General features: G+C 42.4%; 3 pseudogenes across 1 annotated transcript; 1 reads left to right on the top strand and 2 right to left on the bottom strand.

Moving 5' to 3' along the window:
- Positions 1 to 13,075: 13,075 nt before the first annotated feature.
- On the bottom strand, positions 13,076 to 13,726 carry LOC114204106 (chromobox protein homolog 3 pseudogene; annotated as a pseudogene).
- An 865-nt stretch (positions 13,727 to 14,591) lies between these two features.
- Positions 14,592 to 41,457, top strand: LOC148163720 (uncharacterized; annotated as a pseudogene). Its single transcript, XR_015768788.1, has 5 exons — positions 14,592 to 14,799; positions 22,687 to 22,748; positions 27,449 to 27,521; positions 28,908 to 29,026; positions 32,819 to 41,457. The product of XR_015768788.1 is annotated as an uncharacterized LOC148163720 (transcript).
- LOC148163721 (patched domain-containing protein 3 pseudogene) lies at positions 36,795 to 37,976 on the bottom strand (annotated as a pseudogene).
- Positions 41,458 to 69,568: the final 28,111 nt, after the last annotated feature.

The raw sequence follows: 69,568 nt of genomic DNA on the forward strand, positions 1-69,568 counted from the left end.
CTGGCATCATGACCTGAGCCGAAGACAGATGCTTAACAAATTGAGCCACCCAGGCACCCCAAAATAAATAAAATCTTTAAAAAAGAATTAACTGTGGAGGGCCGCCTGGGTGGCTCAGTTGGTTAAGCGACTGCCTTCGGCTCAGGTCATGATCCCAGGGTCCTGGGATCGAGCCCCGCATCGGGCTCCCTGCTCGGCCAGAAGCCTGCTTCTCCCCTTCCCCCTGTTTGTGTTCCTTCTCTCGCTGTCTCTCTCTCTCTCTCTCTCTGTCAATTAAATAAATAAATAAAATCTTAAAAAAAATTAACTGTGGAAATAAAGGAGCATTGGTTCAAGGAAAAAGCTGAGGGGCGCCTGGATGGCTCAGTCGGTTAAGCCTCAGGTTCTTGATTTTGGCTCAGGTCATGATCTTGAACCCCAAGTCAGGCTTCTGGCTTGGGCTCAGTGGGAGTTGGCTTGAGATTCTCTCTCTCTCTCTCTCTCTCCCTGCCCCTCCCCCCTCTTGTGTGTGCTCTCTCTCAAATAAATAAATACAATCTATTATTTATTTGAGAGAGAGAGAGCACAAGCAGGGGCAATGGCAGAAGGAGAGGGAGAAGCAGACTCCCCACTGAGCAGGGAGCCTGACTTGGGGCTCGATCCCAGGACTCTGAGATCATGAACTAATCCGAAGGCAGATGCTCAACCATCTGAGCTACCCCGGCGCCCCAAATAATAAATCTTAAAAGAAAAAGAAAAACAGCTAAATCTCAGTAAAAACAGTAAGCTTTGTGTTGTTTGAACTTGCCTTATTTCCATCCCTCTCTCCCTAGCTCTGCAGTCGCCTGGAAAACAAACTGTCTTACAATCATAGTGCTTTGGAAAGCATCATCCTAGCAGCCTCTGGATGGGGAAGAACAGGTTGGGAAAGCCCCCAAAAGTCCGATGCCCAGAGAATTACTGCTATTTGACCTTGCTGGCAGCTCCCTGGAAAAGTCCCATTCTCAGGACTTAGCTTTCACTTGACTCAGAACTCACTTAGCACCAACAATCCTATGTATTTGTTGAAAACCACTTTTAACTGTTTACCATTGCAGTGGCTGTGGCGGCCATAATAGGGAAAACAGAGTTTGAAAAAAATTTTTTAAGGAAAATCTGGAGAATGAGATGTCCAGAGAGGGTTTTGAAAAACCGCAACGTATATTTTTGGAAATCCAGAATACCACAAATCCATGCAGAGTTGTGCCCGTGCCCAGGAGACCGTGAGCTCAGTGGCTACAAATGACAAAGAATACAGACATTACAGAACTAGCTTGGAGAAGTCATTAAACAAACAAACGACAACAACAAACAGGAACAGCATAAACTCCTGGGGAGAAACCAGATGTTCTTGTGTATGAGTAACTTGCACAATGACACAGGTAGCACCCAGGCCACATAGATATGTATTGTAAAAGTTTCCCCACTTGCAGTGAACACCTGAAACTCTATTTCCTTTGATTATCTACTCTCTCTGGAAACTTCCCACACCAATCTCAGGGCATTGCTGTCAGTGCTAATGCTCTTACCAGATTTTCTTTTTGAGGAATGTGGATGTGGAACGGAGGGATTTGAGAGGAGGATTGGCTTCTTGAATGGTGGAGATGAAAAACTAGGGACACAAATTTGCCTTGATCTCTGCCATTTACAAAGGGTAGCAAAAACAAAACAAAACCTTTGCAAAGATACAGGGCACTAAATGAGAATACTTGCCTGGGTTCCTGATGCCCTTCCCAATGACTTGCACAAGTATTTTCTTAGGACTGACTGCATTGGAAGTTTTGAGAGCTGTGAGTGAGCCTGAATTCTCATAGTGAGAACTTATTTTTTCTTTTTCTCTTTTCCCCTTTTATCTTTTTCTTTCTTATGCTACCTCGGGTTTTGTTTACTGTAACTTCCAACTAAAGATATACTAACTTTACATGGGCTGCCATTTGTCTTTAGAGCTTTTTAAATATTATTTTGTTCATTTGTAGGGAAAAGAGAAATCATTCTAGATATTTCCAGCACTAAGGGATTTATAAAACCACTGGAAGGGTTGGAGGACAAAGTTCAGGGAAGGGCCACGATTATCCAGTTCTCAGCTAGGTTCAAAGATTGAGATACGTGGGGCGCCTGCGTGGCTCGGTCGTTAGGCATCTGCCTTCGGCTCAGGTCATGATCCCAGCGTCCTGGGATGGAGCCCCGCATCGGGCTCCCTGCTCGGCAGGAAGCCTGCTTCTCCCTCTCCCTCTCCCACTCCCCCTGCTTGTGTTCCCTCTCTCGCTGTGTCTCTCTCTGTCAAATGAATAAATAAATCTTTAAAAAAAAAAAAAGAAAGAGTGAGGTACTTGTTATTGTTGGCAGGGTCAACGGTTCTGGGAACAGTTCTGTTGTCACCAAGGCCCGCAGCGTCTTACTGAAGTTGAAAATGAGAGGTGGAGGAGGTTGTGTTGATTCAGCAGCTTCCAAAATTAACAAGTGATTAATACATTCAAGCCATGCTGGAAATATTACAGCTTCTGGGAAAGAAGAAAAAAACAACATGAGATTGCACTTAAAGGGTATATTTTTCCCCACAGGACTCCAGGAACTTTGCGTTTTTAGCCACTGCTAATTTTTAATTATGTCATGATAACAGCTTGTTCCACTCTAAAATAAGACTGGCGGGGCGCCTGGGTGGCTCAGTTGGTTAAGCGTCTGCCTTTGGCTCAGGTCATAATCTCAGCGTCCTGGGATCGAGCCCCATGTCGGGCTCTCCGCTCAGTAGGGAGTCTGCTTTTCTCTCTTTCTCTGTCTCTGTCTCTCAAATAAATAAATAAAATCTTTAAAAAAATAAAATAAAATGACACTGCCACTGTGAAGCGGCTTGACTTAACGTGTCTAAGGTAGGACTTTCCCTCACGTTAAAGGAATAATCAGACCTGCCCGAAAAGTAGCCTGTGGGTCTGGCGTGCTACAAATACGATGACTCTGTGTAAAAGAATTTCTACAACCAATTATAATAAAATTTGAAGGAGGGTTTACAATTCATTCTATCTCCTAAAATCCTCCTATCTTGTGTGGGCCTTGCTAAACTGTTTAAACAGAGCATTCTATTCACCCTCCTTCTCTGAGGATTCCGGGATGCTATTGTTAGTTTGAAAAGAAGCAAAGAGAGGTGATAATGGAGGGTTGTAGAATCCTGGGATGTCAGTTAATCCTAGAATGACCTGTAATGAACTGAATTATGTCCCCTGCAAAGTCCATATATTGAAATCCTAACCTCAAGTACCTTAAATGTGAATGTATTTGGAGATAGGGCCTTTATTTATTTTTTCTTAAGGTTTTATTTATTTATTTGACAGACAGAGAGAGAGAGAGAGAGAGCCCAAGCAGGGGGAGCTGCAGGCAGAGGGAGAGGGAGAAGCAGGCTTACTGAGCAGGGAGCCTGACTTGGGGCTCGATCCCAGGACCCTGGGATCATGACCTGAGCGAAAAGCAGATGCTTAACCCCGACTGAGCCACCCAGGCACCCCTAGATAGGGCCTTTAACTAGGTAATTAAGATGAAATGAGGTCATAAGCTATGACCCTAATCTAGTATGACTGGTGTCCTTATCAAGAGACAAGATTAGGGGGTTCCAGGGTGGCTCAGTTGGTTAAGTGTCCTGACTCTTGGTCTTGGCTCACGTGGTGATCTTATGGGTCATGGGATAGAGCCCCGCTCTGGGCTCCACACTCAACCTGGAGTCTGCTTGGGATTCTCTCTCTCCTCTCCCCCTGCTCCCTTTCCCTCTCTCTCTCAAATAAATATTAAAAAAAAAAGGACAAGATTAGGACATCGACACCAGGGAAAAGGTCCCACATGAGGACATAATGAGAAGATGACCATCTGCAAGCCAAGGAGAGGGGCTTTGGGAGACACAAAATCTGCTGACACTTTGATCTTGGACTTCTAGCCTGCAGAAGTGTAAGAAAATAAAATTTGTTGTTTAAGCCACTCAATGTGTGGCATTTTGTTTTGGCAGCCTGAGCAGACTAGCGCACACGCGTGTGCGTGCGCGCGCGCGCAGACACACACACACACACACACACACACACACACTTTTTTTGGTAGAGAATGTGATCGTGTCACATAGTGGTCGTGGATGGAGACAGGAGGGATGGTGGGGGAAGAAGCCTGGTTGCCTGACTCCTGGTTTCCTTCCATTATACCACATTTCTAGGCTATATTCTGGTTTGTTGACCACACAATTCTAATTTAGGATCCTGGGATGCAATATTGTGAATTAACTGTGCAGATGTCCAACGTTCACTAAGTAGGCAGTATCACTTGTATTCCAGAAAACACGAGAAGCAATCTTGTACCAAGAGAGTCCAAATTATTCTTTCCTGGCACATCTCTTAACCCCTCTGAAGTAAGGTCTTTATGATTATCAGCAATCTGCTATTTCAAAGTTGAATGTATGAAATTTCCATTTATCCCCATGCATATGTGCAGAATTTGCAATTACAAATTGTTTTTCATGACCAAATTGATTATCTTGACTAGACATCCACGAAATGAAATATATAAGGTCTGATTTTCAGCTTGAGCCTTCAGTATACACCATGTGGTTTAATACAAACACTCTTAACTCTTTATTCTGTTGGGATTTCTTTGAAAGACATTTCATTTTAATGTATTCAAACAAAACCCACAGAAAAATACTAAATCAGGGACGCCTGGGTGGCTCAGTTGTTTAAGCATCTGCCTTTGGCTCAGGTCATGATCCCAGGGCCCTGGGATGGAGTCCTGAGTTGGGCTTCTTGCTCAGCGGGGAGCCTACTTCTCCCTCTGCCTGCCGCTCCCCCAATTGTGCTCACTCTCTCTCTGGGCGTCCCAATGAATAGAATCTTTAAAACAAAACAAAACAAAACAAAACGAACCCCAAAACTCTTAAAAAATAAGAAATACGCTAAATCAGTAAATAGCATAAAAGTGTACATTGTGGGAGGGAAACTGGACCCAAAAGTTTTCATGATGTTCATAACTTAGTGTCATCATGTCTGCTTGCAATTTTTAATGTTAACTCTCCACCATTTAGTCACCTTTATGACTTGGAAAAACAAGTTGTCTCCTATCTTTCTGGGTTGGATGATTTTTTATCCTGTATCAAAGCTAACAAAAATATGTAATGTTTTCCCTGTTCTTTAATATTTGAAGCAAGGGATTTTTCTTCTGCTTGTACTTTCTTTGGGGTCAGCTTCAGTTAGATATACTTTAGTTACAATAAAACTCACTGATTGTAAGTGTGCAATTCAATAAAGGTTGAGAAGTGTATTTAGTCATGTAACCCTCACTACAATCATGATCTAGAACATTTCCATCACCTCTAAAAGTTTATTTGTGTCTGTTTGGAATTTGGCCTCTGGCAAAGTCTGATCTAATTTTTATCACGGGAGTTTTGCCTTTTCTAAAATTTCATATAAATGAAATAATACAATACGTAGGTGTGTGTGTGTATGTCTTCTTTCACTTAGCAAATTGCATTTGAGATTCACCCATGACTTTGTATGCATATATAGTTTATTACATTTTATTGCGGAATAGTATTCTATTGTTTATCCATAGCTGGTTGAAGGACATTTGTGTTGTTCCCAGCTTTTAATGATTGTGTATATAGCTACTGTAAACATTCAAACAGTGGTTTTTGTGTGAACATACATTTTCATTTCTCTGGGGTAAATACCTACAAGCAGGATTGCTAGGTTATATATTAGGTATATATTTGGCTTTATAAGAAACTGTGAAGACTGCTTTCCAAAGGGGCTGTAGCAGTTTGCCGCTAGTAAGGTATGAGAGTCCAATCATTCTTCATTCTATTGTCTGCTATTGTCAGGATATTTTGTTTTAGCTATTCTAATGGGTGTGTAGTGCAGTCTTTTAAAATTTACACTGCAGGGCGCCTGGGTGGCTTAGTGGGTTAAGCGTCTGCCTTCGGCCCAGGTCACGATCCCAGGGTCCTGGGATGAAGCCCCGCCTTGAGCCCTGCATCGGGCTCCCTGCTCAGCGGGTAGTCCGCTTCTCCCTCTCCTCCCTGCTCGTGCTCTCTCTTGCTATCTCTGTGGCTATTTCTCTCTCTCTCTCTCTCAAATAAATAAAATCTTAAGAAAAACAAAAACAAAATTTACACTACAGGGCTCCTGGGCCGCTCCGTCCATTAAGTATGGGGCTTTTTTTTTTTTTTTAATTTTATTTATGTACTTGACAGAGAGAGACACAGCGAGAGAGGGAACACAAGCAGGGGGAGTGGGAGAGGGAGAGGGAGAAGCAGGCTTTCCGCTGATCAGGGAGCCCGACGCGGGGCTTGATCCCAGGACGCTGGGATCATGACCTGAGCCGAAGGCAGAACCTTAACGACTGAGCCAGCCAGGCGCCCCAAGTATGGGGCTTTTGATTTACGCTCAGGTCATGATCTTAGGGTCATGAGATCCGGCTCCGTGTGAGGGTCCTGGCTCAGGGCAGAGCTGCTTAGGATTCTTTCTCCCTTTCCCTCTGCCCCTCCCCCAGCTCCAGCTTGGGTACACGTGTGCACATGCTCGCAAGCGCGTTCTAAGTAAGTAAATAAATAAAATTAAAAAAAATTTACACTACATCTTGGTGGAGTGCAGTGTTATCTTAGAATGGCCTTATTTATTTATTTCAAAGATTTTATTTACTTGTTTGAGAGAGAGGGAGTGTGTGCACATGAGTTTGGAGGGGGCGCTGCAGAGGGAGAGGGAGAGGGAGAAGTAGACTTCCGACTGAGCAGGGAGCCCCACACCGGCTGGATCCCAGGATCCTGAGACGGTGACCTGAGCAGAAGGCAGACACGAATGGACTGAGCCACCCAGGCGCCCCCAGTGTGGCTTTAATTTGCCTTTCCTTGATGAATAATGAGTTGAGTACCTTTTCCTATATGTATTGGCCTTTTGTGAAATGTAGTTGTCTTCTTTTGTCCATTTTTTATTGAATTGTTTTTTTTTTAATTGACTTGGAGGAATTTTTAAGAATTATATCCTGGGGGGGTGGGGGGATGGGTTAGCCTGGTGATGAGTATTAAGGAGGGCACGTTCTGCATGGAGCACTGGGTGTTATACACAAACAATGAATCATGGAACACTACATCAAAAACTAATGATGTAATGTATGGTGATTAACATAACATAATAATAAAAAAAGTTTATATCCTGGGTATGAGTCCTCTGTCAAATGTATATGTTGTGGTTTATCTTTTCACTTTCTTACTAGTATTTTTTTAAGATGTTATTTATTTATTTGAGATTGAGAGAGAGAGTACAAGTGGGGGGGAAGGGCAGAGGGAGAGGGAGAAGCAGACTCCCTGCAGAGCAGGGAGCCGATATAGAACTTGATCTCAGGACCCTGGGATCATGACCTGAGCCGAAGGCAGATGCTTAACGGACTGAGCCACCCAGGCGCCCCATATCCCTGGAAATCCCTGGAAACTATGAGTATATTACGTTATATGGTAAAAAGGACTTTGGCTCATAATCAAGTTAAGGATCTTGAGCTGGGGAGATTATCCTGGATTATCCATCTGGGATGTATGTAGTCACAGGGTCCTTATAAGGAAGAATGATGGTCAGAGTCAGAGAGGAAGAATGTGTTTACAGAAGGAAAGTCAGAGATTTGAAGACACTCTGCTGCTGATTTGAAGGTGGAAGAAGGAGCCATGAGCCAAACAATGCAGGTAGCTTCTAGAACCTGGAAAAGCAAGGAAACATATTCTCTGGAGTCTCCAGAAGGAACAAAGCCCTATCGACACCTTAATTTTAGCTGACTGTTCTGACCTCCAGAGCTGCGAAGATAATAAATTAGTGTTGCTTTATGTCACTAAATTTGTTGTAATTTGTAACAGCAGCTTTGGAAATGAATGTAATGTCTCACCTTCACACTTCACTAAAAAGCAGTTTTTCCATTTTTTCTTTATTTTTCAGTGCTTACTGTATCCTGTTTAAGAAATCTTTGCCTACCCCACACTTGTGAAGTTATTTGATATTTCCTTGCAGAAGCTTTATTGCTGGGATGCCTGGGTGGCTCAGTTGGTTTGAGCGTCTGCCTTCCGCTTGGGTTATGATCCCGGGGTCCTGGGATCTAGTCCCGAGTTGGGCTCCTTGCTCAGTGGGGAGCCTGCTGCTCCCCCTGCTTGTGCTCTCTCTCTCTCTGATGAATAAATAAATAAAATCTTTAATTAAGGGGCACCTGGGTGGCTCAGTTGTTAAGCGTCTGCCTTCGGCTCAGGTCATGATCCCAGGGTCCTGGGATCAAGCCTCGCATCGGGCTCCCTGCTCAGTGGGAAGCCTCTTCTCCCTCTCCCACTCCCCCTGCTTGTGTTCCCTCTCTCATTGTGTGTCTCTCTGTCAAATAAATAAATAAAATCTTTAAAAAATAATCTTTAATTAAAAAAAGAAGCTTTATTGCTTTACCTTTTACATTTGGACCTGTGATACATTCTGAATATGAATAAATTTTGGAGTATGTTGTGAGGTAGGTTCAATGTTCATTAAAAAAAACAACAAAAAAAAACAATAACAAGAACAAAAAACAAATGTCCAATGGCTCCAGCACATTTACTGAGAAAAAAGAATCCTTTCCCTCCTTGAATTGCACTGGCACTTTTGTCATCAATCCAATTTATGCATATATTTGTGTCTGTTCTTTTCTTTTTTAAAAGATTTTATTTATTTATTTGACGGAGAGAGACACAGTGAGAGCAGGAACACAACAAGCAGAGGGGAGTGGGAGAGGGAGAAGCAGGCTTCCCGCCGAGCAGGGAGCCTGATGCGGGGCTCGATCCCAGGACCCTGGGCTCGTGACCTGAGCCGAAGACAGACACTTAATGACTCAGCCACCCAGGTGCCCTCTTTGTGTCTGTTCTTACATCAGGTTCATATTGTCTTAATTTCTGTAGCTTTATGGTAAATCTTGAAATTTGGTAGCATGTATCCTCTAACTTCATTCTTCTACTTTAGTATTGTTTTGGCTCTACTAGGGTCTTTGCATTTCCAAACAAGTTTTAGAACCACCTTGTCAATTTTTACAAACCTATGAGGATTTTGAATAGGGTTGTACAAGGGAAGCTGGTTTGGTACAGAAATTTAGATCCTTCAGCTAAATTTTACTCTATTAAATCTTTGAATATGGATATTTTTCTGGTTTGTCTGTTAATAACTGACGTTTTAAGTTTATAACAACATAAATTTATCATAGTAACATATGCTTATGGTATAGAGTCATATTTGCTTAATTCAGTGAGAGGGGAAAAATGGTGTTCAAACCATGGGTCATGAAATCAATTCAGTGGTCCTTATCAGCATTATGTGAAATGAAATAGAACAGGAAATATCAGAGTATATCATATTTAGTTTTGTAAAACCTTTATACCAGCAAGTATATATATCTATGTTCTGGGTCATGTTGTATAGAATATTTCTTATTTTGAGTTGTGTTGAAAGCCCATGGCTACCGTATGGTGCTGGGTTTTACAGTTTTATCCCCACAAATCCCCTTTTTTAAGTTGAAGTGTAGTTGACACCGTTTGGTTTTAAACTAAGAAATATTGCCTGGGGGCACCTGGTGGCTCAGTCGGTTAGGTGTCTGCCTTCGGCTCAGGTCGTGATCCCAGACTGGTCATGATCCCAGACTCCCTGCTCAGCGGGGAGTCTCCTTCTCTGCCCCTCCCCTGGCTGGTGCTTTCTCTCTCTCTCTCTCTTGCTCACTCTCTCTCTCTCGAATAAATAAATAAAATCTTAAAAAAAAAAGAAACCTTGTCTGCTTACAGACTATAATTATCAAACTATTTTTTAAGTAAAAATACAAAGGATAGCATATTCAACTCAATTAACTTGGAGGTATGAGGGATAACTGCTTTGAATGGATTTTATATGAATCACAAGTATTTGAACAGACAGATTTAACTGAATTGTAGGAAAGAGCACTGATCTAGAAGTCAGAGAACTTTATTATTTTCAATGTTCTTAGTTAAATCCCTTGCTGTCTTATTTGGTAAAGATAGAAACAAATCTTTAGGTCATTTATCTCTCAGAGTTGTGGGCATGAAAGAAATCTTGTAATACTTTGAAAAGCAGGGGCAACTGTTTATTTACCTCCCCAGTGTTGTTGAAAGGTATCAATATATGGGGGCACCCAGCTGGCACAGTCAGAAGAGCATGTGACCCTCGATCTCAGGGTCCTGACCTGGAGCCCCACATTGGGTATAGAGATTACTAAAACAAAAAACAAAACAAAACAAAAACAAAACTAAAAAAGAAAGAAAGGTGTCAAATATGGATGTAAGCAAGCTTAGTGATGTCTGTAGTTAATTCTGGCTCCTGTGGAGACCAAATTTAAGAATATATCACATTCAAAAAAAAGTATTTAATGTAAAGGCTGTTTTTAGGCAAACAGGCTTGAGCAATGGAATGTAGAAAGGGCATGTCGACCACCTGGCGAAATACAGACAAGCCCATCAGGGGACCCACCTCAAAATATCCATAGCCCTAACTAACCAATGGGCTTCTTACAACTGGGCACAGTTCCCCAAAAAAGGGAACATTCCATATGTTGCCATACCTCCTCATCTTCCCCCTTTAAACACAGCCCCCACCCACTGCCGCCTTGCAGACAGCCTCTCTGCTGTCCTGCCCCTGGCCCCTTGCGGTGGATTCAATAACCTTCTATTTCCTTTATTCTGCTTCACGTGAATTCTTTAACTGCTGGTGCTAGTGGCTTCCACCCAACTGTGGCCCCACATTTGGGGGCCCCCATCTGATCGAGAGAAGACACCCCATTTGGGCACCAAATATATCACATTTCAAGAACTTGGATGAAATAATGCTTGGATTAATGAAAATATGAAAGAAAGACTATTATGTCTATTCCAGACAATTATGGAGAGTAAGCTGTTTATTGATTTATGGATCTGGGAATCTGGTGGCTAGGGGTAGTTTTCTCATGTGGGAGGTTCACAGTTTTCCTTTTACAGGTTGAAAATTTTATGGCCTCTAGTAAAGATAATATTCAATAAATACCTATTGATGGGTCAATTTTTAAAAATGTGATTGGGTCATGTTATTATCCCTATAGTTATTGTGATTTGAAATGACTTAGTGGAGAGATGAAATACGGATTTTTAAATGATTTTTAAATTAGTTTGCTTTTTGGCCATTGGACACCACTATTCATAACTCATTATATCAAAAGCATTTAATGTTCTTGTTGAAATGAAAATCTTGAGATATAGGGCCTTTTACACTATTATAAAGCGGTTGATAAAAAAAGACAACCAAATGATTTTTTGCAACCTAGATAATGCGTACCTAACTTCAAAACTGTAGGGAGTTATTTGCAAAGAAGAGACAAAGAAAAAGCAATTAGGATGGGATAACACTGAAATTATGTGTATTTATTTTTAAATTGTGAATCTTTACAGGTACGGAGTATCATTCTTCAACTCATACCACCAGTGTGTAGTACATTGCTTGGTACAGAGCTGGCAATGATAAATGTTTGCTAAATTTTATTTTTTAAAGATTTTATTGATTTATTTGAGAGAGAGAGAATGAGATAGACAGCACGAGAGGGAAGAGGGTCAGAGGGAGAAGCAGACTCCCTGCTGAGCGGGGAGCCCGATGCGGGACTCGATCCCGGGACTCCAGGATCATGACCTGAGCCAAAGGCAGTCGCCCAACCAACTGAGCCACCCAGGCGCCCTGTGTGCTAAACTTTAAATGAAAAAATTGAGGGTGGAGGAAGTTTAGAAAGTAAAGCCTGAGTCGCATTATGTCTGAGAAGAGGAAGTAAAGATTTGGATTTCTTCATATTCTAGCCCATTTTAATCCCGTATCAGAATTGGTATCTCTAATTCACTGACATTTCCTAATCAAGCAAATTCTGCCAATTTTCTTTTTTTTTAAAGGAATATAAAACTATTTATTGACCACTGTTTACCATATGTTTATTTACAATAAAGTAAACAATATACAGTTGGATAACATTCTGACTACAAAGTTACTGTTTTTCCTGGTTTCTGCTGAACCAGTAACTCAAATACTGAGAAGACTGAGCCTCCATGTCAGGAACGAGTTGGGGTAAAGAAAATACATGCAAGTTAAGAATTTGGATTATAAAAGTCTGTTCACCCATTTATTCCAACAGGTGCTAAATTGCCAACATCTCTAACCATCTGATTATGATTAGGTTTCCATGAACAAAGTCTTAGACATTCCATGAATCATGACCTTTTAGTCAATACAGCACAGAGATTTCAACTTCTTGAAAAGGAATGGTTCACTAGAAGGAACCTTTAAATGTCCATTTAACTAAGTTTTGCTTACCTAATTAAAACACACCAGGACTTGTCCAGTTTTGTCATTTGGGTGGGGAGGTTGTCAGTGGTGATAAAATTTTCCTTTCAGGGATCTTGCAAGTGAACTTGCATTTATGACTGTAGATATGAATACGGATTCTGATATGGCTGCTTTTAAATTGTCCAATTTAAAAATCTGAAAGGTTAAGGCTTCAGGAAAAACTTCAGTTTAACTTTAAGTGATTAATTTCTTAAGTTGCTGAAAATGATAGCATTCCGGAAACACGGGCTTATCCATGGTTATAAATGCTGTTTTTGTTTTGGTGAATGTTAAAAAACAAAAAGCATTTATGTATGTATTTTAAGTATACACACAAAAACCCCCTAAATAAACAAAAAATCCAGAATGGTCCTTAGGCATATAGGAGTTAAACACAAATTCTGACTGAGTAACGACTATGAAGATTTCCCCCAACATTTAGAAAAGGTGTTCTCTAATGCAGGGGGATAATATACCATGGTTTCAAATACTTTTTTTCTGATAAAGGAAGCAACTACAGAAAGCTTTTATTTGTTCAAAGTAACCAGTGCTATAGATGCAAAAAAACCCCAACAACTCCCCCAATACTACTTCAAAACAAACATATCGAACTTGATTTTCATTAGAATGTTATTTCTTCACACTAATAAATCAAAAAACAAAGACCCGGATTTTATATATATATATATATAAAATAATGCAAACAATTATTGAGCTTCATCTTCTGGACAAGAATGCCAAGTTGTCTCTCTTCATAAAAAGCAATTACAATCTGAGGACACTTCATATTTGCCTCTTTTGCCAGCACCAAGTCTGCCTCATCTGAATCTTTCCACTTCATGAGAAACATTAATTCTCCACTGCTGTCCGTGGCACCAATTATTCGTTCAGGATCAAGACCTCTGGCAAAGCCTCTTGGATTATCAGCAGCATCTCTTTTCTTCTTTGATTTGCTATCATCAGATTCACTGTCAGATAAAGATTTTCTTTTTGTACCATCTTTTTCTTTACCAGCTTTTTGAGAATTAAGAAATGCTTCAATTAACTCTGGACAATCTAAATTTTCTTCAGGTTCCCAAGTATTGTCAGCATCTGTAAATCCCTTCCACTTCAGGAAATACTCCACCTTCCCATTCACTACACGTCCGTCCAGTACTTTTTCCACCACAAATTCTTCAGGCTCTGCCTCTTCTACTTTTTTACTCTTTCCATTTTGTTTCTTTCCCATTTTTTGCAATGTAGTTTTATTGGAGGCCATTTTTTATTGCAGACTTGAAGAGCTATTATTCACCGCCTCCGAGCTGCTCCGGGTCCCGGGTCTGCGGCGTCTCCGGCCCTGCGCACCTCAAGCTCCAGCCACATCCCAAATTCCGCCAATTTTCACAGCCTTCTCAGGGAAAGGATTTTATTCTCTAGAGTCACCCTGTGGCGCCACCTGCCGGAGATGTCGGGAAACTTCGCACTTGAACTTTCTCCCTGGGCTGTCCTTTACGCTCCTCCCCGTTCTTTCTCGGAGGCTCCCCCTAAACGCATGCGCTTTCGGTGGGCCGCTTAGACCGCGAGAGACTACAATTCCCCGAAGACCATGCAAAGGAAAAAAATCCCATGGTCGCGGGGAAGAGGCGGGAAAACGTGAGGTCTCGCGAGAGAACGGGATTGAGGCGGCTGCGCGAAGTGGGTGGAGCGGGGTGGAGAGAGTGAGGAGGAAGAGGAGGTGGTGCGGTCCCACAATACCAGGCGGGAGGGCCGTAGGCGGTTTGTATCTGGGCCGTGAGGTGCTCGGGTCCTCCGCGGACTTTGCTGCCTCTGTCTCTTTAACGCGAGAGGAAGCGATGCAGAGGGGTGGAAAATGGCAGAGCTGCAGATGTTACTAGAGGAGGAGATCCCGTCTGGCCAGAGGGCGCTGATAGAGAGTTACCAGAATCTGACCCGGGTGGCGGACTACTGTGAAAACAACTACATACAGGTGAGGAGCGCGAGCGCGCGGGCGGGCGCTGGCGGGCCGGGCCGAGGATCCACAGCCTGCCGCCCGAGTGACCAGCCCACTGGGCGGCGTGGGGAACTGCCCTAACCTCAGCGGCTGCCTCAGCCCCAACCCCAACCCCCACCCCCACCCCCACCCCCACCCCCAGCCGGGGAGAGCAAGTGGCCGGGCTGAGGGAGTCGGGCTGCGATACAGGAAGTGGCTGTGGTGGTTGAAACCGATAGAGGGGGAGAGAGAAAATGGGCGAGGGAACCCGGAGCTCGCCGCCGCCGCAGCCCGGCGCCCTCCTGCTGTCAGCCTCCCTTCGGGCTGGGCCGCCTTCCATTCGCTGGACTCCTGTGTGGGAGAGCCGGCTGCCCCTCGGTCCCGAGAGGGGTCTAGGACGGGGAGAGGAAAGGGCAGGGACGAGGCGCGGGAAGGAGCGGCAGAAGGGAGAGGAAAAGCGGGGTGTGTGTCGGGGGAGGGTGGGGTGGGGGCGATTATGTCAGTTCAACCCAGAGGGTGTGTCTTTTATTTATTTATTTTTTAAAAAAATTTGTCATGAGTCACATTACACAGACCTCCCCGAAGAGAGGAGGAAGCGGGTGGGGAGTGAGGGAGGGCGTGTAAGAGAAGTGAATCTCAAAATTCCTTTAAATTTGAAGGTTTGTAAATTTGCCTGGCTGTCCGTTTTCATGTCGGGTTTTTTCCCCCCTCATCATTTTCACTTCCGCCCCACCATCATGTGTTCTAGAGGTTGTTAGGACTATCGTTATTATAAAACGTAAATTGTTCTTAACTACTTGGAAAAATCTCTTACTCTCTCTTCCCCAAAAGTTCTTCAACTGTTGTCTTTATAAGTAACTTAAAGTAGAACGGTTGTAACCGCCCGTTGCTTATTTTCTGAGGTTTTTCTCTTTCCGACCTAAGTAAATGCATAGAATATGAATCCGGATAGATTAATAAGCTATAACCCAAACGTGTTTTGAAAGAATCGGGTTATTGCGATTCAGAACTTCAGTATTTACAGAAATGCCTCCCATGTGATTATCATTTTTAAGAACCAGTTTTCTGGGTTGGCAAATGCTTTTAGTTTTAGGAGATACTGTTTTCAGAATATTTTGAATATTTCTCAATTTCCGTATTAGTAACATTCTATCTTCAGTATCAACAGTAGGAGTTTATCTCATAAACTTCTTCAAGCTTTTACTTTAGTAGGACTTCTGATAAACTTGTTGAATGCCCACCACGGTCTACTGTATTACTTGTTTTTGCAAACTTTGTAGTTAGCCTTTTAGAAAAATATTCTAAAATCTATAGGAACGTGAATATCGTTTTCAAAGAGAAAAGTGGTCTTGTAGTTTCAATGTTAACACATACAACGCGTATGCAAGCTGACAGGAAAAGCCTTAAAATTGAGGTGAATCTCAACCCTGATAAGGCTGAAGGTTTGAAGATTTTGAAAGTCAGAGTAAAAGCACAGGAAGTTAATTTGCCCCCAATCCAGAAAAGTCATTTCTTGTAGAAGTTAGTAAATAAGTACTTCATAAAAGGGTGGCTTCTTTTGTTTTGCGTGTTGGGAAATCTGACAAATGTATGGTGTGGTAACTGCTATGTGTTGGCAAATGCAAACGTGTTTTAACTTGTCTGTCGACTACTTTTTTTTCAGGTAGTTGTGTGCTGTAAGGTTTTTATTTTTTTCCTCCCTGAGCTTGTTTCTCTTCTCTTGCCACTATCATGTAGCTCTGAAACACTTTTAAACTTTATTGGTAATATTCTTAGTTAAGATAAATCATGGTATTTCTCCTGTAGTCTCTGTTAAACATGTTAGTACCATGGTGCCATAGCCATTGCCAGTGGCCCCAAATTGTTTTTGGTTGTTCTAAACTTGACACCAGTGAGGTATTCTGATTTTCCTGTGGTGGGGGGGGGGAGGGGGAGATGAAATTCACACATAATGTTTATTTTAGTAGCCTTGAAACCTTGGGCAGCATGATGCAGGCTACTAAGTGCCTTCCTGAGACGCTCAGGTGAGGTCAGGCTCAGAAAGGCTCAGAAGATGATGGAGACTGTGGAAGTTGATATAGTAGCTGTCTTTGTGAAATGCTGTGCTGCTAACTTTGGTGCTGTGAATAGGAAACAAATAGTGCTAGGAATATCCATTTAGATGTCTTTTGAGATCTTTCTATATCCTTTCTGTGACCCTGATTGGGTTATAACCAACATCCTACGTAAACATGCCACCTCTCGGGGAAAATACGCAGTCACTGGTGTTTTGAGAATTTTTTATACCCAAGATGAGTTAATTTATTGCCTGGGTGATTTTTATCCTGAGAGTTCAATTTTCGTTTTGTTTTCCTACAGTTTGGAAGTACAGTTCAGCTCAGGTGAGTTGTTTAGCAGACAAGTTCTTTGGGCTGTAGTGCAGTTGAGCCTAGAGCACGTTCTCAGCTCGTCGGGTCCTGTTGACTTTAATTATTAAATTGTTTTATTAATGGCAAAACTTCTCAAAAGAGTATTATTGTAAAAAGGATGGTGCTTTTGAAATTGCTATGGGGAAATAATACTCAAAATATAAAATATTTTTTATAAAGACATGAGGAATAATCTTTGCCTTTTTCTGTCTTTAGTTTGAATTTTTCTGGTGGGTTATGTCAAGGACAATACTCCTCAACTTGCACACACTCTTCTGGGCAGTTCTCTTTGCTCTACTTTAGGGTCTGTATTGCCTTTGTCATGGGAACTGTTTTGGGGAATAGGAAGGTAAGCTAAGTGAAAAGGGAGTAGAAACTGCTTAAGAAAGGTTTCTCAGCACGCAGATTGCTAGATTGGGGAAAGACGTACAAGTCTTCCGTACAACTTGTTAATTTAATTTTTCTGCCTGGCATTCCCCCAATCAGAGCTACATTTGGGTTAACAAGTATATTCCTTTTTTTTTTTAATCTGGGACTTTTTTTTTTTAAGATTTTATTTATTTATTTATTCATTTGTCAGAGAGAGAGAGAGAGTGATCACAAGCAGGGGGAGCAGCAGAGGGAGAAGCAGGCTCCCTGCTGAGCAAGGACACCCATGCGGGACTCCATCACAGGTCCCTGGGATCATGACCTGAGCTGAAGGCAGACGCTTAACGACTGAGCCACTCAGGCGACCCTAACAAGTATATTCTAAAGTCTGGGAGTATGAAGTGTGAAGGGGATATCATCAGTGAGCTACTTAGTTTACCTTGTTGTCCTTTTTCCCTGATGTTAGCTTATGCTCATTGCTCATTATGCACATTTGATCTTGGAAGGCAGGTAATTTTTGAGAGGGAATACTTTGGAGTAGGTAAAAGCTAACATTTGTGATACTGTACAATGCATGCCAGTTATAAATAATGTCAATTACTACAGTAATTCTATGATTTTCTTTTTTTTAACAGATGATCAGTCTGCAGTTCAGAGGCATCAAATACCTAGCCTAAAGTTCTGTATCTTGTATTAGACAGTGTCTGGAATCAAACCCATATTTTCTAATTCCATATCCTCAGTTCCTTTTTTTTTTTCTTTTTTTTTAAAGATTTTATTTAATTTGACAGAGAGAGACACAACGAGAGAGAGAACACAAGCAGGGGGGCGTGAGAGAGGGAGAAGCAGGCTTCCCGCAGAGCAGGGAGCCCGATGCAGGGCTGGATCCCAGGACCCTGGGACCGTGACCTGAGCTGAAGGCAGACGCTTAACGACTGAGCCCCCCAGGCGCCCCTCCTCAGTTCCTTTTAATGAATACTGACTGAATGGGGTATTTACCTCAGCATAGAGGATAAAAAGCTGGTGTGAAGAGGGTACTATAATCGCTTCTATTTATTGAGTACCTACTCTGTCATAGTCTTTGCTGGTTGATTTGTATTATCTTTAATCCTTACAAAAACTCTCCATGATAGGCAGTATTCTCACAGATGAGGAAATTAGAAGTCAGAAAAGTTAAATGAGTTTTGTTTGATTATACAGTTAGTAATTGGCAATCAGGGTTTCTGCCTAACTCTGAGAGGCTCCAGAGGCTACACTCTTACTTTATCATACTGTCTCCAGACTGGAATGAGTCTAGAACTCAAGAGACTAATTCAGGTATGTCATGGGAGGGGCGCCTGGGTGGCCCAGTCATTAAACGTTTGCCTTCAGCTCGGGTCATGATCCCGGGGTCCTGGGATCGAGTCCTGCATCGGGCTCCTTGCTCAGTGGGCAGCCTGCTTCTCCCTTTCTCACTACCCTTGCTTGTGTTCCTGCTCTCTCGCTCTCTCTGTCAAATAAATAAATAAAATCTTAAAAAAAAAAAAAGAAACGTCATGGGATAGATAGACTCTTGTTGGGCAAGTCTAGGAACCTAACAACTATTTAATCGTTTCTTCTGAGTTCCAAGTTGGAAATATAAGAACAGGTATGTTTGTAATATGGGGGCTTCCCTTCATCACCAAAGTGCTGAATTACAGGAATCAGGCTAATTTTCATTGAGCTTAGTGGATTCTTTTCCTTTCTGTACATCCTTGTCTATTTTTAAAATTCGGATTCAGCTTTGCAATTGTGATAAGAAAATCTGTAGAATAATTAGTGGAAGTTAACAGGGGCATCAGGGTGGTTCTGTCAGTTAAGCTTTGCCTTTGGGACAGGTCATGATCTCCTTGTGCTGAGATTGAGCCCCATATTCCTGCTCAGCGGGAAGTCTGCTTCTCCCTCTCTCTCTGCCCCTCCCCCTGCTCATGTTTGCGCGCGCTCTTTCTCTCAAATAAATAAAATCTTTAAACAAAATTAGTAGAAGTTAACAAAAAAGTCTTGAAATATTATGGTTACTTCTGATTTCCACATGAACTAGATTCAGGTAAAGACAGTCAAAATGATTAAGGAGATTAGGATGGATTGGAAATGATGTAATTCTTAGAATTGCGCTTTGCATTTTTTTTTTTTAAAGATTTTATTTATTTATTTGAGAGAGAGAGAGAATGCGAGATAGGCTCCTGGGTGGCTCAGTCATTAAGCGTCTGCGCTTTGCATTTTGAGTACAGCAGGGGCTAGTGTAATTAGAGATCTAGGTTGGAAATCTAAATGAATTAAATAGGCTTTTAGTAATGTACAGTGTGGTGACTATAGTTAATACTGAATTGTGCATTTGAAAGTTGCTAAGAGAATGGGTCTTAAAAATTTTCACCACAGGTTGGGGCGCCTAGGTGGCTCAGTCGTTAAGCGTCTGCCTTCGGCTCAGGTCATGATCCCAGGGTCCTGGGATCGAGCCCCGCTCCGCGGGAAGCCTGCTTCTCCCTCTCCCACTCCCCCTGCTTGTGTTCCCTCTCTCACTGTGTCTCTCACTGTCGGATAAATAAAATCTTTAAAAAAAAATTTTTTTTCACTACAGGAAAGAAAAATATTACAACTGTGTGGTGACGGATGTTAACTAGATTTATTGTGGTGATCATTTTGCAGTATATACAAATACTGAATGATGTACATGTGAAACCAATGTTAACGACATTATAGTTAAAGTAAATACAGGGCTTTTTAAAAAATACTTTGTTTGAGAGAGACCGAGTGAGAGAGTATGAGTGGGGGAAGGGGCAGAGGCAGAAGGAGAAGCAGACGCCCCCTTGAGCAGGGATCCCCATGTGGGGCCTGATCCCAGGACCCCGAGATCACGATCCAAGCCAAAGGCAGACACTTAACCAACTGAGCCATGTGCCCCAGGACTTTATTTTTAAATTTTATTTATTTTTTCAAATCAGGGCTTTAGGTAATTTTATGGCAGATCCTCAATTAGTTGTTAGATTGATCTATACCATGCCACAACATGTTTGTTTATTTTTTATTTTTTTAAAGATTTTATTTATTTGCCAGAGAGAGACACAGCGAGAGAGGGAACACAAACAGGGAGAGTGGAAGAGGGAGAAGCAGGCTCCCCACGGAGCAGGGAGCCCAACGCAGGACTCGATCCCAGGGCCCTGGGATCATGACCTGAGCTGAAGGCAGACGCTTAATGACTGAGCCACCCAGGCGCCCCACAACACGTTTATTAATGTTGCAGTGAAGCAGATAGGATCTGACCTTGCATATTAGGTTTTAACAAAAGTCCATTCATAAGGATAGAATATTATATCAATTCTTAATAATAATACTCTCAAGAATACAGATTATTTTTTACGGCTGTATGTCCTTTGAAAGTTTGTGTTAAAACTAATGTCCTGGAACGCCTCGGTGGTTCAGTCAGTTAGGTGTCTGACTCTTGGTTTCCACTCAGGTCATGTAATCAGGGTGGTGAGATGAAGCCCTGCGTTGGGCTCTGTGCTCAGTGTGAAATCTGCTTGAAATTCTCTCCCCCTCCCCCTCTAACCCTCCCTAGTCAAAATAAATAAAGTCTTTTTTTAGAGATTTTATTTATTGGGGCACCTGGGTGGCTCAGGCGTGAAGCATCTGCCTTCGCCTCGGGTCATGATCCCGGGGTCCTGGGATGGAGGCCTGCCTCTCCCTCTCCCACTCCCCCTGCTTGTGTTCCCTCTCTCGCTGTGTCTCTCTCCGTCAAATAAATAAATGAAAAAAATTTTTTTTGATTTTATTTATTTGACGGAAAGAGAGAGAGAGAAGTGAGAGAGGGAACACAGTAGGGAAAGTGGGACAGGGAGAATGAGGGTCCCCGCTGAGCAGGGAGCCCGATGTGGGACTCCATCCCTGGACGCTGGCATCATGACCTGAACCGAAGGCAGATGCTTGAGTGACTGAGCCATCCAGGCGCCCTTCATATTTTTTATATAAATGGTGTGGCATTAATATTTCTTTATCTAGACCTGGTGAATACAAGATTGTTTAATAGATTTTTTGTTTGTTTAGCTGCGAAGAAACGTTAACTTAAATTTTCCTGGGACTATGTTATTAGTACTGTCATAATTGCCCATGATTCTAGGTATGGCTTTATTAGCTCCTTTATCACTCTAGCCCAAAACACAAACTTTTTTTTTTTTTTAAAGATTTTATTTATTTGACAGAGAGAGACACAGCGAGAGAGGGAACACAAGCAGGGGGAGTGGGAGAGAGAGAAGCAGGCTCCCTGTGGAGCAGGGAGCCCGATGTGGGGCTCGATCCCAGGACCCTGGGATCATGACCTGAGCCGAAGGCAGACACTTAACGACTGAGCCACCCAGGTGCCCCAAACCTTTTTTTCTAATCTTTGGCATACAGAAAGACCTGGTAAAGTGCATTTTTATTACCTAATTTGTGTTTGTAGTGGATCACTAGAAATCATCCAAGAATTAGTCATGTATTTCCATATTGGTGACAGGTGTTGTCGTAAGCATTTAGCATATGAGGGTGCTGTTCATCCTTACTTGTGACTGTTCTGAATTAATTGTGACAAGCTAATAAGAGCTTTTGAAAGTTTCATTCCAGGCTTCTTGAGCTAATATTTTGCCTCTGGCCAGTGGGGTAGACTGCACATTAATTTTGATACTCTTTAAAGACATGTGCGCAGTTACTGTTCATTTAAGCCAGATGGCATGTATCAACTCCTGTTCCTGGAAAGGGAGAGGTTTTTTTGGAGGGGGAGGGGCCTTTGTAGTAAAACCTTACGTGTCTTCTTACGGAGCTCTTCTCTTTACATAATAAATTAGTACGTGTCTTCTTATGGAGCTCTTCTCTTTACATGAATTTGTACTTATAGAAGATTTTCATAGCACTTTAAGCACTTCTTTCACTTACGAAGAGGATTCTTAGGGGATTGGGCACAGATGGTTTTGTATGTAAATTCTTTTGCAGTTGTGCAGTAGCAAGGAATCATTGATAAAGTCACATAGCACGAATACTGTTTTTTAGAATAAAAACAAACAAGAATTCATAAGAGAAGGAGTAAGTGGCCCTTTTATGTTTTTACCAAGCTGCTTACAGTCAGAATCTGAGTCAGGGGATTGGCTGGCTCTGGACAGAACTCTTAATGATGGAGTGTCGATGCATTTGGAGCCCCTTAGAAAATTGCTCTGATCCAGAGTCAGCCATAGATAGTCTTCTCTACACGAGCACCGTGAATTCCAGCGCTTGGCTTTTAACGTGCATCATGAATCACCTTACCTTGAAGTTTATTTTTCCATTAAAATTTTTATTTTTTTCAAGCAAGTACAGGTAGGTAAGTGTTTGAATTCTGCAAGCATTTGGTTTTCATTTATCCTGACTAAATCCTAAGCTGCTGAACTTTAGTGACACTTTTTGATTTTCACATCCGTAACTCCCAGGAATTTAGGGTGTGAATTTGGGTATTGGTAAAGTGGCTTTTCTATGTTCTTATTTTCTTGGTAATTGATCTTAAAAGTATGATTTTACTGGGATGCTTATCAACATTTTCATTTTTTTCAAGGTGTTGACTTTAAGGTGAAAACAATTTCAGTGGATGGCAATAAGGCTAAACTTGCAATTTGGGTAAGAGTTTTAAAAATGTATTTTGTACAAGTATTCAACTTGTATTTTTTAAAGAAGCAGAAGTTGATGTGTGTAGAGTTCTAGAGGGAAACAAGTTGTATTAAATAACTTTTGGACAATTTGTTGGTTAATGGATAAACAATAAATGGCTATGTCTTATATTGGGTAATGAGGCAGAGACTTGTTTCACTTACTCAAAATTTTAAAATATATAATCCCTTGAGAATACTTAAAAGCAGAATAAAGTATAGAAAAATCATCTTATCTGCCAGAACGGATTATTGCTATTGAATACGTTTCTTTAAAGTTTTAAGAAGACAGTGTATACTCAGCTAACACTGAAGGCAGTTGTTGGGGAGAAGGGGATGAAGTGATGCTCAGGAAAAAAAGTATTTTTCATGTTAGTCTGTTAGTATATTCCTGAAATTTGAGTTTGCCAACTTTGGATCTATTTTCTACTATCAGTGCCTAGTCTTTACTTACTGTCCTTTCATTTGCCAGTGAACCCAAACATTCTGATACATGTTGCTTTCCTAAGACCTTTTCATGATAGTGCTGACCAAATAAAATAGCAATAACTGTCAAAGACGTCCAAGATGCTTAGTGTCTGTCTCTGTCTGCCCGTCTCTCTCCCACTCCTGTCTACCTACCTACCTACTTCTCTCTCTCTAACTAAATGATTGCCAATAGATTACATTACATATATAATTTATAAAACTATGCTCTTATATATCGGATTCCCACATATACTATGAAAACTAAATATATAAATACGTTTTTGTTACATGGGAGAATTGCAACTGGTTAGCGGTCATCACACTGAGATGTACTTCAACATGGTGATGAAGTAGTAACTGGGCATCGGTTACAGATTGAAACAGCATGTGTTTATGTATTGTATGATCTGATTCATTTTCCTGGCATTCTCCGAATGGCATATTATTTCTAATACACATTTCATCCCAAATAACAAGTAACTGTGTAAGTGTGTCTCATGTTTTTCTGTTAATTTTTTTCTAACATGTAATGCTTTACATGATCGGTAGCCTATTGGCCCCCCCCCAAAATATAATTATGATATTGATAAGAATAGTAATGTCTAACAAAAAACAATTTGGAAAATGTTGGACTAGGCCATAATAAAATATATCGAACAGTTTAAGAATGCTAGCTTCTCCCTGTACAAAAGTGGGAGCCTGATTTTCTGTATACTTTTCATGGTTGAATTTATCCCTTCTTTCTGCCCTTGCTACTGTTTTGTGAGATATACGTGTTAGAATAGGATCTAAGGCTTGGTGGTTTCCGTGAGATCTTTCTTTTATGCAAGAGGTATTGTTAAATTTACTTTTTAGTTCCTGTATAATAAAAAGGTTGGCAGGTATTACTGAAGTGACATCTTTATCATAGGCGTATAAATATTTTTTTAAATAAGAGGCTCAATCTCAGAACCCTGAGACCCTCATGACCTGAGCTTAAATCAAGAGTCAGAAGCTCAACTGACTCAGCCACTCAGGTGCCCCAAATGTTAATGTTCTTGTGTGTGAGTGTGTGTGTGTGTTTGTAATACTAACTCTGTCATGTGCTGCAAATATTTTTTTCCTGTTTGTCATTTGCCTTCAAATCTTGTTTAGGATGAGTGAGTGTGTGTATGGGGTATGGATGGTGTGGGGAGAGATGTTCTTGCCATACCAAGGTTTTAGTATTTTTCTGGTCAGACCAGTTTTTTTTTTTCATGAATTTGGGTGTTACGTCATATTTAGGAAGGCCTCCTCACTCATAAATAGAAATACATGAGTCCATTGTTTCCTTTCAGTTCCTCTCCTGCTTCGATGCTTCTCCTAGGATCAGTCAAATAGAATAATCAAGTACAGCCCTGTCCTCACTGCTCCCAAAAGTGCCGCACACACATCGCGGCCTACTTGGCACCTCTAAAGCTATTTTTCTCTATATCCTGCCCTCACTTCCACTCCCACATTTTAATATTTAGTCTTTCCAGATCCTTCCTTGTCCTTTGTCCATTTCTAATCTTTAATAATCTCTTTTCTCCTCTCCCATCAGAGAAGAAAACCACAGATAGTAAGCTCTGCTTTTCTTATCTTACAAGGATGCTATTACACTTATTGCAAATTCCTATCTTGAAAACAAAAACAAGCAAAAATCTTAACTTTTGACTATTCAAGCCTATAAATTTTATAGGTGTAATATATTCTGATCCAATATTGTGGCACAGGGTGTTTGCTCAAATTATCATACCTACTTAAACATTTTTATAAGTGGATCCAAAAAAATCAAGACTCTAAATAGCTGGACTAATTTAAATATTTGTGTATGAAGTGTCAGTCGTGTAGTATTTTAACATTAAACATACTATATTTTTTTTGCTCTAGTCTTTTTTTGTTTTGTTTTTAAGATTTTATTTATGAGAAAGAGCAAGAGAACCTGATCAGGGGGAGGGGTAAAGGCAGAGAAACAGACTGGACACTGAGCACGGAGCCTGACATGGGGCTCAATCCCAGGATCCTGAGATCATGACCTGAGCCGAAGTCAGACGCGTAACCAGCTGAACCACCCGAACCACCCAGGTGCCCTGCTCTTGTCTTTATTTTTAAAACACTTTATGGATATTTTAACTAGAACCACAGTTCTGATTTTTAAAAGATTTATTTATTTATTTTAGGGGGAGGGGCAGAGGGAGAGAAGGAATCCTCAAGCAGGCTCCCCGCTGAGCGCAGAGCCCCACATGGGGCTCTATCCCAGGCCCCTGAGATCAGGACTTGGGCTGAAATCAGGAGTCGGATGCCCAAGGCACTCCACAGTTCTGTTTTTTATGTTGTGTCTCAGATCAGTTACTATAAGTTGATCTCAGTGAATAGCAAGGGAAACAAAATTCATATTCAAATGCTTTCCGCTGTTTCTGGAAATTAATGTATTATAGTGTGGATACGGATTTGTTATGAAAACAATTTTTCTGTTACAACCAAAAGTCTTGTGACTAAAATATTTCTTGCTTGGTCCTTGCCCTAACCTATATCAGATTATCCAAATTATAATCTGCTTTAGATACTAAGTACACTTCAGTTGGTGCACCTTTAATTTATATTACTGTTTTTTGAAAAGTTGAGTCAATATGCAAATTGAATAATTTTAAATATCAGAGGTTTTGTAAGAAACTTTGAAGCAAAGGGAATTTTTGTAAAGAGAGAAATCATTTTTATCATAAATTTATCTGTTTAGAAAGTTTAATTTTGTTAATTTTTTTCACTTCAAGATGGCAGGGCTGGGGGCAGTTTCTGTAGTGGTGAGAGTCTGGAAGCAAGGACATTCTGCATTTATGTAAGCGTAGCTGGGGAAGAGTAGTAGATTTGCAGAGTGGTTTACTTTGAAAGTTATTTTCCTCTTAAGTTTCTCTTCTGGGGCCCTAAATTACTCATATATTCTCTACCTATTGCTTTTGTATTAAAGCAGTCTCTATTTTGGCCAGGGACAGAAAGTAGGTAAGTAGGAAAGTAAGTAGCTGGAGCCCATCACTGCTGGTTTAAAATGCCTCTGCAATCTTATAAACCTTTTAGAGGTTATGAACATGTTTTCTATCTGAAGGAGCGTCTGCTTGCCCCATAGCTAAACTCGGATTTACAACCATGAGACTGGCAGCTAAGTTGATGTTTGACATATGTCTTCACTTTTCTTCAGGTTATTTGATAATTAGCAGAGTGGAAACTTTTTCTTACAGGGCAGATGGTAAATATTTAGTCTAATCCTAAGGCAGGCCATGTGACATTGCATAATCGAACAGGCCTGGCTGTGTTCCAGTAAAACTTTATTTAATAAGACAGGTGGTGGGCGGAGGGAGCCGTTTGTCAACTGCTGCTTTGCATAATCTTAGGTATCTTGAAGCCACAGTCCAAGGATGGTAGAAAGAAGACAGAAGGAACCAAGTCCGGAAGTACAGACTTGTTAATTAGTTTGGGTTGGTTGGTTGGTTGGTTTCCAAGGAAAGTTGAGCAACTGTCCTGTGGCAAGAATTGCTCTAGGCACTGGGGTTAAACCGATGATTAAGCAGATGAGGTCTCTTTCCTCACGAAACTTGCACTTCCTAGCTGGTGTGCATCTTTTATGTTCCTCTCCCCCAATATGTGTCAGAAACATGTGATAGCAAGTGGTTTGGTTTTATGCATTTTCCGAAAAGAAGATATAGAGAAAATACTTTTAAGAGTCCAACGTAAAAATTGCTTACCTAAAGTAAGACACTCCTGTAATTCTCTTTTAAAACAAAATAAGTGGTTCTCAGTCTTGATTCTACATTAAAATCACCCAGGAAGACTTTGAAAACTTCTGTCTTACTGTAGACCAATTAAACCAGAACCAGTGGGGGTTGGACCCAGGCATTGGAATTTTTCATTTCCCAGGAAATTTCACTGTGCTTCTGAAGTTGAGAACCATGGCTTTCAAGGAAATGGGTTTCATGTGTGATAAAAAATCTTGAAGAAATACCCCTTTACTTAGATGCATTTTTCTAGACATGAGTCAGCATTTATTAATTTTATTTTATGTAACCCTTTTCAGTAAGAGAATGCATCTAATTTAAATTTCAAGTTTTAAATGAGCTTGTGCATGGATATTTTTAATAATGCTGTTTGACTTTCTACTCTTAATACTATTTATACTTTTTAAATTTAGTAATAATTGGTTGTCACCTTTAGGATACTGCTGGTCAGGAGAGGTTCAGAACATTAACTCCCAGCTATTATAGAGGTGCAGAGGGTGTGATATTAGGTAAGGTTTTACTTTACGATACTGCTTTAAGAATATTATTGTTTTATTATTGCAATTTCTGATTTTCCTTATCTGTGAAGGTCAGTGAGTTTTTTTTCTTCAGGTATGTATTTATGTAACTTGAAATTATATTAGCTTCATTTAATACTAATGAATATTTAAACATTCAAAATTCCTTTTCAGTCCTTTGTCTAGCAATTAAAAGAGAAAGATCAGATTAATTTATTTGGCTTAAAAGCACATGTTGATGAAGACATAATTAAGGATTAATCGACATGTAATTGGTCTGTCTGAAGAGTGTTACCAGAAACTGATCTTCAGTCAGCAGTCCATTAACATTTGTGTGCGTTTATAAAGGAAGAAACATGCTAGTTGCGTAGTTGAATCTGTTTTATGAGTCCTAAAAAGTCTAACAAGGCACTTAACATCATTGATTCATAGTCATACAGAATTTAAAAACCAAATGTGGATTCTCATTGTAAGTTGTTGAAAAGTACTTCTTACTAATATTCCTGGGAAAGTTTTAAAAATAAACATAAATAGTGAGATTTTAGGTTCATTTCATTAATTTAACAGCAACTTTTATTTTGGTTTAGCATCTTTAAGTTTAAAAAACACCTTTTTAAAAAAAAAAAAAAACCAACATTTATTTATTTGACAGTAGGAGAGCACAGGCCGGGGAGCAGCAGAGGGAGAGGGAGAAGCAGTCTCCCTGCTGATCAGGGAGTCAGAGGTAGGGCTCGATCCCAGGACCCTGGGACCATGACCTGCCGCGAAGGCAGTTGCTTAAGCAACTGAGCCACCCAGGCGCCCCTAGAAAACACTTTAAATTAATAAGGTCTTTATATGAATAAGCTCTTAATATATTTTAATGCAGTGGGATGGTAGATGAAAGTGATAACAGGGAGACAATCAGGATCTTATCCGTTAAGTTTACATATTTTTTCAAAGTTGCAAATTCTGGTCCTTATAATAAACAAATTAACAGGGTCATAGACGTTTGAATCCGTGGAAAAAAGTTTGGTATTTTGCCACAGATTTGGATCTGAATGTTTTCGTTTTTGGATAAATGTGTTTTATTGTTAAGAACGGGAACAGCTGTTGTTTTGCTTGAATTCATTTTCAGTTATCACCCAGGATATAATTTCATTTCTCTCACGGTGTGTCTTAATGAAATTGAAGTGTGTGTATGTATATGTTTATTATTATTCTTTACTACACTTGTTTCTTCCATCTGCCTGAGTAGATACTGAATGTTCAGCATTTGAAGGCTTAGAAACAGACTTGCCTCTATAGAAATATTAGCTTGTAGTGAAATATCAAAAATACAATGCCATTGCTTCGTATTTTTAATGCTTATTTAATAAGTGACCCTTTTTATTTCAGTTTATGATGTCACAAGAAGAGATACCTTTGTCAAACTGGATAATTGGTTAAATGAATTGGAAACATACTGCACGAGAAATGACGTAGTAAACATGCTAGTTGGAAATAAAACTGGTAAGGTAAGAAGTCAGACATTTGGCATTTTGACTGGATTTCGGTAGCTTTTCTTAATCCTTATATTTATCTTTTAAGAAAATCGTGAAGTCGATAGAAACAAAGGCCTGAGATTTGCACGAAAGCATTCCATGTTATTTATAGGTAGGTGTGTGAACATTTATCCTTTCATTAGTAATGAGGAATTTTAAAATGGAGTTTTTGCTACATTTTTCTCTTTATGAACAGTAAAATGTATGTACCTAGTTCATCATTTTCTTGTGCTAACTGTAGAGCCAGGTTCATTTTTCCTTCTGTGTAAAAGAAAAAAAAGAATCGGTTCTCATTATGTGAAGTTGTATAGGACACAGATCATTCCTGTCAGGACACAGCGCATTGGGCAAAGCTGGGCACCCAGTGTGTGTTGTACCTTGCTGGTGCTTGTACTGGCAGCAGTGGTACCACCTGGGAGTTTGTTAGAAATGCTTCATTTCGGTTGCAGCCCAGCTTTTCTGAATTAGAATCTGTATTTTTTTTTTTTTAAAGATTGTATTTATTTACCTGTCAGAGCACAAGCAGGGGGAGTGGCAGGCAGAGGGTGAAGCAGGGTAAAGCAGGCTTCCCGCCGAGCAGGGAGCCCGAGGCGGGACTGGATCCCAGGACCCTGGGACCATGACCTGAGCCGCAGGCAGACGCTTAACCGACTGAGCCACCCAGGCGCCCCTGGAGTGTGTATTTTAACAAGATCTTCATGTGACTTGAATGCACATTAATACTTGAGAAGCATGGTAAAATAGGGTTTGGCAGACTATAGCATGGGACCAAATCTGGTTCCACCATTTGTGTTGGAACACAACCTTGCCTGTGCATTTACATGCTGTGTGTGGCTGCTTTTGTGCTTCGTGGCAGAGTTCAGTGGTTACAGCAGAAACCATATGGCATTCAAAGCGTAAGATATTTACCATCTGGCCCTTTACAGGAAAAGTTTGTTGACCCCCTGTCTAGAAAAGTGGACAAGCTCTATCACTGTGGAGCTTTTTTAACGTTACAGGTTCCCTGGGCCTTGTCACAGGTCTGAAACTGGGCCTGGAAGACCGTTTCTAAAACCATCCTAGTTGATTCTGATGTGAAGCCAGCTTTAGGAATTACTGGTTTAGCTATTCCACTGTTAGAATCTTTTAGGAATTAGGAAATGGAAATAAAAGAACATCATCTATAGATAGAAGCAGGGTGTGTAGAAGCAGGGTGCTGTAAGTGGAAGGTAATAGGCAATTTTAGAAAGGAATTGAGTACTACCTTTTCTGTTTACTTGCTGGGTGTCCTTCATTTTGATACATTAGTTCAGTAAACGTTTACTGAACACTGAGACTATAACAAACAGATGAACAAAATGGACAAAGTCCCTGCCCTCATGAAGCTTACATTCTAGTAGAGGAAACAGACTTAAATAAGTAAGTAGTGCTATGAAGGAGAGAGAGTATGATGGCGATGGGAGGTAATTAGGGGAAGTTCTTGGAGGTAGTGCCATTGGAACAAGAATCCATAAAATGAAGATCTAGAGGGAGAACATCTCAGGCTGACAGAATAGCAAATATTTCCTGAGGTAAGAACGAGTTTAGTGTGTTTAAGGGATAGGAAGAAAGCTTGTGGGCTGGGAGCATAGTGTATGTTGGGGGCAAAGGTGGTGACGGTGGGAGGTGAAATTTAAAAGGTCATGTTGGGCCTTGTAGGGTATGGTAAAGAAATGGATTTTATTCCAAGTGTGGAAAGCAGGGGAGTAGTGCTGTGATCTGATATTCTTCTAAAAAGACCTGTTTGTACAGAAAATGGTCCATGAGAAGCAGAAGCAAGAGGCTTGTCATGGCCCAGATGAATAATGCTGGTGCCTTTGACTATGGGAGTGGTTGTGGGTGGCTTCTGGAAGGTTGGCAGATCTAGGAGATATTTGGATGGTAAAGGTGACAGGCTCTGCTGATAGATTGGGTATTTTTTTTAAGGATTTTGTTTTTTTCATTTGACAGAGAGAGAACTCAAGCAGGGGGAGTGGGAGAGGGAGAAAGCAGGCTTCCTGCCAAGCAGAGAGCCCGTTGCGGGGCTCGATCCCAGGACTCTGGGTATTGAGGATAAGGAAAGAGAAATCGGGTAACTCTGAGTCTCTGGCATTTAGGATGAAGACATTGGATTTGACAAGATGGAGAATGCTGGTATTTTTTAAAAGACAAGTTTCATGCAGGGACACCAGGGTAGCTCAGTCATTAAGCGTCTGCCTTCAGCTCGGGTCATGATCCCAGGGTCCTGGAATCAAGCCCCTCATTGGGCTCCCTGCTCGGCGGGAAGCCTGCTTCTCCCTCTCCCACTCCCCCTGCTTGTGTTCCCTCTCGCTATGTCTCTCTCTGTTAAATAAATAAATAAAATCTTAAAAAAAAGAAAGGAACGTTTCCACGGAGTGGTGAGAACAAAAACCTAGTTAGAGTACAGTTGACACTTGAACAATGTGGGGTTAGGGGTCCTGACACATCCCCCAGCCGCAAGTCGGAAATCTGCATATACCTTTGACTCCCCCAAAACTGAACTGCTAATTGCCTGTTGACCTGAAGTTTTACTGATAAAGTCAGTTAACACATGTTCTGTATGTTGTGTGTATTACATACTGTATTCTTACAGTAAAGCTAGAGAAAAGAAAGTGTTATTAAAATCATAAGGAAGAGAAAATACCTTTTCGATACTGTCCTGTGTTTATTGTAAAAAGCCATGTGTAACTGGAACTGCACAGTTCACACTGCTATTGTTCAAAGGTCAGTTAGAGTCTGAAGAGAAAATGTGAAATAAGGAAGTGGAAACGGCTTATATAGGTTAAGTTTTGATGATAATTTTGCTTTGAAAGAGAGGGAGAACCCAGGTGGCTTCTACAAGAGTGTGTGGGCTGGAAGGCAGGGTGGTTGGTTACTTGGTTGGTTAGTAAGATGGACAGTAATTTTGGCAGGCTTTTTAAAGCTGACTGATGTGATCCAGTAGTGAGGGCACATGATTCTTCAGTGAATGAGAAGGGATGGGATCCGAGAAGTAGAAAAGGGGATGCTCCTAGATAGCAGCAGGGACAGTTCATCCACTGTCACAGGAACGAAGGCAGAGCCTAAGGTCACAAATGCAGACAGGTTGGTGACTCTCTTGGTGGGATGATCAGTGCTCCTGTTAGATCGTTTCTATTTTTCTCAACATAAAGTTAGGTCATGAGCTGAGATAGAGGAGTTTTATGATAAAGGAATAAGAGAGTCATCTCAGATAGTGAAAAAGGTAATTATTAGAGAAAGGTAGGATTGGGGAGCAGGGCTCAATGTCCACATACATGCGTTTCATGGGGAGCATAAATGCCAAAGGAGACCAGTGTCCATGGTTGTATATCATTTATCCAGTCACCTCTAGCTGCTTGGTTGCAGGCACAGAACAGCCCGACTGTTGAGCTTGGAGCCTGAATTTCCTTATTCTGAAATGGGAATAATAATCTGTTTTGGGGGTTGATTTTAAGAACTAACTGAAAAATTAAGAAGGAACTTTAGCATCATATTTGAGTAGGGCTTTACAGTGTACAATTCTATCACAAAATCCTGGGCTTAGATACCCCTCTTCTTGTGGATAGAATTTGAATAGCTCAGCTTTGAGAATTGGGGGAAATTCACGAATATTAAACCTCTGGGGAGAAATTGCTCATTTGCCTCTGCATATACTGCCGGTTGATATTTATGCCATAATAATTTCCCAGGAAAACATCAGAATATGACCAGAAAAGAATAGACTGACAGTTTTTTCTTGAATTTCAGAGGGAAGTGCAAAAACCTGGTGATGGTGTGCAGTGTGCCTTTGAGGAACTTGTTGGAAAGATCATTCAGATGCCTGGACTTTGGGAAAGTGAGAACCAGAAAAAAGGAGTCAAAAGTACACACAGGGAAGAAGGCCCTGGAGGAGGAGCCTGTGGTGGTTACTGTTCTGTGTTATAAACTCTGGGAAACTCCATTTCTTGCATATTTGATCACATAGTTACATCTTTATATAAACTTTTAACTGCTATTTTAGGGACCTTGCAGAACATTAAGAGGATTACACATCATGACCAAGTGGGATTTATCCCAGCAATGCAAGAGTGGTTCAACATGGGAAAATCAGTCAATGTAATACACCACACTAATAGAGCAAAGGATAAAAAGCACATGATCATCTCAATAGATGCAGAAAAGGCATTTGACAAGATCTAATACCCATTTATGATAAAAAAAAAAAAAACTCAAGAAACAAGGAATAGAAGTGATCTTCCTCAAAATGATATGGCCATTTATGAAAACTGCAGAGCTAACATTATACTCAATAGTGAAAGACTGAAAGAGTTCCCTCTAAAGTCGGGAACAAGAGAAAGGTGCCCATTTTCTCCAATGGCATTCAACACTGAAGTAGAAGTGCTAGCCAGAGCCGTGAGATAAGAAATAGATATAAAAGGAATTCAAACTGGAAATGAAGAAGGTAACTATTCCTTTTTACATGATTCCATGATTCTATATCTGAAAATTCCAAAGAATCCACAATCAAACTAATAGAGTTAATAAACAAATTGAGCAAAGCTGCAAGATACAAGATGAACACACAAAAATCAGTTGTGTTTCTATTTGTGTGCAATCAGCAATCCAAAAATGAAATGAAGAAAGCAATTCCATTTAAATAGTGTCCAAAATAATAAAATATTTAGAAATAAATTTAAACAAGGAAGTGAAAGACTAAAAATTACAAAAATTTGGTAAAAGAAACTAAAGACCTAAATTAATGGAAAGAAATCCTTAGTTCATGGGGAGGAGGACAGTATTGTTAAAATGTCAATCACACCTAAACCTATAGATTCAACACAATCTTTCTTAACAAAATTCCAGTTGGCCTTTTTTCTTAGGAAATGGAAAACCGAACCCTCAACTTCCTGTGGAATTGCAAGGATCCCTGGATAATCCAAACTAATCATGAAAAAGAAGAAAAGAACTGGAGGACTGTGATTTCCACAACAAAGCTACAGCAGTCGAAACAGTGTGGTACTGGCAAATCAGCAGACTGGTAGTCTAATGGAAGAGAATTGAGAGTCCAGAAATAAACCCATACGTCTACAGCCAATTGATTTTTGACACGGATGCCGTATTCCAACCAACTTGGAAAGAACAGTCTCTTCAACACATGGTACTTGGACAACTGGATTTCCTTGTGTGCAAGAATGAATTCCATTTGTGAGTAGAATAACCTCTACTCATACCATATACAAAAATGAACTAAAAGCTGATCCACAACTTAAATATAAGAGCTAAAACCATGAAACTCTTAGAAGGAAACACGGGGAAAATGTGCATGACCTTGGACTTGTCAATGGATTCATAGATGTAACACCAAAAGCATAAGTAGCAAAAAGAAAATGATAAAAGATACATTGGATTTCATCAACATTAAAAACTCCTGTGCATTAAAGACATTATCAAAAAAGTGAAGAGACAGTACACGGAAGTGGGAGGAAATATTTACAAATCATTATTATAATTTCTTTTTTGAGAAAGAGAGAAAGGGAGAGATGGCAAGAGCATGAGCAGGGGAGACGGGCGGGCGGGGGGGGAGTGAAAATCTTAAGTAGGCTCCACACCCAGCACTGAGCCTGACGATGGGCTTGATCTCACAACCCTGAGATCATGAGCTGAGCTGAAACCAAGAGTTGGGATGCTTAACCAACTGAGCCACCCAGGCACCCCTACAAATCATCTATCTGATAAGGGTTTAATATCCAAAATACACAAAGTACTCATTAACAACGGGACTCAACAACCAAAAGACAAACAACCCAATTAGAAAATGGGCAAAGGACTTGCATAGACATCTCTCCAAAGAAGATAGGCAGATGGCCAATAAGCACATGAAAAGATACTGAACGTCATCATTAATTAGGGAATTGTAAATCAAGCCACACTTTGCCACTACTAAGATGGCTATAATCAATAAAAGAAAAAATAACAAGTCTTGGTGAGGATGTGCAGAAATTGGAACCCTTATACATTGCTGGTAGGATATAAAATGGGGTAGCCTCTGTGGCAAGCAGTTTGGCTGTTCTTCAAAGAATTACCATACAACTCACCAATTCAACTCTTAGGTATATACTGAAAGGAATTGAAAACAGGAGCTCAAACAAATATTTGTCCACCAGCATTATTTACAATAGCCAAAAGGTGGAAACATTCCAAGTGCCCATCAACAGATAAGTGGATAAACAGTGCTGTTTATACACGATGAAATATTAGTCAGTCATAAAAAGGAATGAAGTTTTGATGCATGCCACGTCATAGCTGAACCTTGAAAACATTGTGCTAAGTGAAATGAGCCAGTTACAAAAGAACAAATATTGTATGATTCCACTTATATGAAATCTCTAGAACAGGCAAATTCATAGGGATAGAAAGTAGATGAAGGTTAACCGGGCCTGGGGCCGTGGAGGGTTACTGCCTTAATGCTTATACAAATTCTGTTTGGGGTGATGGAACATGTTTAGAAACAGATAGTTGTGACGGTTGCACGTTCAATCCAATTCAACGGCTGACAGTGTGAATCTGATTAATGCCACTGAAAAATGAATGAAATGATATATTTTATATCTTTTATATGTATTTCATCGCACGCAAATAATTTTTAAAAAGAGTTGAACAACCAGTAAAGCTGTTTTACCTGTAGCATGATGCGATTGCAAATAATATGATTAGCAGGGGCGCCAAGTGCAACAAAGGGATCACCTTCGTAGAAGTTGCTTCAAATTCCAGTTGTCTGGAAAGTGATGTGAAATAGATCACCTGCCACAAAAATATACCCAAGTAAATAACTTTTCACTCCCAATATCTGTGTGTGTTACAAACACTACTGAAACACTATAGCTTATTCATTGAAACAACAGGTTAAAGTTTAGTAAAAGATCAAAATATGTGAACTATGACTTTAGAATAAAGAAGGCAACATAGATTTGCTTCTTCCCACAAATCCCTGGCATGCTTTCCAAAGTTTCTTGCAAAAACCCAAAGTTTGAAACTCCTGACTATACAAAATCTGAGTTCTGTATGAGACCGTGAAGTCATTGACAGCCACAGAAAAGTGTCACTTTTTCTAAATTTTATTAGGTTGTTGTCTTTTACTATTTTAATTGCATTGATATTTCAGAAAGATCTAGCATTCAACGGCTTTTTCCAGTAGTTGTCTCACTTTGACCAGGTTTATTCACAAGTACTAGTAGGCTTGCTGGCTCAACGTTACCGAATAGTTAGCATGTCCCTGGCACTATGCGATCACTTACTCGGAAAGTGCTAAGCTAATTCTCTTTTCAAAAACAGCATGGAACTTCTGCTTAAAGGTGTTTTTGTTTTTTTTTTTTTTAATTTTATTTTTTATTTCACTGAAGTCCAAACAAGTTTTGGGGGCTCCCCCAAACAGCAGAGACTTTAACTAAAAGTAGGAATTTCAAAGTCATTTGACTAGGAAACCTGATGGTCAATGTCTGTACGGAACAGACCTACGTTGAGGATGTAGGATTTGTGTTTTCCACCAGAACATTACTAAGGATTTAAGATTTGTGGCATCCTTTGATGTGTTAGATTAAGGACTCTGGACTCTGGATTAAGTACCAAATAGAGTAGAGCACTCCCAGCTTCAAGCCAAGGACTCCCTCAAATAATCAGGGAGTGCTACTGCTATGATCCTTGGAAGAAGTGTCCTTATTCCTCCCACCTTCTCCTGGCCTCCCTATCAAGCCCAGCCACCAGGTACCTGGATCTTCTTCAGGGCCAGACTCGTTTCGATGTTGCTAAATTGGTTCAGGAAATGGATCAACCACATCTTGCTAAGCTCGTTGATCTCTCCATCCTCAGTCTTCAGGTAGTACAGAAGCCACATGGCTTTGGCCTTCACGAGTAACTGGTTCCTTACCGACCTCTTGCCTAAAAGGGTTCCTCCAATGGTGCCAGCCAGGTAGATGGGCTGACCTGTTTGGTTGAAGATTGGGAAGGTGATGTGTCTCAGGTCGAGGTTCTTGTTCATCTTCCAGGCAGCCAGGAGTGGGTTGGAGGGCACGCAAAGGCCCTGGTTCTTAGTGCACACCTGACTGTAGCGGATCTGGATTCCGTTTTCCTCTGTCACATACAGATCCTGTACCACGTCCTTCAGTTTACCAATTTCCTCTAGGATTTCTTGTTCCAGCAGTGAGGCCGTGTTGGAGACTGCCAGAATACAGGCGAAATTGACTTTGGTGCTTTTCCTGGAGATGGAGAAGCGGTAAGAGTCAGCGGTAACATGTCCCTGCACAAAGCGCCGCTCAGCCTTGGGCGGGCTCCCATTGGGGGTGTACTTCTCGAGGTTTTCTTCTCAATCCTTGGGCCAGGGGCGCCTGGGTGGCTCAGTTGGTTAAGCGACTGCCTTCGGCTCAGGTCATGATCCTGGAGTCCCGGAATCAAGTCTCACATCAGGCTCCCTGCTCAGCAGGGAGTCTGCTTCTCCCTCTGACCCTCCCCCCTCTCATGTGCTCTCTCTCTCTCTCTCTCTCTCTCTCATTCTCTCTCTCAAATAAATTAAAAAAAAAATCTATAAATAAATCCTTGGGACAGTAAATTGAGGCAGTGCCCAGAGGGGCCGTCAGCAGCATGGGTGCCAGCAGGAAGATCCAGGGGTGCGAGCCCACCTCCCACCCCAGCCTTCCGAAGGCGTGGGAGAGGATAGCCTCTAGGCAGTTGGTGTGGCAGTGGGGTCTCTCCGACAACTGATTTTCTGACCAGGGAGCCGGCCGACTTGAACGTCCCCGCACTGACACCGACTGAGAATGGGATGCCCGAGGGACTGCACGCTCTGCCCCAAAGCCCAGTTCAGCTCTGCTTCCCGCCTCGCCTCCGCCTCGGGCCAGGCCTCTGGCACCACTGTGGAGGGACTAAGGCTCATTTTCAGCAAGGAAAAGCAACGTTCCCCAACTGGACAGCTGATGAGACCGCAGCTACTGAGGGGAGTAACAGCTTCCTGGAGAAATTCTACCGGAGTCTGTTTGACTTCCGGAAGTTCACGCCTGGGACCTGGAGGTGTGGTTGGGGATCACGTGTTTGTTTGTTTGTTTTAAGATTTTTATTTATCTGTGAGAGAGAGAGCACAAGCAGGGGGAGCAGTAGAGGGAGAGGGAGAAGCAGGCTCCTCACTGAGCAAGGAGCCCGATGTGGGACTCGATCGCAGGACACTGGGATCATGACCTGAGCCGAAGGCAGATGCTTAACGACTGAGCCACCTAGGCGACCCAGGGATCACGTGTTTTGACCCATAGCCTCACTAGCCCCAAATTTGTCTGGGGCATGCCTGTGCCCTCGGGAGTCTAGTTAACACAGAAACACTTCCTAAAGGTGAGTAAGATGCGTGCCTGTCCTACAAGACTTACATTTTATTGGGGGAATTTGGTTTGTCCACACACACACACACACACACACACACGTGTCCTAATCTTTCTGGGATCATCCAGTAACACAGTGATTAGCTAAGGTGAACCTGGTACACTTAATTTATTATTTTTATTAACTACAAAGCTAAAATAGACATTCGCCTTGTAAAAGGTTAGCAGTCAATATGTAGAATGAGAAGTGAGTGTTTATCTTTGGTCTGTTCCACAGTTCCCAGGATGGAGGGACCCCTGTGTTCATGTCACCTTTTTTATGAAAGTCCTCACCTACCTTTTAACATGCAGGAACTGAAAGGCAGGTGGTGAGCGGTTCCTAGAGTTAGGAGAATTGCTTGCCATGTTTTCCATAGTTGGCAGTCACCTAACATTAATTGTGATTGTGTTTTTCTGTGGGGAGTTATGGCATTTTACCGAAATCTCCAGATTGTAAGAATACCAAGGCCAAGAGTTTAAGGAAGATATCTTTAACAGTATTTTAAAGGAGAAAGTAATAAGAGATACTGTTAAGTTGGCTTTACAGAAAGTCATTGCTTAAGAGTGACATTAATAACCACAAGATGGCACATAGTTTCTATTGAATTTTTAAAATTTTTAAAATTTTTTTATTTTTTAAAGATTATTTATTTTTTGCCAGAGAGAGAGAGCGAGAGAGGGAACACAAGGGGGAGCTGCAGAGGGAGAAGGAGAAGCAGGCTTCCCGCTGAGCAGGGAGCCTGACATGGGGCTCGATCCCAAGAGCCTGGGATCATGACCTGAGCCGAAGGCAGACACTTAAGGACTGAGCCACCCACCCCGTTTTCTATTTCAAAAAAAAGGGTAAATGGGACCGAGGATTCCTTTTCTCCTTTATCTGCATGTTGCAAGTCCTAGTTATAGCTACATCTGGAGTTTATCCTTGGTGTGCTATAAATCTAGAGGCACCTGTATCACATTTAAATGGAGGAACTGATCTGGGAATTCCATTTGTTAAACCATATCTACATTATGGAGAGAAATGGCTCAGCTGGTTTCCTAAACATTTAGGATGTAATGTTAGACGAAGGGTGTTCACAAGTATTCTGTAATGTGCAAAACCAAACACAGGACCTCTTACTGCCCATCTTTATGGTATTTCTTTAGCACAGCATCAGCGTGGTTTTTTTTTTTTTTATCCTCAAAACACAACATTCGAAACAAAATTTCTATAATTGCTCATAAATCAGCCACTGTGAAGCACTAAATTCTATAGGAAAATATGTACCTCAAGGTTTGATTTTATCGAGGTTTTTCATTCTAGTTCATTGATTCTAGATTACATAATTTTGCTAATCTAGTTATCTAGATTGCTAATGTTTGTGTGGGTTTAGAATGTCAATAAAAAATACCACTAATAGTTGTTCCCCACCGGTTTGGTTTTACTGTATTATTCCATAAAAGGAATTTGGCACTTTTAGAATGAGCTCATCTGCCCTATTTGAGTCGTGAAACCCTTTATATTGGTTTCAGAGCTCTAGACTAAACCAAGTGCAGCTATAACATGGCCTAGAAGTCACATGTCCTAAGGGACAAGTCTCTGAAGTTTCTTCCTTTCAATTCAGACAACCCTCTGGCCTTAATCTGAGAATTGGGTCTACTTTGTCAGGATAGGATTCTCCATACTTTATAAAATACCTTCTGGATGAGAAGGGGGTGCGTATTGGGAATTCAAGAATACAGTTTAGAACTTAAAATTTTATCTAGTATACTTCTTACCCATCTTCAGTCTAGATAAAATGAAGCAGGCAAAGCATTACCTTTTCTTTTCTCTTAACACGTTGATTCCATTTTCTTCTGTTCCCAGTCCCTTCTCAAGCCTGTCCAATTTTTTTTCTCTTCCCCCTGTTTCTCCTTTTCTAAGTCCCATTCTCTCAGGTTAGCCAAACTGACTTTGGCATAAATAAAGGGCAGTTGCCCGTATGTTTTTATTTCTTATTTAAAAATTTTTTTGCCATTTTTATAGGATGCTTCTCTTTTAAGTCTGTATTTTAGTTACTTGATAATCTGTTTCCCACACTTGAGTATGAGCTCCTCAGACACAAGGACTGCATCTTGTTCATCCCTGTGTTTGATACTCAGAGGACACTCTAATATTAGTCATAACTGAGGTGGTCCTGCTTGTGTTTCCACAGCTGTAGAAATGATATAATTCAAATACGGCAGACATAAGGGTTGAAATATATTCTGTGGATCCCGTAGGGACTGCTCAGATGCCTGTGTTGTAACTGAGACAGCAGGTATTTTTTTGCATCTTTTCACCTGCCCTATCTTAAGCTTTTTTCCTTTTCCTTTCTGGAATTAAAACAGTATAGCCATTCCTCCTAACTCGCATAATTGTCACAGAGCGTTATGAAGTCACTCAGTTTTCCTTTTCTAGATTGAAATCTAAAGATTTAATAAAACGATTGGCCATTGAGAAGAGGCTCTAACATTGAAATATGAATAATTAAGAAACTGAAGAAAGGACAGCAGCAAGAATTGATCTTGAATGTAGTGAAGGGGAAGAAACTTTTTTTTTTTTTTTCTTTGAGAGACAGAAAGAGAGAAAGAAGGAGCAGAAGAAGAGGGAGAGAGAATCCCAAGTACGCTCCATGCCCGGTGCAGAGCCTGACTTGGGACTCCATCTCACAACCCTGAAATCATGACCTGAACCGAAATCAAGAGTAGACACTTAACTGGCTGAGTTATCCAGGTCCCCAATGAATCGTGGCTCCCAGTATTTATGACTTTTCATAGTTCCCTCCCACATTGACTCTGGGTTTAGCCATGTGACTTACCTGGTTCAGTGGGACATTAGCAACTGTGACAAGCAGAAGGTTGATAAGTACTTGTGCATTTGTGGTTTGACTTCTTGGAAGCAAGAGAACTCAGGTTTTTATGGGCTTGGGGTTCGCAGTGCTGCTGGTAAAAGTCTTCGAAGTAGTTACTTTATCATTGATCTTCATTAAATTCCTTTTTATATAATAAGGTGAATTTCTCATTTTTTATACTATAGCGATGCCCCAAAACATGGCTCAGGAAATAGCAGAAGACAAGCTAGAGAATGCTTGAGAGAAAGGAAAATTAAGATTTCCTTAAAGGAATTGTTGGAATTTGGGAGAGCACATTAGACAGAACAGGAAAGCGGAGATCTTGAAGGCCACGCTCAACGTACAGAAAGGGAAACACAGCAACAGTAACCAGACTTGACAGCTGACTGTGTAGGACTTTAAAGGGGGAGGGGGTAATTAAAAATTAATAGGTTAGAGAGAGTGACTAGAGTCTTAAAAAATGAAACAGAGGAAACCTGACTAATGCTCCCAGAGGGAGCACAAATCCAGGGGATACCTGAGTAACTGCAGGTGCCCTTGGGGATGTTCCCTTGAAGAATGGGAGAGCTAGTCACAGTGGTTACAAAAAATCTGAGTAGATTTTAAGTCTAGAACGTGGACAATTAGATTAGACTCTTTCGCATATTATTAGGTCGGTCTCAAAGTGATGAAGTTATTTAGGGAAAGATTTTCGTATCGCCTGAGCCCTAGGGGACCAAGAATTTCTAGAGTTAAATCTTCTCAAAAGAGAAGCACAGGTAAGAGGAGAAATGCTACAAGGAACCAGGGGCGACGAAAGTGATTGACCCTGGACTTGAAGTCCACTGGGAGAGTATGAATTTATCCAATGGAGGTGAAGGTGGGCAAGATTCGGTAAGCAGTGGGTAATTGGATCATTCAGTAACTCCTTGGCTTTATACTTCTGTCTTATGGGAGCCTTTCCAAAACAAAACTAGAAGACTATGTTAGCAAACCAAATGTCTGAGCCTTAAATCAAGGGGAAATAGTAAAGGGAGAGCACTCAGTGCCACCAAACAGGGCTGCTTACAGGCTTTTTGAGAAGGAAAGGGATCACTCTGAGGGGCAGGATAACATTTCTAAAACTAAGGGAACCTTCTTAAAAAGAGTAGAGCAAATGCAGCCCAGAGGAGCGGGTAGTCTATGTCCTGGATCTCCACCACAGAAAGCAGTGTGAGAAAGGGAAGATCTTCTGCCTCCCACTGAAGTGAAGTAAGTTCTTAAGAGTAGAGAAAAATCCAAAAGCTGAAAAAGATTGGTTTTGGTGGGGAGAGAACATGGCAGAAGTATTATTGATCCTTGCTAGACCCCAAGGGGCATAGACTTCAGGAGCATGAATAACAGCTTCTGTTCAGGAGTCTACTGAGGGTGACTCTACCGCTGAAATGGATATGGGGACCTCAACGGAAAGTGACCCTAAGACAAGTTCTAGGGCCCACATAAATTCTGCTCAAACAGGACTAGACAGAATCCACAATCAACCCAGGAGTACATGGTCTACAGGGCCAGTGGAAATTAAGCGGTTATGGATATTTTTCAAGAAATTACGGCATCCTGGTTAAAAGTATGGACGGACTTTGAGGCTAATGTGCCTGGGTTCACATCCCAGCTCTACCTCTTACTACCTGTGTGATTTTGGGCAAGTTACTTAACCTCTCTCTGTCACATTTTCCACTTGTCAAATGGAGAAGATAATACCTTGCTATTGGGGTTCTTAGGATTAAATTATTGAATACACGTGAAATTATTTAAAACATGAAATTCAGTAAGGACTATTATTATTAGAAATATTTTCACCACTGAGTGGGATTTTTTGTTTGTTTTAGTTTTCTACCTTTATGAAGGTAAGGAAAGTTTGCTACAAAGTTGCTTTTTCATGATGGAGTTAAATTTTTATCAAATCATGTGAGTTAATCTATTGGGAAGAACCTATGGAGTCTCTCCTTCATCTATGTATGCGGCGAATGGTAGTATTGTTTTTTAATCTTGGGAAAAAAATGCTTGAAAACCCTAAATGTCAGAATATAATGCGGGTTCCATCTGCTAACTTTTATATAGCAATACTGCATTCATGTTGAGGTGAGATTGGCCTCTAATTTTCTTTTATGGTCCAAGTTGGTTAACAAGCCTTATAAGGGTAATTTTCTCTTTCTATTCTCTGCAAAAGTTTATATAAGATAGAAATAACCTGTTTCTTTTCCCTCCTCTTTTTCTTTATTTTATTTTATTTTTCCACCATGATAAGTGTACTCTTTAATCCCCATCACCTCTTTCACCCACCACCCACCTCCCCACTGGTAACCACCAGTTTATTCTCATAGTTAAGACTCTCTTTCTTGGTTTGTCTCTCTCTCTCTTTCCTCTCTTTTTTTTTCCCTTGCTGGTTTGTTTTGTTTCTAAAATTCTACCTGTGAGTGAAATCATATGGTATTTGTCTTTCTCTGACTGACTTATTTTGCTTTGCTTAACATTATACTCTCTAGCTCCATCCATGCCGTTGCAAATGGCAAGATTTCATTACTTTTTATAACTGAATAATATTCCATTGTGTGTGTGTGTGTGTGTGTGTGCGCGCGTTTGTGTGTGTGTACACTCATACCACTTCTTTATCCATTCATCTGTTGATGGACATTGGACTGCTTCCGTATTTTGGCTATTGTAAATAATGCTGCAGTAAACATAGGAATGCATGTATCCTTTTGAATTAGTGTTTTTGTGTTTTCAGGGAAATACCCAGTAGTACAATTACTGGATCAAAGGGTAGTTCTGTTGTTTCACCGTTGATTATGATGTTGACTGTGGATTTTTCATATAAGTTCTTTATTATGTTGAGGTATATTCCCTGTAGCCCTACTTAACAGAGTTTTTATCATGCATGGATGTTGTACTTTGTTGAATGGGTTTTCTGCATCTCTTGAAATGATCATATGGTTTTTATCCTTTCTCTCAGGATGTGACATATCATGTTGATTGTTTGGGGACTGTTGAACCACCCTTGCATCCTGGGAATAAATCCCACTCGATTGTGGTGTATGATATTTTATTAACATACTGTTGGATTTAGTTTGCTAATATTTTGTTGAGGATTTCTGCATGAGAGATATTGGCCTGTGTTCTCTTTTTTGTAGTGTCTTTGTCTGGTTTTGGTATCAGGGTGATATTGGCCTCATCAGAATGAATTTGGAAGTTTTCCTTTCCTTTCTATTTTTTTGAAATATTTGAGAGGAATAGGTATTAACTCTTTTTTACATGTTCAGTAGAATTTGCCTGTGAGGCTGTCTGGTCCTGGACTTTTGTTTTTTGGGAGTTTTTTGATTATTGATTCAATTTCACTGCTGGTAATTGGTCTGTTCAAATTAACTATTTCTTCTTGTTTTACTTTTGATAATTTATATGTTTCTAGGAATTTATTTCTTCTAGATTGTTGAATTTGTTGGCATTTAGGTTCTCATAATACTCTGTTAAAAATATTTGTATTTCTGTGGTGTTGGTTGTAATTTCTCCTCTTTCATTAGTGATTTTGTTTATTTGGGTTCTCTCTCTCTCTTCTTTTCTTTCTTTCTTTTTTTTTTTTTGATGAGTCTGGCTAGAGTTTTATCAATTTTGTTGATCTTTTCAAAGAATCAGCTGCTGCTTTCATTGACCTGTTCTTTTGTTTTTTTAGTTTCTATATCATTTATTTCTATTCTAATTTTTATTATTTCCTTCCTTTTGCTGGTTTGAATGTTGTTTGGTCTTATTTTTCTAGCTCCTTTAGGTAAAAGTTAGATTGTTTATTTGAGATTTTTTTCTTGTTCCTTGGGGCAGGCCTGTATTGCTATAACCTTGCCTCTTAGAACCACTTTTGCTGCATCCCAAAGATTTTGGACCATTGTGTTTTGATTTTCACTCGTTTCTATGAAATTTTTTATTTCTTCTTTCATTTCTTTGGTTGACCCATTCATTGTTTAGTAGCGTGTAATTTGACCTCCATGTATCTGTGCTCTTTCCAGACTTTTTCTTGTGGTTAGTTTTTAGTTTCATAACATTGTGGTCAGAAAAGATGCATGGTCTGACTTCGATTTTTTTGAATTTGTTGAGACGTGTTTTGTGGCCTAATATGTGATCTCTTCTGGAGAATGTTCCCTGTGCACTTGAAAAGAAGGTGGTATTCTTGCTGTTTTAGGATGGAATGTTCTGAATGTCTGTTAAATCCATGTGCTTCAGTGTGTCGTTCAAAGCCACTGTTTCCTTGTTGATGTTGTGCTTGGATTATCCATCCATCGATGTATGTGGGGTGTTAAAGTCCCCTACTATTATTGTATTACTATCAGTTATTTCCTTTATGATTTTATTAACTGATTTATGGATCTGAGTGCAAAAATATTTACAATTGTTATATCCTCTTGTTGGACTGTCCCCTTTATTATACAGTGTCTTTCTTTGTCTCTTGTTACAATCTTTGTTTTAAAGTCTGTTTTGTCTGATTTAAGTATTACTACCCAGCTTCCTTTTGACTTCCATTTTCATGATAAATATTTCTCCATCCCCTCACTTTGAATCTGCAGTGTTTTTTCGTCTGAATTGAGTCTCTTCTAGGTAGCATACAGATGGGTCTCTTGTCACCCTATGTCATTTCATTGGAGCCTTTCGTCCATTTACATTCAGAGTAAATATTGATAGATCTCCGTATCGATTGCCATTTTGTTACTTGTTTTGTGGTTGTTTCAATAGATTTTCTTTGATCTTTTCCTCTCCTGCTTGTTGGCTTTCTTTCGTGATATTCTTGGATTCCTTTCTCTTTATTCTTTGCGTATCTATTAGTGGTTTTTGATTTGTGGTTCTCATAGAACCACAAATTTGATTGGGGAGTTATGGCCTGATAATAATTCCCTTTTCCTTAAAGAAATTACTCCAAGCGCATGTAAGACTAGAAGGATATATTTGAAGTCATTATAAATATTTTTAAGGCTTTTGTCAATAGCAAAGCACAGGTGGGTGCTATTAATTCTGCTTTGGGGGCAGACGTGTTTCCTGACAGAGCTCTGGCCTCAATAGTCTGAGTTAGACTGACTATAGCATACCCAGCTTTTCTTACTCCTTTTTCCATGAAACTATTGTCATCAGTAAACCAGCTGTCATTCACAATTTTAACAGGGGCATCTTAAAGCTGGTCAACTCAATAACCTCTGAACAATTATGCTCTATAGAAGTACAATGGTCAGGTCCAGGCATAAGCGTAGCTGTGCTTAAAGTCTGATAGGTTTCTAGTATTATTTCAGGCATATCTATAAGCATTGCTTGTGTTTAATAAGTCGGCCTCCCATCACCTATTGGCGGTCTTTGTCTCTAAGACATTCTGAACCTGGTGTGGAAGTCATTCCAATCAGGGAATGTCCCGAAGTGAGCTTGGAGGCTCCTTTTACCAGGAGCACTGTTGTATGCTTAGCTAAAGGCTTTGTTTGCAATTGTACATCCATAGAGATGGCTTCTAGGATAAATATGAGTATGAGACAAAACCATTAAGAAGCCCTTTTTGTGGTTGGCGGAGCAAGATGGCGGAGGAGTAGGAGACCTGGATTTCGTCTGGTCTCAGGAATTCAGCTGAATAGGGATCAAACCATTCTGAACACATACAAACTCAATAGGAGATCGAAGAAGAGAGTAGCAACAACTCTCTGAACAGAAAAGCAACCACTTTCTGGAAGGTAGGACATGCGGAGAAGTGAATCCGAGGCGATATACGGGAGGATAGACGGCAGGGGAGGGGGCCTCCGTCAGCCACTTCTGGCAAGTGATAGAGCCGCGGAGCACAAAATCGGACCTTTTAGAAGTTGGCTCCGCTGAGGGACGTCGCTCCAGTGGCCAAGCGGGGGGTGGAACCCTCGCGGGACAGTGTGGTCTCAGGACCCTCGGGGTCACAGAAACACCGGGAGTGCCTCAGTGCGGCAGAGTTCCCAGGTATTGGAGCGGGGAAGCCAGCAGCAGAGACGGAGCCGAGGCGCAGGCTCTCAGCTCGGGGTTGCCATAAACTGTGATCCGCGGCCCAGTCGGGCCACTGCTCCTCCAGCAGGGACCCAACAAGCAGCAGAGCCAGGGAGACGCCCCTTCTTCCCCCAGGAGCAGCGGCGCAGGAGCGCACTACAGGGATCTGCTGGGTTTGGAGACTCCACACTGATAGAAACGCTCGGTCACAGGCTGGGTGAGCACGGAGTGCAGCCAGAAACTGGGGAGACGGGAGTGATTGCTTTTCTCTGGGGGCGCACTGAGGAGCAGGGCCCTGAGTTCTCAGCTCCTCCAGGCGGAGAGTGGGAGGCCACCATTTTCACCCTGGTCCTCCAAAGCTGTACCGAGAGCTTGCAGGGAACAAAAGCTCCTGAGAGCAAACCCGAGCAGCTTGCTTAGCCCGGACCAAGAGCGGGGCAATTCCGCCTCCAGCAAAGACATTTGGGAACCACGGCAACAGGCCCTTCCCCCAGAAGATGAGCAAGAACAACCAGCAAGTCAAGACCAAGTTTACCGATCAAGGAGAATGGGAGAACTCCAGCGCTAGGGGAATGCTGCACATAGAATTCATGGCTTTTATACCATGATTCATTAGTTTTTCAAAGTAAATTTTTTTAACAGTTTTTTTTTTAATTTTTCTTTCTCCCTTTTCAACCAACATCTTATCAATCCCTTTTTTAAGAAAACATTTTTTATTTTTCATTTTTAGAGTCATATTTTATCCCTTCATAGTAGTTACCCTTATTTTTGGCATATATATATAAGTTGTTCTCTCTTTAAAATTTTGAGATACAGTTTCTTCTAACAGATCAAAATATACCCTAAATCACTAATGTATGGCTTTGTTCTAGTCTCCTGCCTGATAACATTCTCTCCCTTCTTTTTCTTTTTTTTTAAAAAACTTCTTTCTTTTTTCAGACAACTTCTTATCATATCATTTCCTTTTATAAAATCTTTTATAATTTTCATCTTTACAGTCATCTTCCATCCCTTCATTGTATCAACCCTTATTTTGTACAAATAAGAGTCTTCCTTTAAAATTTTAGGAGGCACTTTCTTCTGACAGACCAAAATATGTCCAAAATCTAGTGTGTGGCACTGATCTATGCACTAGCCTGATTATATTTGATCATATTCTGTTTTTTTTTTTGTTTTGTTCTGTTTTTGTTTGTTTTTATCTATTTCTTTTTTTTCTCTTTCTTTTTTCTTTCTTTCCCCCTGGTTTCAGGTCTTTTCTGATTTGTATAGAGTCTGGGGACGTTGTTAACCTATTAGCATTTTGTTCTCTCATTCATCTATTCTCCTCTGGACAAAATGACAAGATGAAAAAAGTCACCTCAGGAAAAAGAACAGGAGGTAGTACCGTCTGCCAGGGACCTACTCAATACAGACATCAGTACGATGTCAGACCTAGAGTTCAGAATCATGACTTTAAAGATACTAGCAGGGGGGCACCTGGGTGGCTCAGTTGGTTAAGCGACTGCCTTCGGCTCAGGTCATGATCCTGGAGTCCCGGGATCGAGTCCCACATCGGGGTCCCTGCTCAGCAGGGAGTCTGCTTCTCCCTCTGACCCTCTTCCCTCTTGTGCTCTCTATCTCTCATTCTCTCTCTGTCAAATAAATAAAAAAAATCTTTAAAAAAAAATAAAAATAAAAAAAATAAAGATACTAGCAGGGCTTGAAAAAAGCGTGGAAGTTATTAGAGACACACTTTCTGGAGAAATAACTAAAATCTAACCAAGTCAAAATCAAAAAGGCTATTCATGAGGTGCAATCAAAAATGGGGGCACTACCTGCTAGGATAAATGAGGCAGAAGAGAGAATCAGTGATATAGAAGACCAGATGATGGAAAATAAAGAGGCTGAGAAAAGGAGAGACAAACAACTACAGGACCACGAGGGCAGAATCTGAGAGATAAGCGATACAATAAGACGAAACATTAGAATAATTGGGATCCCAGAAGAAGAAGAAAGAGAGAGAGGGGCAGAAGGTATATTGGAGCAAATAAGAGCAGAGAACTTCCCTAATGTGGGGAAGGAAACAGGCATCAAAATCCAGGAGACACAGAGAACCCCTCTCAAAATTAGTAAAAATAGGTCAACACCCTGACATCTAATAGTAAAACATACGAGTCTCAGAGACAAAGAGAAAATCCTGAAAGCATCTCAGGAGACGAGATATGTAACCTACAATGGTAGAAACATTAGACTGGCAACAGACCTATCCTCAGAGACCTGGCAGGCCAAAAAGGACTGGCAAGATATCTTCAGAGCACTAAACGAGAAAAATATGCAGCCAAGAATACTATATCCAGCAAGACTGTCATTGAAAATAGAAGGAGAGAGAAAAAGCTTCCAGGACAAACAAAAACTAAAGGAATTTGCAAACACAAAACCAGCCCTACAAGAAATATTGAAAGGGGTCCTCCAAGCAAAGAGAGACCCTAAAAGCAGCATAGATCAGAAAAGAACAGAGACAATATACAGTAACAGTCACCTTACAGGCAATACAATGGCACTAAATTCATACCTTTCAATAGTTACCCTGAACGTAAATGGGCTAAATGCCCCAAGAAGAGACATAGGCTATCAGATTGGATTAAAAAACAAGACCCATCCATATGCTGCCTGCAGGAGACTCATTTTAGAACCAAAGACACCCCCACATTGAAAGTGAGGGGGTGGAAAACCATTTACCATGCTAATGGACACCAAAAGAAAGCTGGGGTGTCAATCCTTATATCAGACAAATTAGATTTTAAAACAAAAACTGTAATAAGAGATGAAGAAGGACACTCTATCCTACTTAAAAGGTCTCTCCAACAAGAAGATCTAACAATTGTAAATATCTATGCCCCTAACATGGGAGCAGCCAATTATATAAGCCAATTAACAAAAGCAAAGAAACACATTGACAAAAATACAATAATAGTGGGGGACATTAACACCCGGCTGACTGAAATGGACAGATCATCTAAGCAAAAGATCAAAAAGGAAATAAATGAAACACTGGACCAAACAGACTTCACAGACATATTCAGAACATTCCATCCCAAAGCAACGGAATACGCATTCTTCTCTAGTGCCCGTGGAACATTCTCCAGAATTGATCACATCCTAGGTCACAAATCAGGTCTCAACCAGTACCAAAAGATTGGGATTATTCCCTGCATATTTTCAGAGCACAATGCTTTGAAACTAGAACTCAATCACAAGAGGAAAGTCGGAAAGAACTCAAATACATGGAGGCTAAAGAGCATCCTACTAAAGAATGAATGGGTCAACCAGGAAATTAAAGAAGAATTTAAAAAATTCATGGAAAACAATGAAAATGAAAACACAACTGTTCAAAATCTTTGGGATACAGCAAAGGCAGTCCTGAGAGGAAAGTATATAGCAATACAAGCCTTTCTCAAGAAACAAGAAAGGTCTCAAATACACAACCTAACCCTACATCTAAAGGAGCTAGAGAAAAAACAGCAAATAAAGCCTAAACCCAGCAGGAGAAGAGAAATAATAAAGATCAGAGCAGAAATCAATGAACTAGAAACCAAAAGAACAGTAGAACAGATCAAGGAAACTAGGAGCTGGTTCTTTGAAAGAATTAACAAGATTGATAAACCCCTGGCCAGACTTATCAAAAAGAAAAGAGAAATGACCCAAATCAACAAAATCATGAATGAAAGAGGAGAGATCACAACCAACACTAAACAAATACAAACAATTATAAGAACATATTATGAGCAACCATATGTCAGCAAATTAGATAACCTGGAAGAAATGGATGCATTCGTAGAGATGTATCAACTACCAAAACTGAACCAGGAAGAAGTAGAAAACCTGAACAGACCTATAACCACTAACGAAATTGAAGCAGTCATCAAAAATCTCCCAACAAACAAAAGCCCAGGGCCAGATGGCTTCTCAGGGGAATTCTACCAAACATTTAAAGAACAATTAATACCTATTCTGAAACTGTTCCAAAAAACAGAAATGGAAGGAAAACTTCCACACTCGTTTCATGAGGCCACCATTACCTTGATCCCCAAACCAGACAAAGACCCCATCAAAAAGGAGAATTACAGACCAATATCCTTGATGAACATGGATGCAAAAATTCTCACCAAAATACTAGCCAATAAGATCCAACAGTACATTAAAAGGATTATTCACCATGACCAAGTGGGATTTATCCCTGGGCTGCAAGTTTGGTTCAACATCTGCAAATCAATCAACGTGATACAATACATTAACAAAAGAAAGAACAAGAATCATATGATCCTCTCAATAGATGCAGAAAAAGCATTTGACAAAGTACAGCATCCTTTCTTGATCAAAACTCTTCAGAGTATAGGGATAGAGGGTACATACCTCAATATCATAAAAGCCATCTATGAAAAACCTACCGCAAATACCATTCTCAATGGGGAAAAGCTGAGAGCTTTTCCCCTAAGGTCAGGAACGCGGCAGGGAGGTCCACTCTCACTACTGCTATTCAACATAGTATTAGAAGTCCTACCCACAGCAATCAGACAACAAAAAGAAATCAAAGGCATCCAAATCGGCAGAGAGGAAGTCAAACTCTCACTCTTTGCAGATGATATGATACTGTATGTGGAAAACCCAAAAGACTCCACCCCAAAACTGCTAGAACTCATACAGGAATTCAGTAAAGTGGCAGGATATAAAATCAATGCACAGAAATCAGTGGCATTCCTATACACCAACAACAAGACAGAAGAAAGACAAATCAAGGAGTCGATCCCATTTACAATTGCACCCAAAACCATAAGATACCTAGGAATAAATTTAACCAAAGAGGCAAAGGATCTACTCAGAAAACTATAAAATACTCATGAAAGAAATTGAAGAAGACACAAAGAAATGGAAAAACGTTCCATGCTCATGGATTGGAAGAACAAATATTGTGAAGATGTCAATGCTACCTAGAGCAATCTACACATTCAATGCAATCCCCATCAAAATACCATCCACTTTTTTCAAAGAAATGGCGCAAATAATTCTAAAATTTGTATGGAACCAGAAGAGACCCCGAATAGCCAGAGGAATACTGAAAAAGAAAAGCAAAGCTGGCGGCATCACAATTCCGGACTTCCAGCTCTATTACAAAGCTGTCATCATCAAGACAGTATGGTACTGGCACAAAAACAGACACATAGATCAATGGAACACAATAGAGAGCCCAGAAATGGATCCTCAACTGTAGGGTCAACTAATCTTTGACAAAGCAGGAAAGAACGTCCAATGGAAAAAAGACAGTCTCTTCAACAAATGGTGTTGGGAAAATTGGACAGCCACATGCAGAAGAATGAAACTGGACCATTTCCTTACACCACACACAAAAATAGACTCTAAATGGTTGAAAGACCTAAACGTGAGAGAGGAGTCCATCAAAATCCTAAAGGAGAACACAGGTAGCAACCTCTTCAACCTCAACCGCAGCAACTTCTTCCTAGAAACATCGCCAAAGGCAAGGGAAGCAAGGGCAAAAATGAACTATTGGGATTTCATCAAGATAAAAAGCTTTTGCACAGCAAAAGAAACAGTCAAGAAAACCAAAAGGCAACTGACAGAATGGGAGAAAATATTTGCAAATGACATATCAGATAAAGGGCTAGTATCCAAAATCTATAAAGAACTTATCAAACTCAACACCCAAAGAACAAATAATCCAATCAAGAAATGGGCAGAAGACATGAACAGACATTTCTCCAAAGAAGACATCCAAATGGCCAACAGACACATGAAAAAGTGCTCCACATCGCTCGGCATCAGGGAAATCCAAATCAAAACCTCAATGAGATACCACCTCACACCAGTCAGAATGGCTAAAATTAACAAGTCAGGAAACGACAGATGTTGGCGGGGTTGCAGAGAAAGGGGAACCCTCCTACACTGTTGGTGGGAATGCAAGCTGGTGTATCCACTCTGGGAAACAGTATGGAGGTTCCTCAAACAGTTGAAAATATAGCTACCATACGATCCAGCAATTGCACTACTGGGTATTTACCTCAAAGATACAAATGTAGGGATCCGAAGGGGTACATGCACCCCAATGTTTATAGCAGCAATGTCCACAATAGCCAAACTGTGGAAAGAGCCAAGATGTCCATCGACAGATGAATGGATAAAGAAGAGGTGGTATATATACACAATGGAATATTATGCAGCCATCAAAAGGAATGAGATCTTGCCATTTGCACCTACATGGATGGAACTGGAGGGTGTTATGCTGAGTGAAAAAAATCAGAGAAAGACATGTATCATATGACCTCACTGATATGAGGAATTCTTAATCTCAGGAAACAAAGTGAGTGTTGCTGGAGTGGTGGGGGGTGGGAGGGATGGGGTGGCTGGGTGATAGACATTGGGGAGGGTATGTGCTATGGTGAGCCCTGTGAATTGTGCAAGACTTGAATCACAGATCTGTACTTCTGATACAAGTAGTGCAATATATGTTAAGAAAAAAAAAGTTAGCAGGAGGGGAGGAATGAGGGGGAGTACGTCGGAGGGGGAGACGAACCATGAGAGATGATGGACTCTGAAAAACAAACTGAGGGTTCTAGAGGGGAGGTGGGTGGGGGAATGGGGTAGCCTGGTGATGGGTATTAAAGAGGGCACGTTCTGCGTGGAGCACTAGGTGTTATGCACAAACAATGAATCATGGAACACCACATCAAAAACTAATGATGTAATGTATGGTGATTAACATAACAATAAAAAAATTTTAAAAAGAAGCCCTTTTTGTTTGAGGTAAATCATTAATATCCTAATTACAGGGAATCACTGGCAAGTGGGAGAAGATTTGTCAAGCGATAAGGGCATCCCCAGGTGCATCATCCAATCCAATCATAAAGAAAGTGGGGTCATCCATTATCTCCACAAGTCTATAGTTAACCCTAAGGAGTGGGATATGCTCTGGCTTTTAGGGAATTATTTCATCATCCCAGCCGCATAGAATTGGTCAAGATGCTAGTGGAGTTATACAATTGTTGGGGAATCGATCCCATTTTCCAGTTATTCAAATAATCATAGGCCATGGGGTCCTGTTATTAATCCCATTGGCCAAAATATCAACCATGGCCAGGTCCAAAGTCAATGAAATGAGACACATATACTCCTGCAGGAGATACTTCAAGTCACATGGCAATGGGCAGGGAAAGAGAAAGGTAAATAATTTCAAACAATATGTGAATCTATTACAACTGCTCCCCTCCATCTAGGGTACATGATAGACATTACTAATTAATCCCAGCAGCCTTTCCTCAGAATCCTTCTCAACACATTTCAGGCAGTCATTGCCAATACTCCGGGTTTGAAACAAAAAGCTAAAATTGATATGCTGTACTTATGTGACCTCATAGGTTCCCATAAACATTACAGATTCAGAGACTCATCTCTGAATCTTTGCTTCAGCCTGGAATAAACTCAGCCTTCCCAGACCTTCTCCTGCCAGACTGTCCAAATCCAATCCATCCTTCAAGGATCTATATTTTATGTCCATTCTTTCAACAAAATTCATTGAATACCTAGCACAGTACCTCACAGACATAGTTGCTGAATTGAGGGAACAGAAGGCAAGCTGAGGACAAAGCAGAAGCTGACACCCCACAATCCCCCCCCACCATGGGATATATGTGACATTCCTCAGGCACTCCTGGCTGCCCTGAAGGAAAAAGAAATAGTTAACTTGTAGAGATCACAATCTTGCAAGATCTGAGTCTCCCTCAGTTTTCTTACAAAAGCCTTAACAATAGCTTCCAGAAGGGAATGTATATACAATTAAAGTGTAATGTTCCTCCAGGAAATTCCCAACTATCTTAATATTAATGCCTTACTAGACCAGAAAACAACCTTAACTTGACAATGGCAAGGCCTCTGGTATCCTGTGAGTCTTCTTTAGCATCTGAAAGTTCTTTCAGAAACCTCCCTTTTTCCTTACCTCCCCCAACCCCATAGTATATAATCAGCCACCCCTCACAACCCCGGTGTAGCAGCTTTCTCTGCCCACGGGTCCTGTTCCCGTGCTTTAATAAACCACCATTTTGCACCAAAGACGCCTCAAGAATTCCTTCTTGGTCATTGGCTCTGGACCTCACCTCACTGATATCTCAAAACCACATCAGAATGAACCTGTTTCCCATCACCTGTGCCTTAGACACAAATGCTCAGCGAACATTTGTCCCTTGATGAATAGAACTGTTTCCTAGAACAATGGGAGTTAGTAGCACATGTAAAATATGGATAAAAAGAGGGCCTACCTACTACATAAGCCTGTGGTAGTAAATGGAAAAATTCTTAGCATAAACACATTGAAAGCAACCAACACCTGGAAATTGTTATAATTTTAGCTCTAGCTGAGACCACGTTTTCTTTCAGGCCTTTAATTTGGAGGGAAAACAAATCCTGACTAAAATCCTGACACAGACATGTCACTTTAATGTTTGTGGAGCCCGGTGACTTATTGTTAAGTGCTTGGAGATCTTCAGATGAAAGGCACCCAGACACCCTATTTAGTCATAAAAGCAAAATACAACCAAAAAACAGGGAAAGCAGAGTCTCCATAACTTCGTACAGCAGAGAATTAAAGCAGGCACCCAGGAAGAGCAAACCAATCCTTCAACTGTAATCCGTGAATACTAAGACAGGGAGAGAGATCATTGGAATGCCTCAGCTGATCTGGAGGGTCTGGGAAGGGAGTGGTCCGAGGGAGGTGGGGTGGGGAGAGAAGGATGCCCAAGTCCATAACTTGACTTGGGTTGTGGGAGGAGTGTGAATCCTTTACTTCTCCTAAATAAAGACAGGAGCAACAACAGGTGTTATCCTAAATCATTTACACCATTTAAAAGGCTTGGGCAAACCAGGCCCTCAAGTGGCTTGTTTATGAGCTGTGACTGCTCCTGAATTATATCAGGCTCCATTTTCAACGTCATTCTTTCTTCACCTCCCCATCACCACCACCATCTTAGGCAATGGATCCCCTTCCTAGACCTAGAGGCCACTCTATGGGAGCCCAGTCCAGGTGTGTGAGCATTGGTGGGCCCCTGGCACTGAAACCAAGTTAGCAAAAAAAAAAAAAAAAAAAAAAAGCAATGCACAACACACACTGTTTACAGGGGCTGTCCCTGAGGTCGAAGCAAAGAAGAAACTGCAACCCCTGCTAGTAGCTCCCCATCCCCTAAATCGTAGTAGCTGTGACGTAGTGGCAAGAGCACTGCCCTTGGAGTCCTGCAGCACTGGTGGAGATCTACCATCTCATCACTTTGATGCTTTAGACCAGTTCCTTAACCATCCTGGGCTTTAGTTTCCTCCTCTGTAAAGTGTGGGTAACAATAATAACTATCCCCCAACCTGTTGTGAAAAGCAAATGGGAGAGTGCACACCAAAGCATTCTGCCCCCTTTAAGGCATTATACAGAAGGCCTTAGAGCCCTAACTCGTCCCCCACCATGAACTTTGTTACACATCTGATGAATGTTTCCAGCTATTATGGATTTTATTAGTGGGCAGTATTTGGAGTTGCCCAGGCTTAGATCCGTGGGAAAAGTCATCCCCACTTAGAAAGCCAGAAAAATTGTATTTGGAGAAAACATAGACTATTTTTCACTAGGGATTTTTCAGAGATGAAAACCCAAAGAAACTTCTTGTTGTCAATCCAATTCTTGTTTTGGAGGGAGAAGTCCCTTCTTTTTGTGGAGGTGGCCCACCATTCCTCTATTGAGTTCCTGTTGTCTTTTAAAGTTCCACCCTCCCTGCCCCCACACCCCCAACTTTAGCCTGGCACAGGGTTGTGATGCTTGGGGGTGTGCACGTGACTACTGGTCATGGCTGATTGGACGCTGCCCTCTTTGGTTGACATAGGATGAAGATTAGTGGCTGGAAAAGAGCAATGACAAAGACCATCTCACAGCCCTGGGCGGAGTTCTCATGATTGTTGTTGCTCCTCACTCCACCCCCATAGTTCCCAACTAACTCTTCCCACCTAACTTGCGACATCTCTTCCTCTCAATCCCATCTTATGGCATGCCTCCAATTACCCATCCAGGCACTTAGAATTGAGGCTAATGGGGGCAGAGAGAAAATGGGAGGGAAAAACTAGAGCTGGGTTAACGTTTAGTCAAACCATAGGTTTCTAGTCCTGCTCCTGGCAAGACCTGATCTAAGGAATGTTAGGTTCTTTTTGAACTAGCTCTCCCTTTTCAGCATCATATATACTTTCCCCCTCTCAGGGCCCCTTACTTCCCACCTTCCAGTCTATCCCCTACCCAGGGGAGGGGCTTTCCCCACTCCAGGCTCCCACACTCCATCTCCCCACACCACCAAGTTCCTGCTGAGGGTTTCACTCCACCCTTGAAGCAGCCCCCTCCAGAATTCTTGACTTCCTGGAGCAAGGAAGTTGAGAGACAGAACCTTCCTTTCCCTATATCCTCCCTTTCCCTTTGTCTCTCGAATGAGAGCAGAAGCTTTTTTTTTTTTTTCCCTCAGTTCATGGGGTAGACAACTGGGAGAGGGAGGAGAACTGAGACCTCCGGGGTCTGAGGATGGGGCTGTTGGATCCCCCAGCCATTATCCAGCTCTGAAGACTCTGTCATTACTTTCAGACATTAGTGGCTATTTTCAGTGTTATAAATCATTCCTGGATACAGTTGGAGTGGGCAAGGAGAGCTGCTCAGAATGAGCAGGCCCCACACTTCAGTAGGATTTTGAATTCAATAGCCAAAAGGTGTGGGGGGATGGAATGGGGAGCTGGAGGCTGAAGAACTGGGAATGCTCAAGGATGTTAGGAGGAGGAAAAGGAGGGTCTGAGGGGGCAGAGCCTGGGATACTGAGACTTAGTCAATGGGGCTGTGGAAAGGGAGCAGAAATGAGAGCGATCCTAACACTAGGAAGAGCCTAGAGAGAGTACAGAGTGAGACAAGATGGGGACTGACTCAGAAGGCCAGACCTATGTCCTAAGACTAGAATGATATCTAAAGTGTCCTGTAACCCTCAGGGGCTGGAAACCAGATGTGCCTTCATCTCTAGGTGTAGTGGCAGGGGCTGTGGGTGGGAGGGCATGGAGCTGGGAGGAAGAAGAGATGATTTGGAGAGATTTTAGAATATTAACCCTTTGTTTCATAGGAGGGCAAATATCTGAGGGCAGGATGGAAGAAGCATCACTAAGCCTGGCATCATCCTGAGGTGGAGTCAACTTTCTAAATGCAGCCTGGACCTACATCCCCAACACCAAGGTGGAATGTCACTGTGCCCTTTCCCCAGGCACCGTGCCCAGTGCCACTGACTAGATTGGCATCCACAAGGTCTCCCTGGAACCCCTTTTGGCTCAGATTTATGGGCCATGGGTTGGTTGCTGCTAATTCCATCAGCATACCCCTCCGCTACCATGGGCTCTCACAGGTGGAGGCTGCCTGTGTTGGGGAATCACCATACATTTGTGTGGTCTTTAGTCCATGCCAGTGTCCACTTCTAAGGTACAAGGGAAGATGGAAAACAGGGAGGGAGGAGCCAAGGGGCTAGAGGTTTAGAGGAGGGTAGAGGGCTTAGAAACAAAAGTTAGGCACAGAGGACAAGGAAATATAAGTGCAAATAAATAAAATAAGAACTCTATTCCTCAGGGTTCAGCAGATATAGAATCATGGGATTATTACCGAATCAAGGACTTAGAAGTGGAAGGAACTTTAGAGAGTCACCAGTCCTGCCTCCTACCAAGTCTGATCTTGGACAAGTTACTTAATCGATGTCTGTTATCTTAACAGTGAAAAGGGATGCCTGGTTTATAGGGACAATATGAAGGTTTAAAGTGATGTGGGTAAAGGTTAGCATATGTCTGGTACACGGTGGGCACTCAGTAAGTGGTAGTGATTATTATTATTATTAAGGAGGGTAGGTTTGGGAAAGAGAGGAAGGACAGGGCTAGGCAGAAAGAATGGAGAATAGTAGCCCTGGAGACTAGAAAAGGGCTGCGGAAGGAGGAGAGGAAAGAAAGCAGTATACGTAACAGGGAACAGGGGGTTAGAGCCAAGGACAGCAGGCGATAAGATACATCAAGGGGACAGGGGGACCTGCCAAGCACTCGAGGGCCTGGGATCATACAGGGACCCTGGTTCTGTTCCTCTTTCCACAGCCAGCTACCTGCCCAGACCCAGAGCCCCAGCTCTGCCGGTTCTGATATGTGAACTGCCAGGGCTGGGTATATGGGCAGAGTCCCCGTTTCCAGTTCCAAGAAGCAAGGCCCATGGATGAACAGGTGACTCTGAAGAAGACTGATGGTGGCACTGACATCATGCTGGCTGTCCCCATGGCCACTGTGCTGCAGGTGAGAACAGAGCAACAGAGCTGCTCCTGGGCAAGGAATTGGGAGGGCAGCAATTCAAGGGACCCCTTCTCACTTCACCCTCCCCTCAGTGGTGACCTCTCCTGAAGACCTCACTGGGAGTTACAGTCTTGCCATTGAGGTAGTCTTGATCTAACGTAGACCCAAACATGTAGGGCAGTAAAGCAAGCCACCCAGGCTAATGTCACTCAAGAATTCGTAAGTACTTTCTGAGGATTCCTTCTCCCAACTGTTATGTCTTGTCCTAGGCCCTAGAGGAAGATCCAGAGGATGAGGGAGGCCACTCCGGGGAAGGAATGTTCAGAGGAAGGGGAGGATGAGGCCTACGTCCAGTAGAGGTGAGGAGTGGGAGCAGAGAGTAGGGCCACAGCCCTGCACCGTCCAATACTGGAGGTGCTGCCCACAGGTGGCTCTTGGGCACCTGAGATGTGACTGGTCCACACTGAGATGTTCTGTGTGTGTAAAATACACAAAGGATTTTGAAGTCTTCATATTTTAAAAAATGTAAAAGATCTCAATATTTTTTTATATTGACTACATGTTGAAAAGATAATATTTTGCATAGACTGGGTTAGATATAATATCATTAAAATGAATTTCAACTCTTACTACTTTTTTTAAGTGCCTACTAGAAAATTTAAAAGTATGTATGTGGCTTGTATTCTTTTTCTCTTGGATCAAATAGACCAAAGCGAGAAGAATTAGAGAGCAGGACAGATGTTGGCAAGGAGGACCTCCTGAAGGAAGAGAAGGGACAGGTGGGGAGCACGCACACGCCCCAGACAGGGTGACAGACTTCAGGAAGGCTCAGGAGGTGAGAATGAGTAGCTTGTCTGTGACGTAGGTACGTTCTTGCCCCTTCTAGAATGCTCTAAACACATGGAATCCCCACGAGAATAGAAAGAAGATGTTTATATGGTACCTAAGTCAGAGATGTGGGAGCTCCTCCCCGCGTTCTGTTTTTATATTCGTTATTCTCATTACCATTACCTTTCAAAATTTAAGCTAAGGAATCACTTTACAAATGAGAACAGAAACTCAGGGAAGTTAAGTAACTCATTCTAAGTGACACAGCTAGTAATAATTGTATTGGAGAATTAGTTTTTTTAAAGATTTTATTTATTTATTTGACAGAAAGAGACAGCGAGAGAGGGAACACAAGCAGGGGGAGTGGGAGAGGGAGAAGCAGGCTTCCCGCCGAGCAGGGAGCCCGATGCGGGGCTCGATCCCAGGACCCCGGGATCATGACCTGAGCCGAAGGCAGACGCTTAACAGCTGAGCCACCCAGGCGCCCCTGTATTGGAGATTTAAACTCACTTCTGTCTGACTCCAGAATAGAATAAAATTAGGGGAGCCATCCCTTTTGTTGTGTGGATTGAGAAAGATTTCTTCCAAGAGGGTCAGAGCTGGTGGTGTGCGACGGGTGGAGGGCAGGATTTAGTAGTGCACCGAGCCTCCCCTGACTCACCTCTTTATAGCCTGTACTGCTGTAACTTCCCCGCCCCAGAATGCATCTGCAGAGCGAGGGGATGGGACCTTAGAGTGCAGGCTTCACAAGCACAAAGCCCTCCTCATCCTGCCCCCACACCCCCACACCCCATTGAACTAGCTGCACGATAGCCAGCAAGAGAGGAATCACCTGATGCAGGTGAAGCTACAGCTGGAGGGGCAGGTGACAGAGCTGAGAGGCCAAGTTCAGGAGCCCACGTGGACCTGGTAACCACCAGGCAGGAGCAGGCAGGGCTGACAGAGCAGTACAAGGTGGGAGTTGTGCCAGTGCGGGATGGGGCCCGGTTGCTTACCCAGCGTCCAAAATCTAAACCCACTGAAGAGGGGAAAAGGGGGATGTTAGTGTGTTTTTAAGATGGTTCTGTCATCAAAAAATACCATCTCCTCATTCCTAAGTTGCTCTTTGTCCTGAGTTCCCAGAGTCTCCTCAAAGTTGCAGACAGAGAATCACTTTGCCCGTTCTAATATTGGTCCCTCCTACCACAACCTCTGTTTCTAGTTTCCCCCAGCACTTCATGGAGTAACAGGGGAAACAGACAGAAAACTGGTGGTCTCTGAGCTCTCTGCTCTGAATCTGCCCTGTTGATCACCGCCTCCTGCCCAGAAAAGGTCTGACCATCTGTGATCCACCAGGCTTTACCCCTCATCCTCTGAGCGTCCCTACACCCTGACCCACTTCCCTGTCCAGAAGAAACTCCTTCCGTGTTAGCGGAGAGGGGGTGCTGGGCTCCAATTTCACAAACTCAGCCTGGGCTTAATAAGGCACAGAAGGCAACAAGAAGATTTGAGTCAGATTCACAGTAAGACTTCCCAGCACAAGGGGTCTAAATGCCTCAGCTTATGTGAAATTCCATGAGAATGCACACATGGCCTCCCCAGAGGCCTCCAAGAGACAAGGACTCGTTCTGGCCGGGACTGGGGGGTACTGACTAGAGACAGAAGTTTTCTGGTCATCCCAGCCTCAGCAGGTGGCACACAGGGACTTCTGGGGACTCTATGGACCTCAGGCAGAATGAGTGCAGCCTAAGTTAGGAACTGCAGCCTGGTTCTATCATTCCCAAATCATGGAAATGGTGGTGTGTCTGCCCACCTCCCACCCTGGCCCCCCTCTTTATAACCCTCCCTGGTCAGAGCAGGGCCTCTGAGCTCTTCCCGTGCAGCCCTGAGTGCAGGCGTCAGGACCCAGTCTCCACCCAGCCTCAGACCCTGGACCCTGATACCATCCCCCTGTGCCTGGCAGGACAGAGACCCCCCCACTGCTCAGGCTGCCCATCCCCCACACCCCAGCACTAACAGCCTTCCTCTCCTGGCCTCCCCCCCCCACCCCATAGCACAGCCTGGAACCTGGTGGAGATTTCCACAAATCAAATCAGGGATACCTTCAGCTATGAGTCTTCAGGGTCCCCTGGGACAGTGCGCACGTGGACACACACACACACACACACACACGCAGATACACACAGATGCTCACACTCATACATACACAGACACATACCCTCAAAATACACACATATACACACCCACACATCACAAATATTCTCATGTATATGCAACACAAAGACACATCCTCACACACTCATACATTTACAGACAGGCATGCACACGCAGACTTACACACTCTCATACACTCATTAAACACACCTGTGCACACATACACACCTCTCTAGTCCCTTCTTCTAAGGATCCAGAGCTAGTGCTCTAGATCCTAGAGGTCTAGAATGTCCAGGGAAAGCAGGGAAACCCACGGGAAAGCTATTTCCAGTTTCCTGGCCCACAATGGAGCTCCTTTGCTCTATCCCCTTCTGCCACCAGAGTCTCTGGGACTGTGGCCCACGCCGTGGGAGTGCAACCTGCAGAGATAATTCAGTCCTTCACACAGTCCTTCACAGACACTTCTGAGGACCTACCTGCCACCCCCCACCTCACCCCCACCCCTTGGCCTGCAGCTGAGGCAGACACATAAACGAGTAAGACCTTCTGCCCAGTGATGTGGGGGAAAGAGCAAGAGCTCAAGAGTAAAGGACCTGAGTTCAAATCCTGCCTTTGCCTCTTCATTTGCCGTGTTATTTTTGACCCTTGACATAACCTCTCTGAGCCTCAGTTTCATCACGTATAAGGTGGGATCATTAAAATTTACCTAATACCGCTGTGAAGATTAAGACAGGTAAAGCTTCCATCTGCAGTGTGGCCACCGTGGACAGCCACCCCACTCCATTGCCCAGCCCCTGTGGTGAGCGTCTCCCCAACACGCTTCCAGTCCCGCTGTCCCTGATATGGAAACCCCATCTCCTTCAGCCTCAGACCCCAGGGGCCCAAACCTGGGGAAACTTGATCTCTGACTTGGCCAGCTCCATCTGACTCCCCCGCCCCTGGCCCTGCCCCCACCTTTCCTGGTCCCTAGGGCCTCTTGCCCCTCTGCAGGTGGCCTTTTCCCTAATAACCTTTAATGCAGCTGACCATGGCGAAAAAGTCTGGGATGGAGCACTAGGCCCTCCCATCAGATAGATATGAAGGGTTAATCAGCCCCCAAGGAGCTGTCCTGCAGAAAGTCATCCCTAATGTCCCTGAATTACACCAATTCTGAGAGATTCTTTATGGACAGACAGTGTGGGACACAGTTATAGGACAGGAGTTGCAGTGCTAAGAGGTCAAGGGAGAGATTGTGTCGCCCCACAAATGCTAAACGACCCTTTGGAAGAAACCCGACTAGATTCTGTGCTCAGACTGGGAAGCAGCCCAGTCCCTCCCACCCAGGTGGGCAACACTTGCAGGTGCCTTGGGCCAAGGGGAGCTGGGATGGCTGCCCTACCCCTGCTGCTCAGGTGGCCTCCTCAGCTCCCCTCCAGAATGAGGCCTCAGCCTGAGCGGGAAATGGCTCTGAGGTCTACGTCATCTTCCTGGGACCCTCCATGGACCCACAAACACCCTTGCATTTCCTGCCACAGCCTTTATTCCCTACATCCTCCCAGGCTCTGACAATGCTGAACTGCTATCCTCCTGCAGTTCCTCCCTCCAGACAACTGGTCGCCCTGACCATCTCTGAGTTTCCATCTGGCCTTGCCCCATCCTGGCGCCTCCACCTCACCCCTGCCCACCCCCATCCCTCTGACCCCTTCCCTGCCCACCTCCCACTCCGTCCCCTCCCACCTGGACAACCTTCCCCCCAACCCAGCCTGTCTCCCTCCCCCCTGGCTCGCCTCCCCAGACAACCCCACCTCCCAGTGGGCTCCACCTTCCATTACCTCCATCTCTCCAGCCTGCTGCGTGCTACCACTTTGCCCCATTTTGAGTCATTTCTACATCTGTTTTCACACCTCTCCCACCCTTCAGAGTCTAGGGGCTAGAACAGGTCTCAGAGCGCAATGAAAGGAAGGATATTTGCCCCCTTCTCTCTCCTCCTGCCCTCTGCCTGCCGTCTCCCCTCTCTTCCTGCGCGCAGACCCGGTGAGGTCCGGTAAGGTCACAACAAAGTGATGCGAAGAGGTGCACAGAGGAACAGGATGACCAGGGGAAACCCTGCTAGGCACTTCAGTCTGCCTAGGAGAAGCCCCACCCACCACGGTGAGGCTCACCCCCTCCTGAGTGGCCTCAGGGGTGGCCAGGGCCCCACACAGCTTGGCTCTGCCCAGGTCAGAAGGGACGCTTGGCAGCCCTGGGACCTCCAAATGGCCTGATGACCTGGTCACCCCCAAAGCCACTCCTTCTCATTAGACGACAGAGGCTAAAGGTGACTGTTCCTCCTCCATCAGGTCGTCCCACCACCTCGGCCTCCACTCCGGCTGGAGGGAGACTCCCCCTCAGCTCCCAGCGTGGGTTTGTGGGAGAGAAAGGACCTCATGCAGCCTCTGCGTCTTTTCTCCCCCCAGATCACTGACATCTGAGAGCCCAGCTGAGGGTGCGTGGTTTAGCAATGACCCTGTGTGTGGGAAAGGACTTGCACCTCCACGTGGAAGCCAAGGATACCCCCAGAGTCTCACACTGTGTTCTGCCTGTTTGCTCTACATGGTTTCCACTTCCCCTGGCACACCTTGCTGAACCCCAACACTCCTGGGGAGAGGATCTCCCTCTATGGGTCCCTTTTCATGCTGTCCCTCCCTGTATCAGGCCCAGGATTTCTGCTTCAGAAAACAAGCAGCACTGTCTGCTCCTGGGAAGTTCTTGCTCTCCTCTCGCTTTAATCGTTCTTGCTGCTGTAAGTAATCATACTGTCCCAGGAAATTGTGGGGCTCTCTCCCAACCTTCCCCTTCTCCCCACTTCTTCAGCTTCTCCGTGGTTTGTCCCAAATGTCTAGGAGCCAGATCCCAGGCTTCAGAGGAGGCTTCTGGGCTTGGAGTTCAACCGAAGGGCTGCTGAACATCTGCGTGGGCTGCAAGGAGAAGGTAGCAGTTACTGGGGTGAGAATGGCCAGAGAACACTTTGGAGCTCTGTGGACATAGTAGGTGTACAATAAGTGTGAAATGGCCCATTGAGAAACTGGGCTTAGGGAGGTGAGGGAGTGTACAGGAGACAAGTGTAAAAGTTCCAGGTACCAGTCTCAGATTCCTCTTACCCATTCCCAAACCCCCTTTCCAAATGGAACCCCGGCTCTACAAGAGACAGAAGCTAACGCTACCAACTTGTGTCAGGAGGAGGGGACAGGAAAGTAGTCCAAGGAAGATGCTGGTGATGAAAGAGCTCGCTGAGGCTGCTGGGATACTGGCAGACTGCCTGCTCCTCACAGTCCAGGGAGGTATTAAGCCTTGGAGCAGGGATCCAGGGATGACTGGTCTCGAAACTCATTCAGGGAATAACTTTCCCTCCCCCAAAGCCCAAAAGCCCTGACCATCTCCCCCAAGGAGTAGAGAGCCCAGAACCCACTGAGACTGAGGTGGGAGGTGGGAGGTGGGAGGGAGTCTCTGTGACAGCAATTTGCCTCTCTCTTTGTGAACTTGTCTCCATCTCTTCCCCAGAACCTCACATCCTTGGGCATTATTTCAGAGTCCTCTGCTTTGATATGTCTCCAAGTCTCTAGCAAGATCAAAGGTTTTAAGCCCTGTTTTGCTTGCAGATTCCTAGGCTGGAGAAGAGGGGACAGGGTCCATCCTGAGGCAAGGGGAGCGCCCTGACTTCCTCTCTTCCCAAGGCAGGGGGGAGGTTGGATGTGGGACGAGAGAACGAATCAGTCCTAAGCTTGGGTTGACAAACACACACCCTGGTGGGAAGGCTTTTATTCTCCTTCTGTTACTGATTTTATTATTATTGTTCTTCGGATTAGGAACTGAATTAACTCATAATCATAGTAGGGTAAATATATGACAGTGACCATAAAGGCTGTTCCTGGCCTCCCTCCTTATCTAAACAAAATTCCCTGTTATTCTTGATCACAAGACCTTATTTATTTCCTTTGTGGATTCATCACACTCTGGAATTATTGAACATTTGTTTTCTTGCTTATTGTCTATTTCCCTCTAGGAAAAGCTCTAAATTTGAATGACAGAAAAAATGAACAATGAATAAATATATTGTATGGGAATAAATCTACTGGTGGGAATCAACATTTCCTAATATGATGATCCATACCTGAAAGTATCATGTGCAGATCTACAATCACAGTAATATCCTTTGTCAGTATTCATAATACCTCTACCTCTACATTTCTCTTCATGGGCTCTTTCCCCTTATTTTATACCACGCATGAAAGTTACTTAGCTAATTCTTTAGCTGTGCATTAAGCACAGTGGAGAGAATATGAAACTGTGCAGGGCACAGTCTCCCCACTCCAGAAGCTTACAGTTGAGTGAGGGAGAAAGAGAAGACACAGGGTAACTACAAATGAAGACAGTGTGCAGAGGGACAGCTGTGGTGAGAGTGACACAAAGGAGTAGAGGAGATCGAAGGAAATAAATTTCTTCAGAGGCAGATAATCGAGGAAGGCGTAGGCGGAGATAACATTTAAAGTGGACCTTGATATTCATGTAGGATTTTAGTAGTCAGAGATTGGGAAGACAGAATTCCAAGGAAAGACACAGCTACTGGGAAGGATTTCTTGACTTTGGGCATCATTTGATATTAAACTTCTGTTCATCATGAGAGAGTAAAATGCAAGGAGCAGTGAAATTTAAGATAAAACTGCAGAAGCTGGATACTTTGAATACAAGGACCGGGGTCCCAGCTCAGGGTCCATTTATCGCCAATTCTCTTGCACATGATCTTATTGAAGGGGCAATGGCTCAAATGGGACAGGACACCCATATGCCTCCATCTATATATCTCTCATCTCTTCTCTCCCCCCACTGAGTTCTTCAGTAAGAATGAAAGGATTCCTTAATCTCATTACCCGGAGGAGCACAAAGCGCAGAAAAGCATATACTACAAAATTAAGTTAGGTCATTTGCATACCTGGGGAAAGAGAGAAACCCCTCCTCCTTCCACCTTCAGAATCAATTTTCCTAGATCTTCTGACACCATATGTCAATAAATATCTGTATTTCCTCCTTCTCTGCATAAGAGACACTGTGAAATGTCAGATGTAAACTAAAGTTTGTCATAAAAATCCCTCCTAAAACATTAGAAGGTGGAGGAGGGGTTCCTGGGCTGTGTCTGCCTTCAAATCACCTACAGGTCATCCTGCTTCCAGCTTCCAGGAGCTTTGCTTCAGGTTTTCTAAAGAAGTAACAGAGACATTCAACTCCTCTTACCATCCTTGCTTCTGTCAGTGGTCATTGCATTTTTATGAAATTCGTTCCACAAATGACCAGTTTCTCACAATCTCCACTCTAGATTCTTTAATTAGTATAATTTTTAATTCTCCTCTTTCTGGGGTGGCTCAAATAGTGAGTCACATTTGCAAATAAGAAGTAAATAAAATGGCTTCTCAGTACCTTCCATCAGGGGGTTCTAGGAGCTTGCTAAATCTGAATCTGCTAAAAATGCAGATTCTGATTCAGCACATTGCATGGGGGCCTGAGAATCTGCATTTCTAAGAAGCTCCCAGGGGACACCCTGGCTCCTGGTCCATGGACCACACTTTGAAGAGCAGGATCTACATGACTGTGGCAGTTGCTACAGCTGTCTCCCAGGAAGAGTACATCTGTCCACACCTTTCTCTCTGTCTATCCTCCAGATGGCAATGAAAATCATATCTCATCAGTTCCTGATTCAGGAGTCTCACTCCATGGCATAATACACAGTACAAAGCTGGCTCATAAATCCCCTTCATATGTGAAAAAATATATCCCTCACAAGAGTTTCATTAATTCATGTTTCTTAAAGGTCCATGTGACTAGAATTACTGTCCCATTTCTTTTCCAACTCACCTGTCTTTTATTTCCTAAATTGCTCCATAGACAACCTTCTCCAGGAAGTGTTTCTTGACCCATACCTCTTTCTCAGTTTCAACTCATACCTTCCCTTCCAGAATAATGATGCCTCAATCCCTATCCAGTTATTAATCCTCCTATTTCAGTCCATTTTCTCTCCACGTATGGTATCAATTCTCTCTCCCCCAAAATCGTAGATGCTCTCACAAGGTTTTTGCACCAGTCCCTCAAAGAAGCATCTAAAGGAGTAGGTAAGTGTATGGGTAATCTTGCCTCTGGTAGTCTTCCCTACAACCACCTACATTTGATGAGAAATTCAGCAAATAAGAAAGTATCTTCTCTCCCTCCCTCCCAGGTCAGGCCCCATGCATAAATACAATAGAAAAACTCTGGTCCTCCCATACCAAAGCATAAAACTCACTGCATCAAGAAGGATGCCTGTTGTGCCCACACTGGAGCCAGTCTCCTCTTCAGGGATTCCCTGGAATCAGAAAGAACCGGTTGCGTCTTCTCTCAATTTCACTCCTTGTAACCCCTCCCTACATCCCATGGGAAGAGATGGAGCAGGACCTGGGGAGGTCATGTCAGGCACTCTCCTGCCCCAGGGCTGTATTTTCCCTGTTGCTCTTTGAATGAACAACACTGTTCTTACTATTGGATCTAGAGGAAATGTAGAAGCTACTCCTTGCCCTGAGCAAGATTGTACTGGGATGGAACACATAAGACAGTCACCAGAACTCAGGCATAGCCACACAAAAGCAAGACTAGAAGTGCCTGGGTACAGTTCTAGATGCCAGGTACAGACAATTCTGGATGGAGAGAAATGCTGTTTTTCAAGGAAGTCTCCCAGAAGATAATTTTAAAGAAGTAGCACAGTGCTAGTCTGAAAGGAAGGAGAATTTTCTGTACCAGTGAAATGTGTAAGGCTCAATTCAATTTAACATGAGTTTATTAAATGCTCATTATGTGCCTGGTCCCCAGCTGGATGCTCTGGGGGAGTGAACAGGATACACTATGTACCTATGGTGTCTAATAAAGAACAAAAAAAAAAAAAAAGAAAGAAAAGAAAAGACATAACTGTGGTATGCTATTTTTTTAATTTC

Source organism: Eumetopias jubatus, unplaced genomic scaffold, assembly GCF_037043125.1.
Source record: "Eumetopias jubatus isolate StellerSeaLion01/CBP00866 unplaced genomic scaffold, mEumJub1_p1.0 scaffold_8, whole genome shotgun sequence".
Lineage (NCBI taxonomy): Eukaryota > Metazoa > Chordata > Mammalia > Carnivora > Otariidae > Eumetopias > Eumetopias jubatus.